The sequence below is a fragment of the Aricia agestis genome, chromosome 15, assembly GCF_905147365.1.
Source record: "Aricia agestis chromosome 15, ilAriAges1.1, whole genome shotgun sequence".
Classification (NCBI taxonomy): Eukaryota; Metazoa; Arthropoda; class Insecta; order Lepidoptera; family Lycaenidae; genus Aricia; species Aricia agestis.
In genome coordinates, this window is record NC_056420.1 from 8885585 (window position 1) to 8957673 (window position 72089).

Here is a 72089-nt window from a genome sequence, read left to right on the forward strand (position 1 = left end):
AATAGTTAAAGTCTGCGTGTTATTACCTATTTCATGTATACTCCGAATAGAGTAATTACATTATGGACAATGCTGTAATGAATTCTAGTAATATATGTTTAGCGAAATGTCCCCGTGAAATCAGAGTCTATTCATGACTTAATCAAATAATTAATTAGCTGTATTAGGTAAATAGATACCAGATACTTTTTTTATGAAATAAGGGAGCAAACGAGCAAACGGGTCTGCTGATGGAAAGCAACTACCGTCGCCCATAGACACTCGCAACATCAGAAGAGCTGCAGGTGCGTTGCCGGCCTTAAATTAAATAAAAGGAAATGAAAAGCTAAGGTATTTTTAATGAGGTTTTATTTTATATAACTTCTAATAGCTACTGTGTCCACACAAATTAATATACCTTCGTATTTCCTACGCATTAAAAGTATTCTTGGGCTACTCCATTTCACTTTTTCACATTGCTCATAACAGCAAATGCTTTGTACGACCAGTTGATAATCTGAAAAACAAAACCGGATATCTAGCTGTATTAGAAAAAAGCATTCGCGAAACAAAAAAAAGAAGTTTGCGATTTACTAAACTTATCATATCAGTAAGATCAATTCTATTATATTATGCAAATAACTGTATAAAATACATTTAAAGATATGCAGTGTTACAGAAAAGTAACATAATATAGTATTATATAAAAGTGGAAAAGTTGAGGTACCTAATGAAGTCGGTACAGCCCTTAAAACTTTCCTCGAAGGCATAATAACGTCCAGGATCGAGGCAAAATGAAAAGGAATGCCTGCGGATGCAAAAAGTTCCGCGCCAAGTTTACTAATTTAGATAATTACTTACGTAAGTATAAGTTTCAAGGGACAGGGTAAATATCTTGCCCGCGGTCACTCGCAGTGGGTTTTTGGCACGCTCCAGAAAAATGACCAAATACATCGCCGTTTTGGAGTCCAAATCCAACCATGTGCCTTCGTATGCCGCTTCTCTTAGCTCCAAACTCTAGAAACAAGTGATTTTTGTATCAAATTGTTTTTATATATTGCCAGCAACTTGTTGCACCAAAATTAGTAAATATTTATCGCAAGGAACCGTAAGTAAGTTTTACCGTGATTACAATTATCTTATGTTTTCCTGGGTGTCCCTTCTCCCTACCCACATAAATCCTTCGAGTGTATAGAGTATAGACAGACAAACTTTCGTATTTATAAGAGTAGTGTGGATAGTTACGTAACCAAAGACTACGTCGACGTCAACCTAATAAAAATATACTCTGAAGTCGTAAGCTATTTTTAGTAATTTCAATTAAATAACTAATTTAGGCAAATAATGTTCGTAGGGTTTGACATCGACGCGCGATATAATAGGCTCTATTAACAATTAATTAAGCGAGTTCAAATTCGCATTACGCAACGTTCTTGTGAACGAGGGCCGAAGGTCGAATTTAGATAATTTATTGCCCAAGTATCAAAGTATCAAACAGTTTTCGAGTACCGCAATACATCAATTACTTGGACAGATTTTAAGTGAGCGTACTGTAAACAGGCTTACCCTACGAATGGGACGATTTATCTTCGAGTTTGTATCTTAGTTAAACGCTATATGATAACATAAGTTCTAGACGCGAACTCCCAAACTGCTAATCTGTTATAGGATCTACGCAGATAATGTTTGCACAGTATAAACGAAATAAGGTGAACAGTTGCCTAATGTTAGTTTTATATTATAGATGAGTAATATTAGGGAGCATGTAAATTAGCTTAAGTATATTTTAAACACTGATCCCCAGATTTTGATACTTCATTATTATTCGAATAATTATGCTTATATTATGTCACAGACATAGATCAAGATAGATACCGCATGTAGCTCCATTTGTATGAAAACTAGTGTGCCACTTTTTTTATACCTACTGTGACGTACCGATAATAAGAAAAGTGCCCATTATCTAGGCCAACGTTCTATTTACATTTCTACAGCTCAATACGGCACTTTTAGGCATTTAGGCATTTTTAAAATTCCGATTGACGTCCGATTCCGATAGCAGACTGAACAGACTTTCGAAAGACGAGCATTGCTCGTCGTTTGGGAGCGCGATATGGCATGCGAAGTACATACACATGCGGTATCTATCATGATATATAATTCATAAAAATTCATAAAATCTTTATTTTCATTAAATTTACATATTTGCATTGTGGTGGAGTTCTCCTTTTAAGTAGAACTTGTATTAGCCTAGTATAAATTAAATAATATTTCTATATTTTAGTTTCAAATGTGTGTGTGTGTGTGTGTGTGTGTGTGTGCGTGTGTGTGTGCGTGTGTGTGTGTGTGTGTGTGTGTGTGTGTGTGTGTGTGCGTGTGCGTGTGTGCGTGTGTGTGTGTGTGTGTGTGTGTGTGTGTGTGTGTGTGTGTGTGTGTGTGTGTGTGTGCATTTTAGTGCTCTATTTATTTGTGTTACAGGTGTTGTAATAATAAAAAAAACCGGCCAAGTGCGAGTCGGACTCGCGCACCGAGGGTTCCGACAGCTTAAAGGTATTATAGACCTGAGTATTTGGTATGAATTTCAATTTAATACCTCTACGCGTTTATGAGGAAATGGGTAGTAAGTTTAAAATTATTAAAAAAAAATATATTATGTGATGTTACTAAAAATTTATGGTTTTCGTAATTTTTCCTTTATCTATGCTATAAGACGTTGCTTCGTACCAAATTTCAAGATTCTGAGTTCACGGGAAGCACCCTGTAGGTTTTGATTCCCTTGCAAGTGTCGAAAATTTGCGGCATAAACGGCTGTATCTTTTGATTGCGTTGGCTTAGAAGTTTGATTTTTTCACAGCTTCAAGGGACAGTAGACCTGAGTAATTGATATAAATTTCAGCTTCATACCTCCACGCGTTCCTGAGAAAAAGGGTCTTGACAGACGGACGGACGGACAGACGGACAACAAAGTGATCCTATAAGGGTTCCGTTTTTTCCTTTTGAGGTACGGAACCCTAAAAATGATATATGTTTGTGTTATATGTATAGCATTTATGTAACACCGATTAATATCTGCATGATCTACACATGCGATAATAATTTTATTTTAAAAAGCGTTTCGAAAGCTCCAAATATGTCAGTTTTCCGAGTTAATTCTGTCAATGTACAGCTCTATGTCCGCCGGGCTTGAGCCGTCGAAAATGTTCTAGTAAATTGAATTTATTGATTTGCATTCTATCTAGCCAAACAACAGGGTGGTATAAATTGCCTGGCGATTGGCGAAGGAATGTGTTGCGTGTGATAAATACGAGTCTATTAAACGTGACGCTATTGTGGTATTGTGGGTGGGCATATTGGCGACGAAGGTTCTGGCTTTTTATTTTTTTCCGCCATAGATGTTAGAAATACATGTATCGATTGAACAGATTTGATGTAACGCACTTAAAATGTAAATAATTATTATTAGTGGAAGGCAGAACCACCATAACATATTACTAAGATTTACTTATGTGGAAGAAATCACGCGTACCGCTTATAAATTAATATAATATCAATTAAGCTTATATAGGTAATTTTAACGTTAGTATGTCCATGTTAGTTCCGGTAACCGACATACACAATTTAGAATTTATAGAATACTAGCTGTCTCGGCAAATGTTGTTTTGCCATATAAATTATTTCGCCCATATTATTATTATTTTATTGAGGTGACTAAATAAGTACGGCATCATAGCAACGTCCATAGCTATCCCGTCGCACAAATAATGGTTGCTGTCAGTCTCGAGTTGTAATAATTTAGTATTATTTATTCAAGAAATACATTTATCAATATAAAAAGTAGCCAGTAGCCGTTTCTCAGACCTACTGAATATGAATATAAAATTTGAAAAAAATCAGTAAAGCCGTTTCGGTGGAGTACGGTAACTAACATTATGACACGAGAATTTTATAAATAAGATTAGTAAAGATTTAATTAGTAGGTGTACGATGAAACTAGCAATAAAGTCAGGGGCATCACGTTAAAGAACATTTATTTTATTCTTGTTCGCGTAAACATTTGTAACGTAACATGAGGGTGCGGCTCCTGCCTGCTCATTACTAATTCTCTTTGCTGGTGTAATAATAATTAATTAAAGTAGCAGTTACCTAAGAAATTGAAATTTCAAGTGGAAAACTCCAGGAGGATCGTCCATTTGTCTGATTACAAGGCCAGTAGATGTAATTTAACAATGCCAGCGAAACTAGATTACTTTTTAATTCAACGCAAAAATATAACTGATTTTTCCTGCAAATATAAATATTTATTATTTACAGAGATTTTTACACACAGGCGTGTGAATTTTATCCAGTAGGTATGTAAAGTGTAAATGCATATTAATAAAGGCGAGTGTGTCACCTTTTTACGTTTTAAACGCTGAATCGAATTTCATAAAATTTGTAAGTACATACACTTAGAACATTTTTTTAAAGAACATAACATAATTTTAATTATGTAAAATTTTATGGTTATGGCAAAAAACGACGTTGCTGCGAACAGCAGAAAGTTTTTCATGATGTTACTACGGCAGGTTAGGTAGGTACGTTATTATACTAAACATAAACTACATTCTTCTACTACAACAAATATTATAATTATTTAGCTTTGGGCGTGCGACTCCCACTTGCCTAATTAGTTCAATAAAGTACTTGACGTTTCAGTAAATATTTGAGAGCGATGTTTTATGAACATGAGCATAATATGGCCACAGGAAATTAAATTGCACACTAATGGCCCGTATTATTCCTTTACGACTCGTAATAATAGGCAATATTATCCGGATATTATTGCTATGATAATAAAATAAGCCACAGAATGTAAATAACAATTGCAATTTTACAATACGTCAATAAAACGACGAAATAGAATTTGGTGACAAAATAAGCGGTTAATTATGCTGCGATTTTAATCGACTCTGGCCAAATTAAGTTTATTTTGATTTTGGCTTTTTCTTTTAATGAATGTAGGGTTAATATGTACGTTTCTTTCATTATAGCGCATATTATAATACGATGTCAATAGCTATGTTTTAATAACCCGAATAGTTTATAGTCCTTGATCTTCATGTCTGGCATATAGTTTTAAAAATAAAAATCGGCCATGTGCGAGTGGAACTCGCGCACGAAGGGTTCAGTACCACAATAGAGCAAAAAAATACTGAAAATTGTATTTTTTTGTATGGGAGCCCCCTTAATTATTTCATTTATGAACATTTTATTATAAATTATTAAAGTGCGAATAGAGTATTTCGTGAATATTTCAAGTGCCTATGTATTGCCGTTATTGATTACGAGCAAAAAATGGAAATAAATATTTAATTTATTTTGTTTTTAGTATTTGTTGTTATAGTGGCAACAGATTCACACAAAATGTGAAAATTTCAGAAGTCTAGCTATAGCGATTCTTGAGTTACAGCTTGGAGACACACAGATATACAGACAGACGGACAGACATTGAAGTCTTAGTAATAGATTTACTTTGGGTAAAGAGTCTTAATAAAGCCAAAAAACAGACTTTTTGGTCCTTCGAGTTAGGTCAAAGGACCAAATGATAACGATATATTATTATTTTAAAACTAAGTATGAATCCCTATGGATATTTTGCCCGTCAAAGGCTTACATTATAAGCTAAATATGGCCGTGTAAGCCCTGGCCGTGAATCGGGATTACCTTCAATATGAGCTCGTTGCCGAACCAGCACAGTATGAACACCTCTATCAACATGCACGTTAAGTAAATGGCCATCCACACGATTTGCATCGGATGACTTGCGGGGTTTTCGATCTGAAATTCAGAAAAAAGATGACTCTGTAAGGCTCGACTCATATGCGTCCGCTACGAACAATATCACAAGCAATTTTATGCAACGATCTATTAAAATCGGCGCGATCTATTAGCATAAAGTTGCTTGTGATCTCGCGGTGTAGCGGCCAAATCGCTCGTTCTCGTGGACGCCGCGCCTATGGACTGCATACTAGACACTAAATAGCCACCCATAATTAAATTAAGTTTTTATAAAACCTGATCAAATTAAGGAAAAATCAGGAAACATACGAAACAATTTATATTTTACGATTTTTTTACTCAATATTATATTGTTTAAAATAATTTTCGGATATCCATCATAGTCCAAAATCAATAATTTGATCGAGTCGAGATCGAGAAAGAGAAATGACAGTACAAGTATTAGTTTTTTTTCGCTTATAAAGTTAAAAAAAGTGCTAACAAAATATATGGAACTAGAATATCGACAATATTAATATTTCTCCTTTTATTCTTTTAACTTTTCCTAACGTTCTAACTTCTATTCAACGCAAATATTAAGACGAATAAAGAAAAATCTTAGCAACAAATCGTTTATTGGCAATTTAGTAAAGTGAAGAAGATTTTGAGACAAGTGGCTATTGAAAGTTACGTTATTTGAAACTAAGCAATTCGATACAACCCTTCATAATTTATTAAAAAATACTTGTATATTGAGATTTGATTACTACAATTATACATTTCTTTGTGAGAATCCAGTTACTGGGGTCTGGGACATTTTATGTATAAAGGTTTTCCTTCAAGCTTTACTACTTTATTCGTCTCAATTATTATATATTTTTTTATTTAAAAAGTACCACGAGAATTGTTTCTACTAAGTATTACAATTTAAATTACTGAATAATAACAAAACGTACAATACAAAATATAGATATCTATTATACTGTATAATATAAAAAAAAAAGGAATTTTGTGACACGCCCCGTGGTTTCGACTATAGGTTTTGAGCAACTTTTTTCAAGACAGACAGACCTAGTTGGCAAATTCGTAAGAAATACGACGTGTTCTGAAAGTTCGATGTGCAACTGCATCGGATCGCGCCACAACACATTTTATATGCGGTAAGAGAACGTTGAAAATTTTTTACTTTTTAGAACTCCATATTATAACATATTCAGGGTACAGAAGTTAACCTAGATATGTGATATGTGAGTGAATATCTGTTACCGTGACCGCTCATTAAATATGATCGTATGTGAAATCGCAAGAACAGGAATACTAAAGCCACACAAGTTCCAGAAAAAAGGCAGGTTAGTAACACTAGTAACACTTTTGTACAACCGCTTACGTTTAATGTGTATAATATAGTATGTGATTCAAATACTAATACTGTCTAACAAGCTTAGTTTATGAAACAAACTTCGGTCAGAAAGGTACGTGTTGATGCATAGCTAGATTTAACTTTGATTACTGCATTAGCAATCTTTGCAATCAAGTCAAAATGTCTGATTCCCGGAGGAACCCACCTGCAATCTTCTAGATTCTAGATCGAAATTCTTATCTTAATAAACTAAACGAGGCGTTAATGATGATGGATCCCCTTTCCCTCTTAGAGGGGTAGACTAGAACCATAATATAACTAAATATACACAGTAGACTATCTTCGTACTATCGCGTCGCCCGAATTATACGTTAGAGTCATTTCAGATTACTTGAAGTAGTAAAGCAATGATATATTAAATTAGGGCTAGGTAAAATTTAGGGCTGGGATAGGGTATAAATAATAATAAATAATAAACCATCTCCGTATTTAGACTACTAGAAATTGACGTGATGTTTTACAACTTTCAGTAGCAAAACATTACGTAGCAAACCACTTGTTTTTGTGTTGAGGGTGTTTGATGTCTAAAACACGGCTGAGTACTACTGTATGATATTTACACTGTGTCACTAACGACTACGTACCGATAAAAACTGCACACCCACCAGACATAATACCATCACACTCAACATGAACTGAAGAGCAGAAGCCAGACTGAAAGCGCTTTCGATTATTGCTACGTATCTGGAACAAACCCATTAATTACCAGACTTAATTATACACAAAAGCAACGGATCAACCTTGTTCTCTTATCTCTAATGATTTATTTTACCGGAAAGGTTAAAAGTATCGTTGTACAGATAAGTGCTACATTTCTAAATATATTTTGGGGTTTCTAAATATATTTTCGTGCTAACGATCACTTCACCTACATCCGAATATTTGGATAATTTATACATAATATTTAGAGTTTATTTAGGTCAGATTACATTAAAACGACACGACGCGATGCATGAAAAACCAAAAACGTAGTTAGCACTGTGCTGCGTCGCGTACTTGATCTTTATTTTCTTTATGATTGTGTGCACCACCAAAGATCAAAATATGTATAGCAACTTTATAATTTTACAATAATATTTCGTTATTTGAGGTGTTAAAAAAATTGTTTGACAAGCCAGTAGAAAACATTGTGTGACTGTGACAACCGTCAAACACTCTATGTCGTACATATCTAAGATTAAAAGTAAGGTACTGTACAGAAAACTCTTGTTATAATGTTATAATATGGCTGGAAATGAGCCTAATCTGAAAATCGTTTTTCTTAACTGGGTCACAAAACAAAGTTTCACAAAAATAACAAACGAACGCTTCCGATAATATTATTTCAAATAAAATACTTTTAAAATTCCTGGGTGATTAATGTTAAACTCGATAAAATAAAAATGGTATTACAGTAATTTATGGGTCGAGTCTCCAGAGAGAATTTTATGTCTATTTGTGAGCTGCTGAGAAAAGATTACTCTTTTAAAAATTCCTTGTATAAATACTCCGTTGGCCCAATGAGCTTCTACTTGATTGGACTAAAACATTAGCCGTCATTTTGTAATAAAAAAATCTTCGAAGACTGATGTGGTGTTTTTTAAAATGTTTCTTGAAATAATCTGCGCGGCCAAAATATGTAGGTCCCCCAACTGCCTATTTAAATCAACTTCCCTGATACGAGTAGTTTTATAATGGCTTACCGAATAATAGCGTTATAGTGTATCATACACTTCTTCAACACGAGATGTATGTATTCTTCGTCTTCACCAACCACTTTCTTCTCTCTCTGGTCCCTCTCCCGTCGCCGTTTTGCGAGCATTTTGAAGTTTCTCAAATTGAACGCCAATATTTCTATTTGCCCAACTGGAAATAAAATTAAGAATAATCAAGAAAAATTAAAAGGCCTTTTAAATCAATTATTGGGGGCTTTTATTTACTTTTCAACGAGAAGATAAAAGGTGAATCGTAGTAAAATCGACGAAATGATTTTTTTGTACACATTTTCTGCGATTAGGCACCTTATTAAAATTAATGATCAGTTAATTAAATTAACTTACTGTAACGTTTTATTGTTTATTACGTTTTTGGTTGTATTTAATTTAGCTAGATGGTTTAATTATTTTTTTATTTAGACCATAATGATTTAGTGTCGTGGCTTTCCTTGTAAGATTTATAACTTACAAGGAAAGCCACTCGTTATCGAGTATATTGAAAAATAAAGACAACAACATACTTGTGATTCCTCTTGTATTATAAGTAATGTTTATGGGCGCGGTTGAACATTTTTTACCAAAAAAGCGCACAACGCCGCTAAAAAAGTTTTCATTTCAAAAAATTGTATTGTCTAAAAGAGAATCTATGTCTATATTATCAAGAAAAGAGCGTATTCCCTCTTAAAACGCCGGTAACGCACTTACAACACTTCTCTTACTGCGAGTGTCCATGGGCGAGGGTAGTTGCTTTCCATCAGGTGACTCGTCTGCTCGTTTGCCCCCAAATTTTATAAAAAAGTTTCTCATTATACAATATACATAATATATTATGCTTTTACATAAGATCGCGGTACGTTATCTATAAGATTATGTACATTGTACATGGTAAGAACGCATCTGCATATTGGTTTAAGCTTAGACACGGGCGTAATTTGAATTTCATATACGGAGTTATATTGCATTGGATTAGTGTATCGCTTTTCGACAAATGACACATTTAATCTGATAAAAGCTGAACTAGCATGCTAGAAAGCTGCATCTAAATTCTAAAATATCTAAGCTGGAGCCTAAAAGCTTCTCAGTATCGTAATAGTTCAGGTAGCACGGTAGGTAGTTCTCGCACCACTAAAGGCGCCTAAAATCAACCAGTGCCTACCATGGGGCACCATACCACTTCCAGTTATGCCAAACGTTCTTAAAGCTCAGCCAATACTTTTAATCATTAAGGATTCAATTTATCTAGCTAAATATGGATGATTCAAAGGCTCCATGTATTTTGTTGTTACCATAAACCATTGAAATATTTTTTTACGAAATTTCCATGCTCGTATATTTTATATACTGTGTCCAAAAGAGACAAGAGGTTTACGTTACAAAAACTTTATTGTTTGGTTTTACTTAATTTTTCTAGCGCAGTGTTACAAAACAAAGTGATAGGCAATTCTTTATGATGTGTCCCTTAAACAGAGTTCACTGTATAAGTAGCAGCGCTGAAATAATTTTTTTTCTACTTTGTAAACTTTAAAAAATGGTAGACTTTAGCGCTTCTACTTTCACATAAATTCTATATAGGGGACTCATACCCACCCAAAAATATTATCACTTTGTTCTTTTACATCCTGCAGGCTGTAGATTACTATTTTGAACATTTCACCTTCAGACATGAGAACCGACTATTATTCTTAATACGATAAAGCCCGTGGCCACATTTGAATGCATTGCAGCGTCTGAGGGTAGGAGCGAAATCCGCAGCTTTATACAAACACTTTCTCTGAGCCCTCTGAGAATTTATCACATTCATGTGAAATTTTTATATTTTTTTTACAAATAATCTTTTTTTTGTAAGGAATATACTTTAATTTCAATATTCATTATATTTTCTACTATTATTATATAGTATAAAACAAAGTCGCCTTTTCTTCCCTCATGTCCCTTTGTTCCCTTTAATCTTTAAAACTACGCAACGGATTTTGATGCGGTTTTCTTTAATAGATAGAGTGGTTAAAGAGGAAGGTTTAAAAGTATATTAACAATCATTAAGTAGTGGAGAAATACTGTTATTTTTGAGGTTTCTAATCTGATGTTGTAAATAAACCCTACGAGATTTATCAAAATAATGTACTAAGTATTGTACACAATGAAAAGGCCAACAGAAAACTTCACGATGGTATATGTCTATATCTTATGGGTATCCCACAATAACATTTTTTTATCATTTACTTTTTACTACAAATAAGGGCTGATTTTCGAAATGATTTCAACCAATACAGCATTAATCCCTATTCAATTAAATACTTTAAATACATTGTTGATTTAATATAAATCTATATGGCCCTTTACAACTTAAGATGAATATTTTCGAAGATATTACAGATAAAAAAATTGGGGGACGTACCTTTTGCGGCGGTACGGGCCATTAATGCGGGCTACGGGTAGTAATGAATATAAATCAACACGACTGAATCGATTTTAAATAATCATTTTTTCAGTGAGTGACATTTTCTATTATAATATATTTTATACCCGTGCGAAGCTGGGGCCGGTCCCTAGTTATTATTTAAAAAATCGGACCACAAACGACAGAGTAATCGTTGAACATACAAAAAAAAAGATACATACAACCGAACGTATTACCTCCTCCTTTTTGGAAGTCGGTCAAAAAACAAACGTTTGTGTGCATTTTTGTTTACGCAAAAACTACCTACAACGGATTTTTATAAGATTTGACATGATAAATCAGCTAGGCCCTGAACTACCAGACTCTTGATAATTTGGGTTACTATATTTTGTCCCGACAAAGTTTTATATTCCAAAATTTCCAGTAAAATAATGTTTAAAAACAAGTATTATACAGGTTGTAACAAAACTAAGTGATAATACTTTAGGGTGTGTATGTGTTCCTTGTAGAGAGTTCACTGTGAGAGTAGTAGCGCTGTAAGACCAATAAAAATTAAATGTGGTATAAAAATGTTTTAGAACAAAGAAAGCAGGCCTATGTAACTGGCAGGCTAGTTTACAATTCCTCTGATGTATACATCTGATGGTACATCAGAGGAATTATTTCGGTGTTTCATATGTCAACGGGTTATGTCAATTGCATGTTAGTCGCGGTCAGTCCTATAGGATTGACATAGCCCGACCAAATTACATAGGTCCGGCATCTGCCTAAAGCCTGCTGTACAGCTTGTGGTATGACTAATTAGTTTCTCTGAAATTATATACAGAAAATATTATGCTACTATGAATTTTTTTTACTAAAACAACCAAAGTTAATTAAATAGACTTTTTTCAATTTATTACAAGGACTTTACTTTGCAGGTTCTCATTTAATTTTCATGTACCGTATTGTTTGTTCCCGGCGTCCATGGCAGTCTCGTCACTCACAATTAAGCCGATTTTCCCGTTTCCTCATAAAATAACCATAGGTAAAGCCGCTTGTGTGTAAAAGAGACAAAAAGTATTTGCGATGAAATGGATATAAAAACATATTTTGGATAATATAATTGTTTCCGTAGTACATTTTAATCGAAAAGGCCGTTAAGTAAATCTCTAAACCAAAAAGTTAATATACCTAGCGGAATAGAGCAACAATCTCGAGCTGTCAAATGAAACTGAAATTGATTTACGCCTGTGTGTGAAAATTTGTTTACGTATACACTTACACAAGCATCTTTCTAAGAGAATAAATTGTCAACGTGCCGATAAGTGCCGACTGGACATCAAAAAGAAAAAGATGATCAAGATAGATACCGCATGTCCTTCCATTTGTATGAAAACGAGCGTGCCACTTTTTAGGGTTCCGTACCCAAAGGGTAAAAACGGGACCCTATTACTAAGACTTCGTTGTCTGTCCGTCTGTCCGTCTGTCTGTCTGTATGTCTCCAGGCTGTAACTCAAGAACGGTAATAGATAGAGAGTTGAAATTTTCACAGATTGTGTATATCTGTTGCCGCTATAACAATAAATACTAAAAACAAAATAAAATTAATATTTAAGGGGGGCTCCCATACAACAAACGTGATTTTTTTGGCCTTTTTTTGCTTTATATCAATAATGGTAACTTGAATTTTTGTCAAAGTCCTTAGTTATATGTGTACTTTTGGTAATATTTCATAATAATATTAAAATAAAATAAAAAATTAAGGGGGGTTACCATACAAAGAACACAATTTTTGGCCTAATTTTGCTCTATAATGGTACGGAACCCTTCGTGCACGAGTCCGACTCGCACTTGGCCGATTATTTATTAAATTACTTACAATAAATAAATAACTATATTTTAATAACTATGAGTTCTAATCTTTGTAACAACTATCTTTAAACGTTTAAAGCAAAATAAGTTGTTAACTCCACTACTAAAACTAAATGAAAATTGCGAGGAAAAACCTTGTAATTTAGTTGGGTAATAAAGATGTTCATCAGACAGCACTCAGACTAACTCATCAAAAATACGCTTAGTAATGCATTTACAGAGAAAAGGCAGGTTCCAAGGAACCCTTTGGAGCGAGGCCCTATTAGTGGCCTCGAGGGCTCTCCAGGATAGTGAATAGTCTTAATGCGCCTCATTTATATTTCTTGAAGTATTTCCTGAAATTAAATTATTAGAAGCCTAGACTTATGATTTTAGGAATTCGTTAAGCTTAAAAAGTGGTATTGTGTATAGACACAAAATGATACCACTTTTTAAGATAAGTAGGTACTTACTCGTCGAATTTTAGTATAAGTCTGTCTTATCTTAAAATTCGACGGGTACATGTCCGGATACGTGGGAGAGCCATGCTTCGGCACGAATGGGCCGGCTCGACCGGAGAAATACCACGTTCTCACAGAAAACCGGCGTGAAACAGCGCTTGCGCTGTGTTTCGCCGAGTGAGTGAGTTTACCGGAGGCCCAATCCCCTAACCTATTCCCTTCCCCTCCCTACCTTCCCCTGTTCCCTTCCCTTCCCTCCCCTATTACCCCATTTCCCTCTTAAAAGGCCGGCAACGCACTTGCAGCTCTTCTGATGCTGCGAGTGTCCATGGGCGACGGATGTTGCTTTCCATCAGGTGACCCATTTGCTCGTTTGCCCCCTTATTTCATAAAAAAAAAAATGTCCTGAAAATCTGAATCCGATTTTTAGGATAAGTCTGTACTTATCCTAATATTCCACGTAGAATTGCTGACGTTGAGTTTTGTTAAGCAAGCAATATACTCGTAATTGCATATAATATATTAATTATTATTATAAAGACATAAAATTCGTTTCCTCAGCTAAATGCAAAAATATTCATTAAAAGTAATTGCAAAAATTTGCCCCATAACAGTTTCTTTTTATGTTACTGATAATTTTATTTGTGTTGTTGTTAGCGTTTAAAATTTATTTTTGTATTTTCAGTTTTTTAACTTTTTTTTCTTATGATATTATATTATACTTACTAGCAGAAGAGATAAATGCTGCTAGGATCGTGTCCATAACACCATCTATAATGCAGGTCGCTGGCTTATAGTAAATCTACAAGAAATTACAAAACCATAATTATTATATTATTATGACGCAATAATAAATAACAAGCTTAAGACTGTGTAAAAACATGTTTTTTTTGTTAAATACTCGGAATAATTATCATGTTTTCCCGGGCTTCGCAATGAAAGGGAAGGCATAATATTTTAACAAACAATTCGCCATAACCCAGACTGGCGCAAGTGGGCCTAGTTCTAAGTATTTAAATTAATTTATTTGTTTGCGCGTTTTTGATAAGCATAGGAAACGTGCCAAAATTACGTGATGCGTAAAACATGATTGGTCGATAGACATTAGACTGTCCACATAAATTAAAGAGTTAGTGAATTATGTATTATTTAGTTGAAGTTTTAGATTATTAAAATAATAATTTATTCAATTTCTAAGAGAAAGGATGTGTTCTAAGTACCCATACAAGCATAGGTCAAGGAGAGAATTTAATTGTAATATCACGTCACTATCTTTTAGAAAAATGTTGAGTTAGAAATATTTTAGCCGTACAATACTTCCTACAATAAATGTAGAAGAAATCTTGGTGTACGAGTATACTAACACTGACGGCGGAATTAAAAAACGATAAAAGTCCCGTAGCTTAGGTACGTTCCCTAATTATTGATGTACTCACATGATGAAGGTAAATGATGCCGTAAGCAGGAGCTTTGTACACATCAAAGGATGTGTACTCCACGTTCGTGGGCAAAATGTCCAAATTTTCCGTAAGCGGCATTATGATCCCCACTGAAAATAATGATATGTTTACCTTTGTGAATCGTCTGATTGGGGTGTTTTCCTGGCTTGACAATGGTGAGATTGAGTACACACCCCAGGCTTAGTAGGACCACAATAGAAGTATTAGAGACAGACACTCACAGAATTGGAGACACGTGTAAATATTTTTTTGTTTTAATTTACTTTGTTTTTCAGAAAGAAACCTTTATTTTTGGCCACCATATAGGCCAGGCTAAACAGGCAAAGTTTTGCCTATTTACCAAGCCGCTAGCCGGCTGTCTAACGCGTGCATTAATATGTCCTTAGGAACTCACTTCTTAATTCTTATAATAATAATAATAATCAGTTTATTTCAGACCATAGAACAGATCCATATAGAGTTAGTAAAAGTACAATATTTCTTATGACTATGTTAGTAAAATGCGAGTGATAATTATTTTAAAATATGTAAATTAGTCCAATGTCTCCATATCGGACTTTCAAGCTTGATAGCAATTTCCATCAGATATCTGTTGGAACTGTCGAGCACTCTTCGCATCATAGACGCCGATCTTTTACGCAGTATTGCTGGAAAACAATACTGCGTAAAAGATCAAAACTTATAATGTAACATTTAAAAAACTACGAAAATAACAGATATAAGTTACATAAATTCAATTCATGTAAATTATGAGATATAATGAAATAAAATATTCCGGATTCCCTTCGAGAACATAATACCCGAGTTGTATAAAGCGATACTAACAACTTGTAAAATCAAAAGACGTGATGAGAATGAGTCTTGCTGACTTTGTCCACCGCCGCCGTCACCGCGGGACGTCACCGAAAATTCATAAAAATGCGACCGAGTTGTATAAAGCGATACTAACAACTTGTAAAATCAAAAGACGTGATGAGAATGAGTCTTGCTGACTTTGTCCACCGCCGCCGTCACCGCGGGACGTCACCGAAAATTCATAAAAATGCGACTTTATATGACCTTTTCGTATGAATGTGCCCTTTTTCTGAAGACATCTTCAGTCAAGTCAAAAACGTGCCATTCAATATTTTATTGTGATCCAGTGCGTATTTTAAAATTTGCCTAATTTGGTGCCACTATGCAGAGGAGGATCTACAACATTCATTGCAGTTGGTCTAGTATATCCCACAACCTGAGCACTTTTGTGGTACACTTTACGGAAAAACTATCTCGTCTATTGATTTGTGCTTTAACATAGTAATTTTTATTTATATGTAGATGTGTTATTATCGGTCAGTCAAGGTTTGGTTACTATTAAAATAAAAAATAAAAACTGTCTTAAAGATTATTTAGACCACGCAGAAAAACGGCGCGAGCCCTTACAAAGCTCGGCTTTAAGCTAGTTTAAATAATTTCGATAGTAGTTTTGGGACCAGTGGTGTGTTCTAAATTTTATGTGCCATTGGTTCGCCATCCCTGACCTAGGCTATTAGGTTACATTTTCATCATCATTGGTCTAGCAACCCATGCCACCGAGCAAAATGAAACCTATGCTCATAACTGCTCACAAAGTGGCATTTTATTTGATGTTTTGTCGGTGATGTCCCGGCGATGGCAGCGTTTAAATTCAGAATTTCGGCGAACAACCACTATTAACAATTTTCGTATAGATTGCATAATGAAGGTTGAATGTCAAGTTTGTGAGGGGCAAATTTATTCAGACTTGAGTCTTTATTACCTAGACCTACAGGTGTAGGTACTGATATTAATATTAATTAGCAAAAAGGGTTAAATTAAATATTAGATTTGACTAAATAATCTCGCTTTGGTTTGCTTGAATTGGATACGTCTATAATCTATATCAACGGTTTCATGATTCTAGCATCTAAAGTTATAACAAACATGCCCATTACCCACATATTATAACGGAACATAATAAGACGAACATAAGCATAATAGGTACCTCCGAAAGTTTTTACCAATTTTTATGTGTTCTTAACGCCTAAGAACTGTGCTAACATGAGCGTTAGCGTGCGTTAAAAACGGTCAAAAGAATACCTGAGACGGCCCCGACGCACATACTAGAGTAATATGTCATGACGAAGCGCGCTGTCTGTATGCTCCTCCTCAAAATCTCCCGGTGCTCCTGCTCCTCAGGTCGAAATTCCACGCGATGCAAATACTTTAAAAGATTTAAAATTTTTTCCTTATTTAGCCAGAATACCGCAATTTTAAAATACGTGTACATTTCACTCAGGAAGAGGTAGAGTCTGAAATAAACGTTTTGTTATGTGACTGCTCCGTATATTTTTACTGCTTTACTGCTTTAGAGCGGTTATTTCCCTGGACTAGCTGTAGGGTTTTTTGGGTCTAATAGCAGCTAAACCTAATTAGCTGTACCTATGTAAAATTAGCCATAAGGGCTTAGGTCCAGAACGACATGACATAATAATAATTATTATCAGTCCTTGAAAATAAAATTGGTTCAAAACATAAAGTTTTTGTTATCTTCTATTTTGTTGAAGCCTTATAACTCAAAAAGAATGGAAGCTTTTTATAATATAATTGCAGATTCATAACGATTTCTTTTTATAGACTGAGAGCGAGTATTCAGCAGACTTATAGTTAAGTAGCAAACTGTATATTAATGCTAGGTATTTTCTATCATTATACGGCAGATGAAACACATCTGCCGTATGATGATAGAAAATACACGAAATTAAATAGGTATCATTACCGAATCTGAGAAAACATAATATTCAGCTTTGGCGTAATGTAAAATACTTCAAACGTTTCTATTTCTTTGTGATTCCTCCTACGTCCTAATTTGATACATCTATCTTTTACGTCACTACCACAATTTCTTATTTTTATTGCTTATTTAATTTCATTTCCAAGTATCTATTATACGTTCCTCGAAATGCTGTGGTAACGGCCGGGGCAGAAAACCATTAATTTTCTGTATCTCGGTTGTACAATTTTGAATTTATATAGGATAATTTGTCTCAAATTTTATTTGTTTTTTTTTTTAATTTTTACGTAAGAACGAAAGTGATGACGATGGTTATTATAGTCGCCTTTGATTTAAGATTTGAAGCTTCTTGATTTTTTTTAAACCTATCTAAGCTATTAGTATTTGTCTGTCTACACAATACCCAAATTATATTAAAACATCGATACATATTAGAATAACATCAACAAACAACAAATAAATATTACCCCTCCGCTATGTTACCGACATTCCCGCCTTGTCGCAATAAATACTCCACCTCGCCGATCCCGGGCAAAAAACACACGAGCCACAGGACGACTAGCGTGTATATCAACCGCAGCCACGAGGAGAATTTCTTGGGCGAGAAATCGTAGTACCACAACCCGTAAAACCTCAGCCAGAAGATGTGCACCGCGTGATATAGTTTGGGATCTAAATCATCCCACGAATCGAAGGTGCCGTACGGGACGTAACGCTTGAGAACGGACAATTTCTCCATAATATTTTCCGCGATGAGTCCCATTTTACGAGTCGAGAGCGAGGCGGTCTGTTGTAGTTAGAATGTTTTTGTGATGTGTCGCTAGCGTATAACGAGAGCCGTATTAAACATTATACATTATTCCACCGACATTATCGTTAAGGGGAAGCGTCTACATAATTATTCGATAAGCAAAAACTACTTTTGCTAATGCTCATGTGAGCAGCCTCTATTTACTGTTTCTCTCCATATTTAAATACGATGGTACGTCTGTAAACAAAAGTACAAGGCTCATTGCTGGTTCGCTCATTCATTTTTATAAAATACTCGTCTGCGTCGTAAGACAAATATAAATATTTAATCGAGTTTGTATGTCACTAATTTAGATTTAAGCCTGTCTCAGTTTGAAAGCTAAAAACTTCTAGATAAATAAAGATTTTAAAATGTCAAAGGCTTTTTACTTAGCAATTTAAATTTAGTTACAAAAGTAACTTCAATGACACAATATCTAACAGGCTAGCTCTGTGTTGCTGTATAAATATGCCAGTAGCTTGATAATCCTTTTTGTTTTAATTAATTTTAGCCTATACTGTTTCATATAATATAATTATTATACTGACCTTTTTTTACAAGAATTAAGGACCAAATTCATCAACGAAAACTAACTTGGGTATCGGTGAAACTTTAACTACTTGAAAAAAATTTCAATTGTTGCGCTCAATTCAATTCAATTTCTAAATTATGACTATAAAACTTAACTGCCGTCATTAGAAGAAAATAAGATTCCTTTGGATCTAGGCTTAATTTGTACGAGTAACTAGCGCACATCACATTGGAGTCAAAGCCGTGAACATACCTATGACTACGAGTTTGTCAAAAGTTTCATAATAGCAACATCTGTCGTGCCGCGGGCTGTGTTCGTTTTATTTTCTATTCCACTGCCGGGCATTTTTGCAATATTTCATTACACATACAGTTTTCATTTAGGCTTATTGCACTTATTAATTTCTTTCGCACGTATAATTAAGCTCGCTTTTATTTCTGTCCATTCGTGCATTCGGATTTTTACCGAGAATACACACGTTTTGAATTTCAATTGCCGCTAACGATAATTTTAAAACGTAAAAAAATTACGTCGCAAAACGGAAACCTAAATACAATTTCCTTTTTGAGCTAAATAATTGTTTCACGTAGAACGACTTAATTAATTTTTCGCTTTGTACGAGGTTTCTTTTACATTATAATGTTGTGTTTCGTCAACTAGCTAGAAGCAATTTTACGTTTTTAATAAAAGTGGGAGTGTTTGTTGCCCTAGTAGTACATTTTGTGAAATAGCTAGACGTTAACCGCGACTTCACTGGCTATAAAGAGCATTCTTTGAAGTAAGTAAATGGCTTCGTTATTTTCTTTGCTTCGCATTTAAACTTGTTGCAGCGTTTTAATAAACGATTCTTAGTAAACCATCAAAGTCTAGTAAAGATAGAATTTTTTACAAACGAAAATTCTTTAATGTTTCTACCAGCATAAAAAAGCGATGCAATAACTCCATAAAAACATATTATATTTCAAATCCGTGACGGATTTAAAAGCAGTTTCGCCTTAAGTGGTCGAGTTAATATGTCGCTAAAAGCAATTATAATAATTACTCGGGCCATGTAATTACTCGCTATAGAGAGTGCGGCTCTCCTAACTACAGATAATTGTATTTTCAAAGGGGTCTTAAACATTCTTAATTTCACTTTCGAATAATTTCGCGAAATTTATAAGGAACGAACTTAGTAATTACAACTTAATATGTATTTCAATTACTTGGCTTATTTTAATCGACTAAATTATACAATATGATTTAGAAACTTGTCCTTTGAAAAATTTCATGAGAAATTTTTGTCAGCTTTACAACTACCAAACTTCGACCATTTTTAATTTAAAGAAAAATGAAACTGATTATAAGGTGTAACAGTATAAGGCGTATATATTTAAATACTTAAGTATAAGATAATACATATTAATAGGTTAGGTAAAGTTAGGTTAGGTTAGCACTAGGTAGTCTACAATCTACAATGTTAACATTAGGACTGAGGTAAAGCAGGGGTGAGCAACATTTTGCCCGGTTGACGGCACGGGAATATCATTTGGCCGTCGAATTCCAGCACAATTCCACACTGATTACCTGATTAGGGTCCAGGAGCGGCGAGTGCAGGATTTTGTCGCCCCGTCATCATAATTGGTACGTATGGCATATTCGCTCGCTATGTTTTACACGATTCGACCATGGACACATTTAGAATTGAAAATGCTTTGCGGTCCTACAGTCATTACGTAAGTAGTTAAGTTATGAAAGTTAAAGTCTAGTCGCCGGATAGAGAGAGATTCGTTCTTTTTGCATCAACAACATACTGGTATGCCACATGCTATTTGAGCTGGATACCAATATGTTACTAAAACAAACAATATAAGTCAACTGAATTTCGTTCGGTCCGGCCGCCGAAATAGAGATGCTAAAAGGTTAAACTATTTTTACGCTCAAAATACTGAACGAGCCTAGCTAAATAGAGCGAAGTAAAACTACAAATTTCGAATACATTCCAACGATGCACGATATGCAAAAATTTGATGAGATATGAAACAATTTGTATGATTCGGCGCAAGTGCTGTCGGATTTGCATAATCGCCGCTCAGCGGGGCCGGTAATGAAATACGTGATCAACAACGTTCCGTTTTCGTGAATAATTTAAAATAAGCCTCTCTATTGACAGATGGAATGTACGTTACATGCGCGACAAATTCTTTAAGAAATGAAGAAATACGAATATATTGTGCATGTTTGCGTAAATAAAGAGTAGCAACAAAAGTATTTTTTTTGTCGCTAAGTTGATAATAAATTACCACCTATACTGTGTGTCACCGATATTGTAGAATGTAGTTATATTATGATGTATTGTTTTAGTCTGTCAAGTGACTTTTTTAACGTATTACAAAAAAAAAAAACAGTTCATAACATATATTTATATATGTGTGTATCTACGTGTAGGTATTTTTATTACTTAGGAGAATATTAAATAATAATTTTGAATACTTACAATTTTTTTTAAAAAATAAGAAGAATACATAGATGATTCTGTAGCGCAAAGTTCACATAAAAAAATAAAATTGCGAAAATTTACCAACTTCGAGAATTCGAGTTGTAACGTTGTCATATTGTATCAGAGTTCAGAATAAGGCGCTTATTGTTATATTGACAATGAAATAGGCGATCAATCAGTCGATCAAACAATGGCGGCTATACACTCGGCTAATTAGGCTGAAAGGATCAGCAGTAGAGCCGAATGGGCAATACTAACAGCTTTGTGCCGGACGATGTAAAGGAATTCGTTATTACTCGACCGAATACAGAATTGGCATTCGAACGGCCGATCTTTGACTATCAAAATAAAAATAACTTGTTTTATAATAATTTAATCCATAGCTTAAACTTGAAGTCGACTTCTTGAAATAGCGTCGTTGTTTCATAGATTCCAACTTTGTCTGTCACAACGTATCAAAATAATTTTTACTGAAGTTTCTTAAAGGTTAAGCATAAATTAAGCATAGAGTCATAAATTAGTGCCTATGAAATAAGTTGGATAAGTACCATCGAGGAAGTTGATTCCTATGCAATTGACAGACCAACGTTATTTGGTCGAATATGGTCAATTCAATGTTAATTGTGATCTGTCAGCTGGGTTTGACGTAACGCGACCAAACTACTTAGGGCCCCGATTTGCATAGGAATCAACTTCTCTGATAGTACATAAATGTCGCATTACCAAAAAAAAAATACTACTATTTGGGAGTATAAAAATATGTTTTCAATTCTTGTTTCATATTCAAATATTCACTTAAAAACATTTAAAAAACTTGAGTGTTTATTTTAAAACCAGGCAGTAAAATAGGACCAAAACGCAACTGTGGGGTATTTTAAAAGTTAAATTTTGTTGCAAACAATTTCCATATCACAACAGGGTGTGTATCGTCTACGGTGAAGGATGAGTATAATTAAGCTTGTTCTTCGCGAGAATCTTATATGGGAGCAGGTAACTTTGAAAGTAGGAGAAAATGTTTTAAAACAAGTGCATAATATTTTACTTTTTGACAATTTTGTTTTGCTGTCGAAAGGTAAATTTTTAATAAAGCAAATGTAAAGGTATTAATTTTGCTTTATTAAACTTTAACATAATGTCAGCATAAATAGTAACTAAGATATTATGCAGCTTGCAAGTTACAAGTCATAATTACTAGTTGGTTGCGACTTCGTTAGGTAAAAATGTTAAATTGTAATAAATTATAAGCAACTACCGATTCATTTAAACTCTCAGGTCAGTCAGGTCAGTATCAGGAATTAGGAATCATTATGCAAGATATTGAACAGATCAAAACACTGAAAGTAGCTTTTATGAAGTGAATATTGACACAGTGTAGTATTTTTTGCAAATGATGAAAATAATATTATAAAGGGGTAAATACCTAATATATTATGGAATATTATAAAGGGTTAAGAATTCAACTTAATCTAAATCGAATCTTTAAATAGTAGTATAGAATGAATTATAATGATCAACAGTAGTAAATCTAGTTTTACTACGAAAACATAATAAAATCTCTAGGAATGTTGTCGTAAGTAATTTTAAGTCTTGTTTTATAGCTAGTTGACTGCAGGTAGTTATAGAAACGTAAAAACTTTATGTGTGCCATATAAGTACACCACTAATGTTATGTTACCAATTGCAAAGACTCGTAAACTTTTCCCATTCATTTTAATTTCCATGCGGTTTATATGCACAGAAATTTTCTGCTAATTGTGTTATCGATGTCGATGTACTTAATATCAGGGTTTTTTTTAAATACTTCTATCGTATATCCATTTACAAATTTTTAAAAGGTACTTAATACAGTACGTTACTATAAATATTATCATCTAGACTCTAGAGTCTTGACCAAGATCGTAAAAAAAAAAACAAATTAAAGAGTAAATAAAATTCTAAGTTTGAAATTTCGAAAAGAATAATTAAAATATTATACCACGATGTTGGAGCATATGTTTAAATGATGCTAATTAAAAATTCGTGTACTCGTGTCGGCGGAAAGTATGTCAGGGAGCTACTTACATACTTACAGCGTAATAACATCATGTCATCAAACTTATTAAAGTCGAATCCCACGTCATTATGTAAATTCGTGCTTGTTAATTACGGTGAGAGTTATGGCGGAATAAATCAATGCATGCACGTTTTATTATTTAGTGTACAACTTTAATTGTTTTAAACTAGAATTGCTAATTTTCATTAGATGTAATTTATGGCTTATGAATTCCATAATAAGTTTTTATAATAAAAACTGTAGCCGATTAAAACTTCTAATAAAATTTAACCCTCTGTTTTGTTATTTTTAAAGTAAACTACAATGAACTATGAAGCTTATATTATTCTCGTTGGAATTTGTAATGGATATAATTCAGAATTGTAGTAATACTGGGGGTAAGCATTAGAATTTATCGAGGATCTCACGTACCACTACACAAACATCGAATCCCAAATGTATACTAAAGGGATGTCTGGAAATTAGGACTCAGATTGTGATCAAACTACCCGCCCAGTCAGGTGTGAACATTGAACGCATCCCACGCGCCAGCCTCGTAGGTAAACTATTATGGGCTTAAGGTTCACGCACACTTTGTCGGCGCGTGCCGGGGCATGCCGGGGCGGGTCGGCGCGCAACGCATTGACGGATTTTGAGCCGAGGCTTGCTGGGCCGCATCGCATCACAACCGCGCGCCGCTTGCTAAAGCACACTGTTGCCGGAGCGCAGCGGGTCTTGTCGGGCCGAGTCGCATTGACGGAAATCCGCCGAGCAAAAATCCGCGCCAATGCGCCCCTGCACAGTGTGCGATACGTGCATCCGCTTCCATACAAATTGTATGGAGGCGGATTTTTGCGATGCGCCTCGGCACGCTGAGCCCCGGCATGGCCCGTTTCAGTTCAGTACTGAGTGCACTTTAAAATATCAAATGACAATGGTTGGTCGCTGTTAGGCATTAGTGTCCTGGCCCACAATTTTTTGTTGTCATTGAGTTTTGAATGCAGTCTTGTTCTAAATCATCTAAAGAACATAGCTGCATTCATGACTCGATACGCAATTTTTGTGTGGGTTGGTACACGGATGCTTGGCAGCGTCCAATTATTGTTATTGGGCTGTATTCTTAGGACACTTACTTAGCTGTTTTAGCTCATTATCATATTAGTTACACATTATATAAGTACATAATATAAGGGGCTTTCATACATGTTAATTTATAATGTAAAACTTGTTCAGTACAGTGTACTTTATCAAATAAGTATGTCAATAATAATTATTGTTTGTTGGGCTGTATTCTCAGGCTGCTTTAAGGTCATCTAATTTTAGTTACAATATTAGAATTAAACATATTCGTTATAGAAAGTAAAGAGCGTGAAGCCCGCCGACAAACCGCAATGTGGTTTGGCGGGTAATTAGATTAAGTTTTTTTGTGGAATTCTTCAATAAAGGATTTTATTATTATTATTAAGTGTGCTCACTCCTTTAAGGCCCAATTTCACCAACATCTGTTAAATTTAATGCTAAAATTAGTATCACATTAGCTGTTTCGTTTTTCATAAGAATGAAAGAGAAGACATGATATTTTAACAAGCTGTTGACAATAACAGGCGTTGGTGAAATTGGGCCCTAGTTTACAAGCAAGTCACGTTTAAGGGAAAAATTATCAGGATTTCTCACTGCAAAAGTTCTTAAACAAGTTTTGGCACTGTGAACAGTATCTCGAATCTACTATACAGGGTGTAACAAAACAAAGTGATAGTACTTTAGGGTGTGTATGTGGTCCGTGTATACAGTTATCTGTGAATCAAGCCAAGTAAACCCGAGCGTTATCAATTCATCTACATAAAAAAAGTTACTCTTTATGTACTGGTACTTTCACAGTGAACTCTATACAGGGGACTTAAGTACTATCAATTTGTTTTTTTACACCCTGTAGAATTCAACATTAATGAAGCTTCGTTCCTTGTTCGATTGAAGAGAATACCATTTTGTAGGTTTACAGGAAACGGACTAGAAAAAACAGGACGAAGCTGCATTAGTAGTAGAATGGGAGTACAAAATATTACGTTATAAAAATATTCAATAGTCGTTTATTAAAATTAATTTGTAACCAATAACATTGTAACTCGCGCGCATTATTATTATTATTAACTTTATGAAAGTAATTCGCAGAACAACACATTTCGTTTCACCAAAAGAATTACACACAAACAAATGGAATATATATAAATTTAATTTGTATTTTGTATAAAAATTCCAATTAAACCGTTAATTCGTGTACGAATGGAATCTGCCACTAACTGTATTCATTCATTATTAAAACACAAACCGGCTGTTACGCTACTATCTGTTCCATTTATTATAATTGCAGATCGCGCTGGTATTCAGCGCGGCGTTTGAGATATTCCGTATTCGTATCGCTTACGATTCTTTGCGCATCCGACGTGCGGCTGGACGAATGGTGAGCGCCCACGCGACCGCCCGCCGTTAATTAGAGCCAACGCGTCGGCTATCTGTCAGCGAGCACGCAAGTGCACGGTGCCCGTCTGCAGATCGAATAAATAAAAGATCGTATCGGGCTCGCTGAAGTTTTTAGCGGGTAACTTATGCTTCCCCGCCCCGCGAACAAACGTTTCGCCCTCTATTTGTTTTCTGTTAAAATTTTACTTTGTGTTTGCCCTGTACCTTTGAAGTATTTTTCACGTGAAAAATGCTCGTTTAGAATTAATATTTAAATGAAAGGAATGTGAATGATCTATCAAACCTATAACAGGTCAGTCACACTTTCACTGTCAGGGTCCTGAACTCTGAACTCTCAAATTGATTAAAAGATCATTAAACTGTCGGTTGTACATAGAATAAACACAGAACTGGGGGTAATAAAAATTGTAATAATTTATTTTGAAATGAAGAAAACGGCGAACAAGAGCGAAACTTCATGTTATCATAATATTAATACGCGAACTAAAAACTTTGTAACCCTTTTTACGAAAAATGGGGAAACGTAGGTGCATGAAATTTTGCACAGTTATAGTTTATATGGTGAAGGAGTGCATCGAACTAATATTATTTTGAAATTATGCTTTTATCATACATTTTTTTAACAAATAAAACATTACACACACTTCAACACACACACATGAGAAATGACAGATTTCTGAGTGACAAGCCTATACATACGAATTATACTCTTTTATGCATTACGGCACGAATGGGCCGGCTCGACCGGATAAATACCACGTTCTCACAGAAAATCGGCGTGAAACAGCGCTTGCGCTGTGTTTCGCCGAGTGAGTGAGTTTACCGGAGGCCCAATCCCCTAACCCCTACCCTATTCCCTTCCCTACCCTCCCCTATTACCCTATTCCCTATTAAAAGGCCGGCATGCACTTGCAGTGTCCATGGGCGACGGAAGTTGCTTTCCATCAGGTGACCCGTTTGCTCGTTTGCCCCCTTATTTCATAAAAAAAAATAATATATGGTTGAAGTCTGTTGACAACAAGTTGACAAATTGAAAATGGATTATAGATTTCTTTTTTATTGAATCTAAAATACTATTAGACAATGCTTACACGGCCAGTCTGAGATCAGCTAAGTCCCAGAGACAAGAGTTGAAAAAAAAAATGATAAAGTCAATATTTTTTACAAAATATAGTAGTCCCAATGCCGTTGAAACTAAGGTCGAATTTCGACCATTTTTTTTTTAATGAAAGAAGGGGGCAAACGAGCAAACGGGTCACCTGATGGAAAGCAACTTCCGTCGCCCATGGACACTCGCACCATCAGAAGAGCTGCAGGTGCGTTGCCGGCCTTTTAAGAGGGAATAGGGTAATAGAGGAGGGTAGGGATGGGAAGGGAAAGGAATAGGGGAGGATAGGAAAGGGAATTGGGCCTCCGGTAAACTCACTCACTCAGCGAAACACAGCGCAAGCGCTGTTTCACGCCGGTTTTCTGTGAGAACGTGGTATTTCTCCGGTCGAGCTGGCCCATTCGTGCCGAAGAATGGCTCTCCCACGTATTGGGCGATCTCTAGTAATTTATAATGTCACATGCATCGTGGCGGTTGTTATGATGAACAGGGTGTTACAAAACATAATGAAAATACTTTAAGGTGTGTATGAGTTCCCTATATGGATTTCACTGTAAAAGTAACAGCGCCGAAAGAGCAACTTTTTAAAACTTTTGTGTGGGAAAACTCATCGCGCTGCAGCGAGATTTGTATGCGAAATCTCAAAAAAGTTTTAGTCTTTCAGCGCTGCTACTTTCACAGTGAACCCATACACACCCTATTATTACTTAGTCTTAGTATTATTACTTAGTTTTGTTACACTCTGTATAGGAATATAGGAACGTCTTCCATTAAGTCTTTGAGCGTTGCTTCCACGCAGCCAAATTGCGTTATGCGTTATTGTGTTTTAATAAATTTATTACTTACTAGCTGTCCCGGTGAACTTCGTGTCACTTTAAAACCTTCCCTGGACTTCTAGAAATATTTTAAGACTAAAATCAGCCCAATCCGTTCAGCCGTTTTCGATTTTTAGCGTTACTAACACAATTGAAAATCCATTTTTATATTTCTGAGATCGACAAAAATTTACAATCCGTTAGCTGATATACTGGATTAACACATGGTGTACATTTTTAACCGACTTCCGGAATGGAGGAGGTGTTATGTTAATTTTTTTTAATTTATTAATAGGCTTTCGCTCCGTCTCCTGCTTGACCCCCCCCTCCCCTCCTAGAGCTATTGCTTATAACGGAATAGTATCGGGTCGTTAGTGCTGAGTTTTAATTATTTTCTTTACAAACAAATGAAGTCATCTCTAAATAGTATAAAACAAAGTCGTTTTCCGCTGTCTGTATGTATGTGTGTATGTATGCTTAGATCTTTAAAACTACTCAACGGATTTTGATGCGGTTTTTTTTAATAGATTGAGTGTTTCAAGAGGAAGGTTTATATGTATAACATATGCATAATATGGTAGAGAAACACTGATAATTTTAGAGGTTTCTAATGTTATGTCGTAAATAAATTCATTTTTTTGCGTTTATATTGCAAACGCTGGCTAAACCCTACGAGATAGATCAAAATAATGTACTACAGTATTGTACACCTTAATAAGGTAAACAAAAAAGTCCGCGATGGTATATGTCTATTTCTTAGGGATAACTCACAATAGCCATTTTTGTTCTTTACTTTTTACGAAAAATAATGGCTTATTTACGAAGCGATTTTAACAAATTACAACATTAACCCTTATCCAAATAAACATGTTTGGAAGCTAAGACATTAAATGTAGATTATAATTGTCTTTTACACTATACAATTTCGATCAATACTTTAGAAGTTTTCAAACGTATAAACTTACGCGGAATCAAAAAATATGTCGCGCGGCGGCGGCCGAGGGACATAGCGGTTACGGCGGAACCGGCCGGGGGCTCTCATAATATGCTTCGGGCTTATGTTACTGTAGTAGATAGTGTATTTCGTCATTGTGTGGTTGTGCAGACGGTAACGCAGAGGAGCAACCACAGCGCTTTCTTTCAGATATTCATTGTTTCTGGTTCTTTGGTTTCTGAATTGTCGATAAAAATATATTTGACTTGGTTAGAAAAACGGACTTTTGTTTTTGCTTTGCGATTGGGTTATTTGTTGCTTTGTGGGTATTACTATACGATCATGTCTGGAAGACGTCGTCGTTCGAACATAGGTCGTAGTACAGTGAATGCCAAAAGATCACGTTCAGCAAGAGATGAAGAATCGTCAACGGAGCGTGAGACTCGCCTCAGCCAGAATAGTGATAGAAATCGGATACAGAGAGAAAGAGAATCGTCTGTAGAGCGTGAGGCTCGCCTCAGTCGGAAAAATGATAGAATTCGGATACAGAGAGAAAGAGAATCGTCTGTAGAGCATGAGGCTCGCCTCAGTCGGAAAAATGATAGAATTCGGATACAGAGAGAAAGAGAATCGTCTGTAGAGCGTGAGACTCGCCTCAGCCAGAATAGTGATAGAAATCGAATACAGAGAGAAAGAGAATCGTCTGTAGAGCGTGAGGCTCACCTCAGCCAGAATAGTGATAGAAATCGAATACAGAGAGAAAGAGAATCATCTGTAGAGCGTGAGGCTCGCCTCAGCCAGGATAGGGATAGGCATCGAATACAGAGAGCAAGAAAATCATCCGCACAGACACATAGCAACACCGAACAAAACGAACAACCAAACAGCCCCGAGAGAGTAACTAATTCATGGGTAAATAAAGAAAATTCTGCCATTTTATGCGAAACTTTTATCGTTTACGCAGCACAATAGGAAAAATCACCCGATTTTGAAACATTCTTCATTGGTGCTCCGCTTCTATTGGTCTTAGCGTGATAATATATTATAGGCTACATCCTACTAATATTATAAAGGCGAAAGTTTGTTTGGATGTATGGATGTGTGGATGTATGGATGTTTGTTACTCTTTCACGCAAAAACAACTGAACGGATTTTAATGAAACTTTACAATAATATAGCTTATACATCAGAATAACACATAGGCTACAATTTTAACCGACTTTCAAAATGGGGGAGGTGTTATGTTCGTTTTCTTATATTCAACGATTACTCCGCCGTATGTTACCCGATTTTTATATTCACAAAAGTGGTGATCTGATGAAGGATCCATAAGTAATCGAGGGAACTCCTCAAAACTTATAGGGAAACGTGTGGTGACTTCGGTTTCGTGAGAAGTATTCTAAGCATATGCTACCAACAAGTAAGATTTTGCACCGAGATATACCTGGTATACCGTGGTTCGGAAGGTGCTGAGAGAACTCCTGATTCTTTATAGATACAAGTTTGGGAGTTTCGGCGTTGTTTTAAGAACAGGAACCATATGCTACTATGCAAATTACATTCATCATCATCATCATCACTACCATATTATACCATTTCATAGTCTTTTAGATCGAGACTCGAGTTTGTCAAGCGATAATTAAAAAAAATCTTTATTTTATTTCTAAAAATGGTTTGACGACCTCTGTGGCTCAGTGGTGAGCGCGTTGGTAGCTCAAGCCGGAGGTTGCGGGTTCAAATCCCGCCGACGGAACAAAAAGTTTTCAAAGTTCCTGGGTCATGGATGTGTATTAAATATGTGTATCATATAATAAAAATCTTAAATATATGTATAGTATAAAAGTATTAAATATATTTCCGTTGTCTGATACCTGTAACACAAGTCCATCAGGTACTTACCACGGGGCCAGACTGACGTGGTGTGAAGCGTCCATAGATAAAAAAAATCTATACCTACCTAATATAATAACATTGAAGAGTATGTTTGCTTGAACGCGTCAATCTCAGGAACTACAGGTCCGATTTAAAAACTTATCTCAGTGTTAGATTGATCATTTATCGAGTAATATTATATAATATATTATCACGCTAAGACTAATACGACCGAAGAAACTCAGGAAAATGCGGGAAAAACGGGGAAAATATTTTTTATGGGAAAATGTACGGTTTCTGTAAAATTCCTAATTTACGCGGGCGAAGCCGCGCGGGACATCTAGTTTATTATAAAAGTGAATTTATCTAAACTAAACATACGGATTTCGAGTGTCATTAGATTAATAGGCTTTCGCTCCGTCTCAACCCCCCCTCCCCTCCTGGAGCTATTTCTTTTAACGGAATAGTATCGCGTCATTAGTGCTGAGTATTAATTATCCTTTTTAAAAACAAATGAAGTAATCCTACTAATAATATTATAAAGCTGAAAGTATGTGAGTTTGTGAGTTTGTATGTTTGTTACTTCTTCACGCTTAAACGGCTGGACCGATTTCGACAAAATTTTACAAGGAGGTAGCTGACATCCTGGATTAACACATAAGCTACATTTTTAACCGACCAAAAATTGATGTTTCCGATGTTGAAACACAATTTATTTTGTCTCTAAGTACCAATAACTATTTACCTATAAAAACACAATTTAGTTTACCTTATAAATCGCGGGTAACACAGCGGGGCACAGCTAGTAATATATAGATTATAAAACACAAAAATAAAAATTTATTTACAATTTGTTGAAAATAAAACGAAGATGTAAGAAATGTTATTTGGTACAATTTATACAAACCGTTCGCGTTATTGAGAAATATCTCGTAAGTTCTTTCGATTTACTCCGATTGTGTGTTAAATGGACTTCACACTTTTCGATTTGCATGGTAGAGATTAGCTTTTATTACCTTAATTTCGTTGGAAATAGAAAATATTTCGATTTGCTCACGAAGGGAAATGGGATTTTCAATATAACTCGTCTACGTCAACGTTTAATATTGTTATATTTGTGAAAATTTCTGCAGGATGACGCACAATGGATGCTTGCATAAATCAATAAATTAGGTTATTCTCAAAATATTTACATATAAGAAAATATGCAATACAATTTACGATGTTGAGTTATCTGAATACTATACATTTTCTTGTCATATTTTATTGTATTAAATGAATTTGAATTTATCAAATTTTTTTAATATACATAGACATTGCCCACCAATTTTTCTTCTAGGATTTAGATACTCTTTCTAGAACTTAGAAGTTATATAAAATATGCAGCCATTAGTAAAATTTCTTGTTTTTCTGTATCATCTTATGCTAAAATTATGAACATACTTTTGCAACAACATGAGCCTCGAGAGAGAGCAATAGCATAATCTAGTCTATAATCTAATTATTGTAATAAAATAATTTCTGTGTAAAAAAGTTGCGGACTCTACGATAAAAAAAAAACAACGAAGCACAGAATTTCATACAAATTTTGACATTTTATATCAAGTTTTGTGAATTCACCGTTTGGATTACGTTTAACTATTTAGTAATCAATGGTTCGTACTCGAATTTTATTATAATTTATGAGTATCGAACAAAAAAATATTACGATTGATCGTATAAATCATAATTTCCACTAATTGGAGAGTCAATTAGCAGGCATGGTAGTTCGCTATCAATCTTCATTAATCAGTTCTTAGCCTGCGACTTGTTATTAGCTCGATATCGAGACTACACCCACTGCGGGCGCGCCGCGCTCCATCAAACGGAACTAGGACAACAGTTTTGCTTTTATTTTTCATTGAAATATTATCAACTGAATGTTCAGCGTGAAAACAGTTAAAGGAGATGCCTAAGAACATATCTGTTTAATCATGCCAAGCTTTACTCCTTTGCTGCAGTATATTTTACACCCGCCCAAATTCTTTTCCTATTTATTTCAAGTAAACAATGTGATGATAGCTTATTAAATTAATCACAATCATTTTATTATATTTCATCGAACTTTTAAAGATTGCTTTGTTTTTACGGAATTTCTGAGAAAACGTGCAATATATTGAGTTGACTATAACGCTTTGAATATAATATAAATAAATTTAATAATAATTATTATAATAATATCACTCTTTATTTCACACCAAAATATAGTACATAATACGAAATATACATTAATAAATATTACTAAAGTAATAGTACTAAACTAATTGATCTACACAAGGCGAACTTATTGCTACTAAGCAATCTCTACCAGTCAACCTATTGCCCTTAATATTTTTTTCACATTTAAAATTTTTAGTACCATAGAATCGACAAAATTATTATAGTGTATATAATATAATTTACATTCTATTGCGTATCAAATTAGCACCAGCTAATCTTTGATGTGAGTGCACTCTGTAGCTACGCTGCTACGCGCTGGCGTAGACGCTCTACGCCGCAGACGCTCTACGTCGTAGACGCTCTACGTCGACGTAGCACCGTCTACGGCAGCATGTAATGTCTATTCTACAATATTATTTCTATTGAATGGGCATTGTCCAAAAAAAAAACACATGTACTTTTTATATTTTTTTCGTTAAAATAGGGTATTTTAAGAATATATAAATAATTTTAAAATTCATTGGCTAGTTTTTTCTCAATAAATTTTTAAAGTTTCGCTCTGACGTCATCATCGGCGACCAATAATTGACCTCTGCAGTATGTTTTTTCCTTTCAATCTTATTTATAATGGCTGGTTCGTCAAATGTAAGTTCTCATTATGTGAAATAATAATAATACTCCCCACACCGGTTTCGGTGACGGTGGCCGGTTTCATTGAAACCAGGCCAGGTACGCAGGAGTAATTTTATAGTGCCCAAGTGTGTGCGCAGTACACAAGAGCACTCTCTATTCCTTTACTCTCATAACCCAGTGGGACGGAAGACCGACACGACTGGCGAGAGATCAGGCGCAGGGCCGACTTTTTACATGCCCATCCGACGCATGGATCATTTTACTTGTCAGACAATCAGGTGATCAGCCTGCATTGTCCTAACCAAACTTGGAAACAACATGTTTCCAACGCGGGATTCGAACCCACGACCTCCGGAGCCGAGAGCGACGCTCTAACTACTAGACCACGGAGGCGTTTAGATTATGTGAAAGCTGATACAAGAAGCTTACCAAAAGTTGGAACCTAATGTTGGTCGAATTTATTGCTAATTTAACGCCATTGAAGGTCAAACAAAGGTTAGACATATTTGTTCATAAATATAAGTAACTAATGTGTATTTTTTTCGTTTATATACAGAAAAACGATCACTGACCTTATTCCTCGAAATGTTTTTGTAATGAGCAAACTTAAAAAAAAAATTGGCAATCCCCATTTAAAAACAAACTGACCTTTCCTTTTATGAATAATACTTTTAAAGTCTAGATGTTGCGCGTGGCTTCGTCCGTTTTTAAATCAATTTTCCCGCGATTAAAAGTATTAATCTTCGTAGTCAATACTCTATCTATGTTTTATTGGTCCAGGTTTATAAACAAACAAATTTCCTCATTATCCTTAGTACCTGAGATTTAAGATGCTAGGCTGTACGATTACTAGACAGGAATTCCGGCTTTATACTCGTATAATTGTATCGTACAACGCAGTATTGCGGTTTGCATCGTCTTGCAGTGGCAGACCGCGTGGAAATTAACTCGAGCCGTATTATGATATTATTGTGTGACGAGTTTGTTTTAAATAGTAAGTTTAAGTAACTGTAACTTGATCAAAAATTTAATAGAATGAATTTAATTTTATATTATTTAACATAATATAGCTGCAGCTATCGTTAAGAGAATAAATATTGACGACCTCTGTGGCTCAGTGGTGAGCGCGTTGGTAGCTCAAGCCGGGGGTCGCGGGTTTGAATCCCGCCGACGGAACAAAAAGTTTTTCAAAGTTCCTGGGTCATGGATGTGTATTAAATATGTGTATCATATAATAAAAATCTTAAATATATGTATAGTATAAAACGTATTAAATATATATCCGTTGTCTGGTACCTGTAACACAAGTCCTTCAGGTACTTACCACGGGGCCAGACTGACGTGGTGTGAAGCGTCGATAGATAGATAGATAGATAGATAGTTATAATTTTTAGACATACCAAACACTAAGTACAATAATTAATAACCTCTTCATACTTAAATCAATAATTCAATTAAAATGGGCATGGAGATATTTTGTCTGGGAAAAGGACAACTGACAGTTTTGAATTCAAAAATAGTCAGTAACTGCTCGATAAACAATATTTTAGCACAACAAAGTTGCAGGAAATACGTAGCTTTAAAATATATTTGCCCTAGACCTGTTACTGTAGAAGTTTCATAAGCTCGTGATACTTCACATTCGTAGCCAATTAAACATGTAGTATGGAGCAGGTCATGCGTAAAAATGTACTAGCGTAATTGGTCGCAGTGCATTGCGGATTCCCATTTCGCAAAGTACATTAATAACGATTTAAATAGCTTTCTAGAGGCCGACGGTCAACGATATTGCGATTGTTAAGCTGGGGCTATATTAGTGGAATATTACGTAAATGGTAGTAGTGCATGCCAATAATAAGAGTAATTAAAATCTAGATTTTTGAAGTGGCTCCAATACTCCTAATTATTATTAACTCGTCTAACGCGAACAAATTGCATAGTGAATCAACTTCTCTGATAGAATGTGTTATTATACTCATATTAAGGCGAAGCTTTGTGTGGCTTTGCCTTAATATTAGTGTTATGATGCACGGACTCCTCTTGAGCATTGCCGTGCATGCACGAGTCCGGTCAGGTATGCCTGCTATCAAATCGACCGCATCGATTGGCCTCGCAATACATGAAGCCTTTAAGGGCTCTAATACAAGTCTTTAATATAGATTACATGACTAAATGATCGTTAAATTAAAATTAAGTAGTAATTAGTCCAATTCCTCTCAATTAGTACGGCTGCCAGTGCTTTGTGTTTATTTTCGGCTTGTTTTTGTGTGCTCAAACCATCCATCTATTTACGTTAATGTTCACAAACGCCACTTTAAGCGTGACCTCTAATCGCGATAGAATCTAGTAATTAGAGTAGTAAGTGAATTGTCAGAGTAAATATACGTTGTCGCCCCCCCCCCTCCCCCTGTCGTGCCGGCGTCGTTAGCGGCCGCTAATTACTGGAGATTGATGAGGGCGAACGTTTTCAACACTCAAATTGCTCGAATATAAGTACACGAAATGCGACATTATAAGTACAGTACAAATGTTATACAGTAGTATCATATAGTACTAATCGGATTTGCTATTCAGCCGTCTCATGGAAATCGATTCTAATTTGTAATCACCAATTTCTTTTCACACGAATTTCTCGGAATACCCAAGAACTAGTGTTACTCAAACTCGCTTCATACAGAGAAACTTTACTCGTGCAGTTGAATTCATTGTTTAGCTACTTATCTAAAATCAAGCTAATGTGTACGTGCGCCCAATATGTGTAGTGAATATGAAGATGTTCTACTATATTTGAATTATATTGTTTTATAAGGCTCGTTGCAGACGTCATTATGTTTCAAAACATTCGTAGGGCATTAATGAGCGCCCATTTTGCTGTTGGGGTTAACCCCATACAATTTATCTACATTTTGAGTTGGTATACAGCATGCAACGCTGCGCGTTTATCCATCCATTTTTTATTATTATTATTATTATTATTATTTTATGAAAGAAGGGGGCAAACGAGCAAACGGGTCACCTGATGGAAAGCAACTTCCGTCGCCCATGGACACTCGCAGCATCAGAAGAGCTGCAGGTGCGTTGCCGGCCTTTTAAGAGGGAATAGGGTAATAGGGGAGGGTAGGGATGGGAAGGGAAGGGAATAGGAGAGGATAGGGAAGGGAATAGGGCCTCCGGTAAACTCACTCGGCGAAATACAGCGCAAGCGCTGTTTCACGCCGGCTTTCTTTGAGAACGTGGTATTTCTCCGGTCGAGCCGGCCCATTTGTGCCGAAGCATGGCTCTCCCACCTATAAATCTTTGTCTATCTTTCTGTCAGTCTGTTCTCCTTCACATTCTGATTGCATCGATTTCGATTCAGTTTGGTATGTAGATACTTTGTGTCCTGGGAAAAGAGTATAATAAGCTTTTATGCCGAAAATTTTTGCCAAATGCTTAGCTTAGAATACTAAAGTCTTAACAAAAAACACGTTTCCTTCCGCCACAGTATCAATCTGTAAGAATCTAAGAGTTATAACAAAAAATAAGAAAAAACTTATGATATGACTAGCTGTCACGGCAAACGTTGGGTTGCCATAAAATGATTTTCCCTGTTTTCCTGCTTTTCTCTTGAAGTTTTTTCTATAGACCTCACGGAGCCCAAGACCTTTCCAACGAATGCAAAACCGTGGAATTCGGTTCGTGCGTTCTGGAGTTACAGCGACAGGAAGGAAAACCCGACTTATTTTGTGTTTAGCGCGTATTTAAATATATTAGATGTAGCTATCTAGAAAAGTCTGACGGCCGCACTCATTGAGAGGATGATGACTAATTACTACTTAAATTTAATTTAACGAAGATTTAGTCATGTCCCATATTTTATTTTCTGCCAAACTCTTTATTAAAATAAAAGCTAATCATTAAAATATTTATAACTGCGACCATTAAAATTATAAGTTTCGTGTCCCATTTTTGGAAAAGCATCAGCTATGATAGATATTTTGTCATACTATTTTCTATATCTGCTAGCACTTGGCTAGAAGTTTTACTATTACATAGAAGAGACGGTTAAAGTGGGTTAAACTTATCTCAGCTGCACGAAACCAAATGTGGCTGTACACTTGTGGAAGTTTCGATGCCTGAATGGCATCTGTGTCTCACAACTAAAACGACATTTCACACAAGTAATTTGAGCTGTGGCTTAATAGCACGACGACATCAAACGATTTTTGATTAGGTAATTTAACATTATAGAAGTGTTTCGTAAAAAAATCTATAGTCTGCGCTAAAAATCTATGAAGAATATTTGCGTAAGTAAACCTAATAATTTATTATGATTATTTTAATTAGTAATAAATCATAACCACAGACATAGATCAAGATAGATACCGCATGTGTATGTACTTCGCGTGCCATATCGCGTAGGAAAAAAGTGGCACGCTCGTTTTCTTACAAATGGAGGGACATATATTTTGGGGTTCATTAAAAATTTAAATACTTTCTATGTTCTCTTTAGTAAATTTAGTAGTTTAATACTTTCAATATATTGACTTAAATCTTTAGTAAATTTTATTTGATATCAAGCATTCCAAACGTACACTTAGCGAAGCGTTGTACACCGAAAACTGTACATCTTTAAGCTGCAAATCAAATCGACAGCAACCTGTCTCTTCAATATCCAGTTATTAAAATTGTATCACAACTTCTTACAAAATTTTGATACCTCCTTCAACATTCAATGACAGGGATACTTAAATGCAAAACGATCCTGTATAATTCCGACGGAAACAGGTTGACAAGATAGTTCCAGTTTGGAGCGGTTACTTAAAGATGTCACCCTAGAGACCGCTGACACTAATACCGCTACTAATTGCTCGAGGGGATACCTCTATACAGGGATACCTCTATACATACCTCTGTATATCATCAATATGTCCGGGTATTGGAAGACAATTCCCTGTAGACGAGGCGTAGGGAAGTGATTTGAAATTTTATTTTCTAAAAAATTATGTATCGTAAAAAGACTGTATTCAGTATTTATCTAGAGATATATTTAATATTATGAAGAGGCAATATTTTTGCTTATAAGCTTGAAAACTACTAGACTAATTGTAATAAAATTTGGCACAGCTGTTAATTGGACCTCAGGCAAGGGACACAGGCTAGTTTTTATTATCATCTTTTTTATTTTAATAATTTTTATAACCTTTACTATATTATACACGATCCCAGTTCATTTCAAAAATTAAGACTGTACTAGTGTATCGTCTTTATGGAAGGTTTAATTTTTCTGTATTTTAACAACAACTAGTTTATTAGAGTCTGGTTTTACATCCGCTTACTATACGTCTTCAATTATAAAACTTTTTACATTATGTCTAATAAATTACCTATATAAACTCACTTGCTAGTATCATAATATAATATGTATAACATGAGTTATGTATCATTGTGATAGAGCACTTTCACTCTGAATATTTGAAATCACACGTTTCTCGTTTATTTTTTAGTCCTCCTTTGTATTCCACATCGTCTCTCCGCTGAGACTCAGCTTTTTCTGAATATAATAATGCACAGAATAACTTTAAATTAATATGTTAAAGGTCATATACTATCTGGCTCTCTTTAAGATTGATTTTTTATTGACAAAAGTAAGCACAAGTATTTTTCAACATTTCACTTCATCATATTTTTTTTGACTTTATTTTTTAAAATAAAAAAAAAAAACCTTTGTTTCTACTAAATTGCAGATTAATTGCTGTTGCCACAGTGCTTTACATCTGCAATTTCTTTACGCGGGTCTTAATTGCCCATTAGGTTGGCCCTATATAGGGATAGTTTCAAAAAACAACTTCTGCAATTATAACGCCTGTCACCTCAGTCCACCCGTGGTTATTCTGGAAAGTAGCATTAACCTACGAGACAGGTGCTCCGCAACAAATCTGTAAGTACTGAAAACATTAATAATATGCCTAAAAATCTTTATCTATCTAATTAGCTTATACTTGTCCATTGCTGGACATAGGCCTCTCTCAATGATCTCCTGCTACACGCATCCAACAGGGACCCGCAACTAAACGTAGATCGTAGTAGAGAGTTTCAGAATCTTATATCTTTAAACGAGCAATTCTTGTATATATATATATATATATATATATATATATATATATATATATATATATATATATATATATATATATATATAATTGGAATCTCGGAATCGGCTCCAACGATTTTCATAAAATTTAGTATATAGGAGGTTTCGGGGGCGATAAATCTATCTAGCTAGGAATCATTTTCAAAAAATGTATTTTTATTCGTGTTTTATCGATAATCGATAAACTGAAAAATATGACTCTTCCTGACATCTATTGGCGAATAATAATACTAAACTAATTATTTTAACGACCAGCAGATGGCGTTATTAAGTAACACGAAGTCAATGAGTGTTTGCTATACCGAGCAAGGCTCGGTCATCCAGGTACTAAACCATTATACAGGGTGTAACAAGACTAAGTGATAATACTTTGGGGTGTATATGTGTTCCTTATAATGTTCAAAGTGAAATTAGCAGCCCTGAAAGAGAATTTTTTTTCTGATTTGCTTGGGGAAGCGCCCCAGTGCGGCGTCATGAATGTTCCCATACAAAAGTTAAATAGTTGCTCTTTCAGCGCTGCTACTTACATAGTGAATTCAATGTTTTATGCAACTATTTTTTGTATGAAATAAGGGGGCAAACGAGCAAACGGGTCACCTGTTGGAAAGCAACTACCGCCGCCCATGGACACCCGCAACATCAGAAGGGAATACGATCTCTTCTTAAAGGTTTGCAGGTCGTATAGGTCCGGAAATACTGCTGGTGACAGTTCATTTCACAGTTTCACAGTGCGTGGCAGAACGCGTTACGCGAAAAACGCACGGTGGAAGACTGCCACTCATCAAAGTGATGATGATAGTATATTTTCCGCGTGGGGCGATGACGAAAAGTTGCAGGAGGTATGATTCCCAACAATTCCTCAGAGCACTCCCCGTAATACAACCGATAGAGGATGCAGAGTGAAGCTACATCTCGGCGTAATTCCAAGGGGTCCAAGCTGTTTGAAACACTAAGGCAGTCAACACTTCGAGCGGCCCTTCGTTTGATACGATCCAGAGGGAGAAGTTGGTATTTTGGCGCCCCTGCCCAGAGATGAGAACAATATTCCACATGAGGCCGAACCTGCGCCTTGTAGTGTTGTAGGCGTTGGTCCGAACTGAAATACTGTCTCGCTCTGTTAAGCACACCAAGCTTACTATACACACCCTAAAGTGTTATCACTTAATTTTGATATACCCTGTTGATCATTATAATCAATAACAAGTTATCTGCTCATACACTGGTCACTTATTCCAGAATTTAAAGTACAGATAAAAGGAAGACGGTACTAGCGCCTTCATCAATCTTCATTAATGAGGCGAGAGACGACGCACTCCGCCGGGAAATGATAAATTGTCTAATGAGTCCACTGATGTCCTTTTATCATTTAATCCACTTATTTTATTAATTGTTGATTACAAAAAACCTTCCTTAAATTATTAAGGGGGATGAAAATTGCAAACGCCATGAAAATTTTAATTAGTTTACGAGTAAGGTAAGCGTAGATGCCGTGGTAAAATGCTGTTAAGTATCATCAAAATAATTTCTAATAATAAAAGTAAAATTAAAATTTATTAGAGCAACCTTGTTATAATAATTCATTTATAAAATTGCTAATTTAAAAAAAACTCCAAATTCAAAGCTGTAAGAAACTCAGAAAAAAGAAAAAGATAATATAAAACTTAATACCTCCTTCACTTCCCATGCTTTTATTGTTTTGTAAAGAAACAGCTACAAACAGTTTCGATTTTCATTTTTCTTTGTAAAATGTATTTTTTTTTCTCGTGATGAAGTGGTTAAAACGTAAGTATAAGAAAAAGTATAAGAAATAAAGAATTATAATTTTTTAGGCAAATTGTAAAAAAATATATGTTATTTTCTATATTTAATAATATAACATATGTTATTTTATATATTTTCGAATATAAAAAAACTTTTTACTACAAATACAGACAGGTGAAAACCAACCTTTTAATCTCTCACAATACAAGGTGTTCTCAAACTAGGCGCTATCGTTGAAAGCGAAGCCGGTAGAGGTATCGCAGTAACAGTTGTTCCCGACGTTTCTAAACTTTCCCGCTGTTGGCGTTGATAAATCTTTCGTTCTTTGTAAGCGTTAGCGTTGAAAAAATCACCGTCGCTTTGCACTGTTCGTTTGACGAATAACTCGATACCGGCACGATTCATCATAAGGAGCTGGAATTGAGGTGTGCGATTGAACTTTCTACAAACTTCAATCATGACGACCTCTGTGGCTCAGTTGGTGGGCTATTGGTAGCTCAAGCAGGGGGTCGCGGATTCGAATACCGCCGACGACACAAAAAGTTTTCAAAGTTTCTTGGTTCTTTGATGTGTATTAAATATGTGTAATGTGTACCATATAATAAAAATCTTAAATATAATTATGTATAGTATAAAAGTATTAAATACATTTCCGTTGTCTGTTACCCGTAACAAAAGTCCTTTAGAGAGACAGTCTCTTCACACCACATCTGGTGTGAGAGACTGATATGGTGTGAAGCGTCCATAGATATTTAAGAAAAAAAAAGTTCGTGACCGTTCGGACAAAATTTGTACAGCTAAATTGTTTTTTTATGAAATAAGGGGATAAACGAGCAAACGGGTCACCTGATGGAAAGCAAGTTCCGTCACCCATGGACACTCGCAGTATCAGAAGAGTTGCAGGTGCGTTGCCGGCCTTTTGAGAGGGAATAGGGTAATAGGGGAGGTTAGGAAAGGGAATAGGGTAGGGAATTGGGCCTCCGGTAAACTCACTCACTCGGCGAAACACAGCGCAAGCGCTGTTTCACGCCGGTTTTCTGTAAGAACGTGGTATTTCTCCGAGAGAGCCGGCCCATTCGTGCCAAAGCATGGCTCTCCCACGTATGGTTACGTTAAGGGGTACGTACGGTTAAGGGGAGTACAAATCCAATGCGCGGAGGACAAAAATCGGTTTAATACAGGTTTAATTGGGTTCGGTAGTTTTGACGACGACGTCCGCAACCTCGTTGCGCCAAAATTAGTTTATCGCGTGGAAACTGTACATTTTTTCGGGACATAAAGGATCCTATGTCCTTTCCCGGGGCTCAAAGTATTTCCATACCAAATTTCAAGAAATTCTTTTCTGTGATTTGGGCGTGCAGAGGTAACAGGCAGTCCGACAGACACACTTTCGCATTTATAATATTAGTATGGATGTATGATTATGTGGAGATATTCGATAAGAAGCGTGTTTGAAGATGACGAGTAAACGAATGAACGCAGGTTTTTTAGGGTTCCGTAGACAACAAGAACCCTTAGCCCCAGCGCGCACTAGCGGGCAAATCGCAGCGGCCAGGTCGCGACGGCCATCGAAAGTATGGTGTGGCCGCTGGCCGCCGTGCGGCCAGGTGCGTGTGGTCTATGGCGGTTTCATACTAAGGTATCTATCTCGATGGCCGTCGTGACCTGGCCGCTGCAGTTTGGCCGCTAGTGCGCGCCCGGGCTTAAAGTTTCCGTCTGTACCTGTCCGCGGTTTTGCTCAGATACTATAGGGCCTACAAAGCTGTAATTCGGCACGAATGCACATATTAATGATGCCGACAAAATGCTATATAAAATCTCTAAAAATTTTTTTTTATGGTAAGTAAGGTAAGTAAGTACTCATCAAGCGAGGATGATTTTTTTTTCGCGTCCACCCCACAGTATGAGGTGTCGTTGAATAGGTTCTTAAAAAAGATTACGAGTACCTACTCAAATATCATTATCCGATTTAGGGATCCGTGAAATATGAAGTTTCCAAGTGGAAAAAATTCATTAGAGTCCAGTGTTCCCCCCCCCCCCTTCTACCAGCTAAACAGTTGTTTCTGAAAACACGTTATAAATGTACATTCATTGACCATGCAAAAATTATCAAAAACTAGCGCGAGCGTTACTACGGAACCTTACATTGCGCGTGGCTCGATACACATTTGGCCGGTTTTTTAAATGAAATATTAAAATATTTTAATTACAATATGGTTACCTCTTACCACACAGAATTATAATATTAATCTGTGTGGTGCATTTTAAATTAATGACATTAAAATAATATTATAATCATAGTAATTATAATTAATTAATACGTAAAATATTTTAGGGATTCTAGCTTTGATACGTTTTTGGGTACATGTCATTTAATATAACGTTTTATCCACACAGTTAATTAATCACACTTATATTTTCAATAATAATGTGTATTTACGAAAAATCACAGTTTTCTTTTACCTACGCAATTCTAGAGTAGGTTTTCGTATTTCGGAAAAACTATAATGTTTCTTGCAGTAACACAGCAAGCAACATTATAGTTTATTCGCAATACGAAAACCTACTCGAAAATAGACTAGGTAAAAGAAAACTGGGATTTAGTGAAAAGTTCTTTTACTATATGTTTTTTTTATGCTCGAGGTATTTCAATTATCCCCACCCCATGACACAAGTACTTTATTGAAAAAGGACTTTTATGAGACAACGAAAACAGGCTTTTAATTATCTTTCCTTTCCAAATATATATATATATAGGTATTTCTTATTTTGTAACTTGTTATTTTGTTGCTTAGTAATTAATAGTTGATAACTTTATAAATTAACATCATAAGCATGTTAATTAATTAACTATATGAAACTAAGCGTTATTTTACAAAGCTGTCAGAATAATCAAAATCATCATTATAATAAGATAGGTAAATAGGCCAGTCATTAAAGCCAAAACCCGAAAGAAATTAATAACTTGATAAAATTTTAGGGGGTTGTTAAAGAAGGTAAAATAACTTACCGTGTGATTTTGCAGCGTTCTGGGGTGTACGGAAAGGGTTGAAAAGGGGTGAAAAGGTTTTTTGTTAATAACATTGCGTAAAAAATTAGTAACACGCTGCAAATTTGGAATTAGGTTGCTCTTACCGTTTTGTAACGTGTATTAATTTTGGAGCCTTTTGCAACGAACGGAACATTGTTAATTACTATATGAACAAAAATTTCAGTTAATAATACTGATAAAAAAGTTAGTAAAGAGTGGCAACCTAGACAACATGTTAAATATGAAAATAGTAAATTATGAAAAATCTTATCCACGAAATATTATTAACATATTTTATTTATTGTTCCGTAGTAATATTACTGTAAGATATTAATTATGCAAAGTTGAAAAATGTTTCAAAAACATGCTGACAACATTTTCTTTGCATTGCAACTCTTCACTTACTTTTTTACCATCAATACTAAATGAAATATTTGTTCATATAGTAATAAACAATGTTCCGTATGTCGCAAAACGCTGCAAAATTAATACACCTTACAAAACGGTAAGAACAACTTAATTCTAAATTTACACCGAGTTACTAATTTTTTTTACTCCTGTTATTAACAAATTTTATTGTTTTTTAATAATAAACAACCGTATGTTGCAAAACGCTGCAAATTTAATACACGTTAGAAAACGGTAAGAAAAATCTAATTCCAAATTTGCAGCGTGTTACTAATTTTTTTACCCCTGTTATTAACAAATTTTATTGTTTTTTAATAATAAACAATGTTCCGTATGTTGCAAAACGCTGCAAATTTAATACACGTTACACAACGGTAAGAACAACCTAATTCCAAAGTTGCAGCGTGTTACTAATTTTTTACGCAATGTTATTAACAAAAAAACCTTTTTCACCCCTTTTCAACCCTTTCCGTACGGGGTGTACGCTGCAAAATCACACGGTAAGTTATTTTACCTTCTTTAACAACCCTCTAAAATTTTATCAAATTACTAATTTCTTTGGGGTTTTGGCTTTAATGACTGGCCTAAAACTCTTTCGAACACAGTCGTGTAAGTGGAAATTCCGAATATAGGATTCACAGCTGCAAATGATGTCAGACTTTATTTATCTCGAGCAAAATCCCCACTCCAAAATAATTTCGGCACATGAATCAAATATTTAAAACAATTTATTGTTTTCGGTAGAATAAATAGAATCTTTTGTTCAGTTAGAAAATTGTCACCGGTTTGGTAATTTATAAACGTCGGTCCTTTGACAAACTTGAAATATCTGGGGTTCTTTGTTTCCATAAAGGGAGAGTACAAATCAGCTGTGCGGAGATTCTGCTGGGGAAATATCTTTGGAATAAATGTGAATAAATAGGAGCTGGGAGATTAAAGAGGTCGGCTTGATATACGGCCTCTCTCGAGCCCTGCCGGCCCGGGCGGCGCGGGCGGCGCGATGTGTCACACGAATTAGATATTTTTGTACATCCGGTCCTTTATTTACCTCGTATCTTATGCGGAAGTAACAGGCCGTCCGATATTGTTTCATGTTTGTATTGAGTAGTGCCCGACCTATTTTCGATCGAAACCAAATCTGAAGCTGCTGCTGAGAAATCCGTATATCACTGTTATAACCGCCTAAGTGAAATTTCTTAAACTACTAAAACAAAATTTTCAAATTTAATGATTACAAAACTTGAATATATATTTTAATGTTTCTATTAGCTGTAAAATATTGAAATCTTGGATTTTGAAATGTGTTAGTCGCGCTAAAACTCGAAAACGGCTGAACGGATTGGGCTGATTTTAGTCTTAAAATATTCGTAGAAGTCCAGGGAAGGTTTTAAAGTGACACGAAGTTCACCGGGACAGCTAGTCCAAAATAAATAAAACTTGGAAAACATTTCAAACTCAAACTCAATTTTTTTTATTCAGAATAAATTTTTGCAAATGTTCTCTGAACGTCGGGTCTACACTGGTGCCTACCACCGGTTCGGGAACTAACCCGGCGAGAAGTACCGGCGTAAGAAACTCGCACGGAGCCCACTTTATTTACCAAAAAATGTGAGAAAAAAATTAATCTTCTAAAATAAAGTTTACAATGCTGTAACTTAAAATTGTTCGGGCATTCATTAAATTCCGAAGCTTTGCTTTCTATTTTAATTAGCCTTCAGCGAGTTTTTGGCCTCAGCTGCCATTTTGAGCAATAACAGAAACTTGACTACTAAAAACGGTAAGCTACTAATGAGAATATCCTTAATCTTATATCTTTAAACGAGCAATTCTTGTTTATATATATATATATATATATATATATATATATATATATATATATATATATATATATATATATATATATATATATATATATATATATATATATATAAATTGGAATCTCGGAATCGGCTCCAACGATTTTCATGAAACTTAGTATATAGAGGGTTTCGGGGGCGATAAATCGATCTAGCTAGGAATCATTTTTAGAAAATGTCATTTAATTCGTGTTTTATCGAATACCGAGCAAAGCTCGGTCAAACAGCTAGTGAACATTATTACACGTAAGCTGGATGAAACGCCCAAACGTTTTCCCAGACCGTACATCAGAATTTCACAAAAGCGTCCAGCAATTTTCATGTTCGGGGAAATATGTACACTGCAGGTGCAGACAAACAATTACCTTCAAATGACCGTACGGAGTCAAACACAGCGACGCGCTTCACTGGCCTCTGTATGGTGATCCCGGAATAGGGATGTCACTAATGATACTATAGCGTCCTATCGACGATATTGCAAATAGCTTTATTGCCTACTGGATGACATCCGCAATACCATTGCGCCCGTTAGTCGCGCAGGAACCGTTAATTTTTCTAGGGAAAACAGTTTCCTATGTCTTTTCCCGGGACTGTAAGTATTTTCCTCCACGGGACTCTAAGTCTGAGCTGAACCAACCTTGCATGGTCGGTTCAGCGACTTGGTCGTGAAGAGGTAACAGACAGACACATTTTCGCATTTAGAATGGTATGGGTATATTATGAAGTTTGTAGGCACTCACATGACTGCAGCCATTTTAAGCTCATTATAAGCGAAAGGCAAGTTTATTTCCTAAGATAATATTATAATTTTCGGAGCCTATCATAATTATTATTATGATTAATTATTAGATAAGGCCGGTATGTTACAACTATACTAGACCAGGGGTCACCAAATGGCGGACCGCGGTCTACATCCGGACCGCCGACCCGTTGTGTGCGGACCAAGCATTTTTGAAGATAAAATTCTTTAAAATAATTTTCGGTCTCGACTTACTGATGAACATCTCCAGAATTTAAGCTTGCACCAAATTCACTCCGATCTTTCTATAAAGACAGATCATATAATAATTATTAGCAACAAACACTTTTCTCATTGATTTGTAATTATTAATACCTTTGTAATTTCCGTAATAACCTTTGTTTTATAAATTTTTTTTATAAATAGTGTGGACCGCGAAGGTCATTTCATTTCGTAAAACGGACCCCGAGCGAAACTAATTGGTGACCCTTGTACTAGACGTATTGTAACAAATCAAAGTTAGTAGGTATTATGTTACATATGAAACTTAGTATAAGTTTGTTAATAATTATCTTATAATATATATATATTATATATATCCAAGGTAAATATCAATTTTGCGTAAGTATTATCGTCATTTTGCGATAATTTAATTGATATTGTACGTAACTTAGCTTCTAATGGGGCTCACTACGTTAAATTAATATGTTTGCCGTATACACACGTTTTCTATATTTGATTCCCGAATTTGCTTTACGTATACGGAAGTCTGAATGCACGGAATCAGTACGAAATACATTAACTGGTGCACACGTTAGCTTTTTCCGAACGGAACGAATTCCGCACGTAGGTACGTTTCAAGTGCAAGCCGGCGCGTTCGCGCGTAAAAAAAAAATTGCGCTAGTCCTAGCGCAAAAGTTTTTTTTTACGTACGAGTCCATGGGATTCCAAATCGTATACATTAGGAAATCGAATACGAAAGGCCAGGCCCGCCAGCCTAACTGTCATAAACACGTAGAGAGGGCAACGAAGATTGTGTGACTGATTCGTGTATTATAACTAACTAGGTGTGCTGGTCGTCGTTTGGTTTCACTATCAACTAAAGTAGGATATTTTTTTTACTCGGTTACTCTACCTGTAGTATTTATTAATAATTACCTTTTAGGTAAAATTATAAGAAACGTAATTAAATATGCAATTTAAAAAGGTCATGTCGCAATCGATAATTTTTTTATTATTTTATTTGAGGAAGCTTCCTCATTTTTTGAACGAATCGTACGGGAGATGTAGCAATTAAAATCCCTTGTAAACGGCGAAAATACATCAGTGAGGCGAACTACGAGTGTACATTTTCACAAAAAATCTCCATAAAGGGTCGAATTAATTACTGGCTTCCAGTGACTTTGCGCGGGCTTTCTTTAAATTGCTACCTTTGAGTTTAATGGGTTTTAGGATTTTCAACGGATTACAAAGTACTTTCTTAATAATATGTTCATTATAATTTCGCTGGAAACTCGCCGAGCGTAACTTTTTTGTTGCGGCTAGCAGTACATTATTTAATTATTTTTCCCTTTTAGATTCTTAACTGCAATATGAAGGTATAATATTTAATGCTTTGAATTCTTTACACTTTAGTTTACAGATTTGCTTTTGTATTTTCATTGTAATTTTTTTATATTTTTAAATTAGTTAAGTTTTACAAAGTTACAAACCCTACTATCTTATTAACCAGCTTACTTATACAAGCTGTCCAATGAATTTTCCAATGTGCCAGACGAAGTTAACAACCTGTATTATAAATACACTGTGCTTGTTAGTATCTAGAATAAACAAATTTACTAAGAAAGTTCCACAATATCTTGATTTTATTTACGTACCTTACTTTAAAACCGCGTTTACACTGTACAATTGTTATCAAAATCCTTAAATCGTAGTTAGGAATATTTTGGTCGCATTCAAATAGAAATTTATGCAGAAGTGTGCAGTCTTAACAGAAAAGTTGCTCACAACTTGGCGAAAAATGAGAATTGACGAAAAGTTGTTGGTTCAACGCAAACGAATAAAAAATTTAAAAACCAGTCGAAAGAAAACTGAAAAAGCTTTATTAAATTTTGTAAAAGATCAGCTTTTCCACTGAAAACTAGTATATTTTTTATTAAGAGTGTAAAAAAGTTGTCTTAATTAATGCTTACACAAAAAGTTTTATGGCCTCGCTGTTTTGCTAATAAAACAATGTTTCTTTTAAGGTTAATAAAATTAATTTCCGAATAATATATTTCGGTCTTCACGAGACTTAATGGTTTGACTTTTTTTGTTAATTAAATTGTTTTTTCTGAGAATCTTGTTTGGTCATGGAAAATACAAAAAATATACTGTCTATATAAAATGGTCAAAAAGTATTATACTTGTTTTTTATCTCGCGGTTTAGCGGCCAAACCGCGCGTTCGCGCCGCCGCATATAAAAGCAGCCTTATAGACCAGGTGCCTTACTCCCGAAACTGATATCGATTTCGATTTTCGATTTCAACGGTTTTTTGATATTTTTTAGACATATTTCTAAAGTGTCAAAAAAACCGTTGAAATCAAAAATCGAAATCGATATCAGTTTCGGCACCTGAACATTTTTCCAGTAATTATAATATTATATGCCTCAAGGCCGTACAATAGCGCTAAAAGTTTCGTTAGTTCATTACGTGGATGCTGACGGTGCTCCCGCTTGACCTAATTACTGCTGTCACTATGATGAGGATTCTTCTTGTTACTTCTTTTGTTCTGACAACTTTGACGCAATTAATGTACAGGGTTGCCAGACGTTTGACGTTTTGCGCAAAATTAGGTAAGGCCTAGATTCCCGTACAAAGATTCACTGCAAAATATTTACATACCAAAAAATATGAACGATAACAATATTTACATACTAAATTGTAATCATTCATATTTTTTGGTATGTAAATATTTTGCAGTTAATCTTTTTACAGGAACCTAGGTAATTACTATCTTAAGCTGAATAATAACTCAATTAAGGTAAATATTCACGTATGGAAAATGATCTTGGTATTACGTTTGTATGAGAATTTCGATGGCACCCGGACTCTTAATATGCGGCGGCGCGAATGGTTGGCCGACACCCCGAGATCACAAGCAAAATAATTATGTACTTATGCAAATGACAGCACGACCGCGCCGCTATTTAAATAATAATAATTCGTTACATAAAGCTTGTGATCTTGTGGTAACCGACAAACCGCGCGGCGGTTAGGGCGGACGCGTAAATCCAGCCTAATGGTGTATCTACTATCTGCTCGTCTCTTAGTTTTTTCCAATGTTATGCTCTTTCATGTCAGATAATCTTCAGCCCTTGCAACTATAATTACCATTTTTTGGAATAGCGTATACATTGTCAGAGGGATTTTCAGAAACCGAATTAGTTAGAAACTTCAATAGCTTTCTATTCAATAGCAATAGCAAGATTACAAAACAATGCAGTATCAAAGCGCGGGCCCTTTAGTCTCTGTTCTAAGCATTTTTGATTTCAAGAACACGCCAACCTATGTCTTCCGTTCCCGTATATTGTATTAATATTGTGCTAATTTATTCACATTAAAAGATTTTGTACTAAGAAATTGTTATGTTTGGCAACCCTAATTTTACCTGTTCATAAACAGAGTATATTTATCTTAAGATATATTTCCTGAATCTTTAACGTTTAACAATCAACATGCAAATTTTACGCTTATTAGGTTCCGTGAGAGGTGCTTTTGTAGCTCGTACTAAACAATACTACTATTTTATCAGATCCTTGTTTTTCTTCGAGAGCGATTGAAGATTCAAGATAATATTAAAATAATATCAAGAATTTGCTGCTACTTTTTATGTATGAATATGTTATGCTTTCAATTGGGCTAATCTTGTATTTTTATAGAAATTGGTTATTGAAATGAAATGAAATATATTTATTGCAAGAATGAAGTGCATAACATAGGTCAAATTATAAAATACTGTTCTAAACACTCTGCCATCCAGGTGGCGTGCAAAAGTCAAAGTAAACATTATTGAAAGTTAATCTACAGAATTAAAATAAGAATCTATTACAAAACAAAGTCCATTGCATTAGTATTAAAATATCCATTAGAATATTTGATAACTGCTGAAAGTATTTTTGTGAAGATTATGTGCAAGTTTTTGGGGGTGAAAATTCGGATTGATTTTTCAATCTGTGGGAGAAAAATCAGATTGATGTATTAAGATCCATTCCTGGAAAATCGTGCATTTTGCCTTATTTATACTTTTTACCAAAGTTCGGTCTCCAAGGCACTTTTTCATTCATCTAATTACGAATAACATACTTATTGAGGACTTATTTTTGAGAAACTCAACTTTTTGTGGTTTCATCAATCAGTCTTATGATTTATTTATATTGGATGTAACATATAGGTTATCGACTAACGAAAATAGCTCCTTATTTCAAAATTGTGTAGGAAGAACAGGAGAAATAAAAACGAAAAGTGCTCTCGAATGAACATAAACGAAATCGTCGAGTGCGAGTCGAACATTGACTTCGAGGGTTCTGTATGGAATTTATAAGCTTAGGACAGTACAGTTACAAACGATATAACATCTGGGGGCACGGCCGTGCCTCAGCCAAGCTTTTTAGCAAAGGCACGGCCGTACCATACTTTGGGGGTGTGTAATAGCGGTACGCGGCTATTACACACCTCCTTTATCTTCGATGTTAAGAGGATTCCACACCGCCCTTTTTTCCATACAAACGTTGTCCCCTGTTTCCTCCCTGGATAATGCTAGTAGAGTTATAATTTTTTTCCTGAATATCTACGGCCACTAATACAATGTCCCTATGTTTTCTTTTTTTTCATAATTTTATTATTAAATAAGATATGAACGTTCAAAAACCCAAAAAAATGGCCAGATTTTCCACTATGTTCAAACGTCCAGAAAACAGATTTGGCTAGATTTTACAAAAAAAGCAAAACATAGGAACACAGCTCAAGCCTTTATTTAATCTTTAATGATAAAAGTACTTAAATCGGTTAAGTTTTGGAGAAGGAATCAGGGGACAACGAATCGTTGATTTTCTGGATTTTCTGCAGTTGTCTCTATCGCGTTCTGCGGTATAGGCTTGAGGTAAGGGAGACAGCTATAGATATTACACGTACTTTTTTTTCATTTCTCTAGCCGCTGTTGTATCCTCTTAACAAAGCTAGTGATTTAGAATTTTGGTCACTAGTTGCAATTATTAAAACTAGCTTAACCTCCGATAGTTTAATAGTTACGGATGGTCAAAGTTACTGCATTTTGTCACTCACTGACTGACAGATCATCAAAATTCTAAGGTACTTCTAGCAGACTTAGAACCTTGAAGTTTGGATAGGATTCACAATTAAAGTAAAAATTATGAAACCAGCCAAGTGCGAGTCGGACTGGCTACAAAGGGTTCCGTACCGTAAATTTATATGGGAGCCCCCCCCTTAATTATATTTTTATTACCAATTATTAAAGTTATTATTATTAAAAAAAAAATTAAAACCGACTTCCAAGGTAAAAACAATAATAACATCCTTATAATATGTACTAAAAAGTATTAAATAATTTTTCCTATCTAATAGTGCCTTTTTCCGAATTCGGCTAAACCTCAACTATTTCTGTACTCAATCTTAATCATTTTGAAGTCGGTACCAGATAGCTGAATCTTTAGTTCTCTGACAGAATATTTGAAACTTTTGGAACTGGCACCGACTTCAAAATTATGAAGATTGAGTACAGAAATAGTTGAGATTTAGCCCAATTCGGAAAAAGGCACTATTAGATAGGAAAAATTATTTAATACTTTTTAGTTCATATTATAAGGATGTTATTATTGTTTTTACATTGGAAGTCGGTTTTAATTTTTTGTTAAAAATAATAATTTCACTCTTTTTAGTTACCTACTAACCATCGCGTAAGTATATTTAATATTCTACGTATCTTAATTCTTATTACAATTTGTTAAGAGTCAGACGTCGTGCTCACAAATATCAGTTAGATAATTTTAAACAATACATTTAAAAAAATTTAAGTGAACAGTAAACACGTGCTAGCCGCTAGGCAATTATTGTACCTATAAACTTGCATAGGAATTCGATCTGTATAATATGTATCAAAATCGTGTAAATATAAACCGTATAAACGAAGCATTTTTTTATACTAATTGCGATTGTGTTTCTTATTCCTATTACGATGTAGATTAGCTATGTATGTCCACACTGTACACTTTTAATTTTCGTCGTCTTCTTTCATTCAACTTTCGTATTGGCGCATTCAATAATTGAATGCGTCAAAGAACGCAACGCCAACATTGTAATTTTTTTGTTCGGTTGGCCTGAAGGAAACGGGGCACTATGGGAAAAAGACTTGACCAAGAGCAGCAAAAAAGCTCAGATAAGCTTTTCTCAAAAATCAACCCCTGTCGAAAGACCCTTGTTAGTACGGAGAAAATACTTAGAAAAACTTGGACGAAAAAATTCAACCTCTTATAACCACCCCTTTTGAATACACCAATCGATAGGGGGCGCCAAGGGGAGTAAGAAAGCTCCAATAAACTTTTCTCAAAAATCAACCCCCGGCCAGATACAGGCCGATATACGAACCTCGTTAGTATGGCGAAAATACGACAAAAATACAACCCCCTATGACCGCCCCTTTTTATTATACCAATCAATAGGGGTTGCCAAGGGGAACAAGAAATCTTAAATAAACTTTTCTCAAAAATCAACAGTTTTGGTAGCATATGCTTAGGATGCTTCTCATAAAACCAAAATCACTATGTGTTTCCATATAAATTTTGAGGAGTTCCCTCGATTACTCATGGATCCCATCATCAGATCACCACTTTTGTGAAAATGGGACCAAATTGGAGTGAAACCTAATATAACAAAATAAAAAATTTTGAAAATTGGTTCACGAACGGCGGAGTAGTGGTCGAACATACAAAAAAAAATAAAAATAAAAAAATATCCACAGCTGAATATATAATCTCCTCGTTTTTTGAAAGTCGGTTAAAAATACAGTTGAGTATTTTCTGAAATTTTCAAACACCTCACTGTTAACATTATGGATATAGAGCAAAAAAGGGGGAAATAATCGTGTTTGTTGTATGAGGCCCCCTATTAATAATTTATTTTATTTTAATTGGACTATCAGCTTTTATAACGACACCAAAAATACATAATTTGTGAAAATTGCAACTATCTAGCTGTTGTGGTTCTCGAGATCCAGCCTGGTGACATACGGATGGACGACGGACAAACAGCGAAGACTTATTAATAATAGGGTCCCGTTTTCATCCTTTGGGCAGAGAAACATAAAATTGAAAAATAATACTTTATATATTTAATACTAAATATTTTCTTGTATTTGATAAAGTATTATTAAATACTTTATCAAATACAAGAAAATATTTTTATGTTTGTAACTTTGCAAGAACATTATGAGTTTCGACTGCATATTTGTTTTACGTACAAAAGGCTTTTATGTACATAATTAAATAGTGTTAATTAAATAAAAAATAGTATTAGCAATGTTAACTATGAAATAATAATAAAATTCGATTAAAATATAAATGTAATCAGTATACTCCTTACTCGCTCGATATATGGGAGTTTTAAGTTATCATATGAAATAAGGTGTGCTCCTTTCCTGCGAGGAACGTCGAAAGTCGAAAGAGACACTTACATCAGTGTTGTGTTCATCGTTATTTCGTCGTTCATCGTTTAGTCGTCATGTGTTCAACGGTATTGCTAAAAATGACCATCTTCAAGTATTATAGCTATAGCCATATAGTCAATAATTATATCTTAATATATATATTTCTTGTGTGCGTGTGTATGTGACTGAACTCCTCCTAAACGACTGGACCAATTATGATGAAAATTTTTGTGTGTGTTCGTGGAGATTCGAGAATGGTTTAGATTTACAGTTTGGTCTACTGGAAAATGTTTTTTCAATTAATTTCTTATTTATAAGGAGTTGTTGATTTTGGAATGTTTTACATTAGATCCGGTGGACGGCGCTATCATCGCATCCAATATTATTCTATTTCAATTTTAGTTTGTCCTGACAGATGGTGCTACGATTAATTTGAAAAAAATTTTGTTATTCAATTCATGTGCTGATTAAAATATTAAATAAATAACACATAGGCTACAATTTTAACCGACTTTCAAAATGGGGGAGGTGTTATGTTCGTTTTCTTATATTCAACGATTACTCCGCCGTTTGTTAACCGATTTTCAAAATTTTTCTTTTGGTACCTAGGGTATCATCCCAATTTGGTATTATATTCAGAAAAGTGGTGATCTGATGAAGGATCCATAAGTAATCGAGGGAACTCCTCAAAACTTATAGGGAAACATATGGTGACTTCGGTTTCGTGAGAAGTATTCTAAGCATATGCTACCAACAAGTAAGATTTTGCACCGAGATATACCTGGTATACCGTGGTTCGGAAGGTGCTGAGAGAATTCCTGATTCTTTATAGATACAAGTTTGGGAGTTTCGGCGTTGTTTTAAGAACAGAAAGCATATGCTACTATGCAAATTACATTCTTCATCATCATCATCATCATCATCACTACCATATTATACCATTTCATAGTCTTTTAGATCGAGACTCGAGTTTGTCAAGCGATAATTAAAAAAAAAATCTATATCTACCTAATATTATAAACCTGAAGAGTATGTTTGCTTGAACGCGTCAATCTCAGAAACTACAGGTCCGATTTAAAAACTTATCTCAGTGTTAGATAGATCATTTATCGAGTAAGACTCATCATTTATCGAGAAGGTTATATTATATTATTACTCTAAGACTAATACGACAGAAGAAACTCAGGAAAATGTGGGAAAAACGGGGGAAATATTTTTTATGGGAAAATGTACCTACGGATTCTGTAAAATTTCTAATTTACGCGGGCGAAGCCGCGCGGGACATCTAGTTATATATAAATATGATAATCGACTCAGAACTCTGAAGCATTTACTTTACGTTGTCCACCTTTAGAACTAACGAAGTCTCAAAGAAAAAATATAAAGGAGTTAGTGAATGAGTGCTAAGCTAAGTGCAGAAAAGTTATATCGTGACTTGAAAAGAAAAGAAAAAAAAACCTTAAAAAAAGAAATGAAATACCACCAAAAACATGAAATGTAAAGCAAAATATTGCATAGCCATTCAATACTTCTGTCGTAAAAAAATTTCAGAACACATTCAAGCCAAGCCTTCAACTTATTATGTAATTTAAATCAACATTCAGTAAACGTATCAATAGGTTTCTTTATTTTATAATTATTATAGTGGCTTGGCAATGAGCACTAGCAGCTAAGCAGTTTCTATTTTAAATTTCTATAAATATTTGTTAAGACAAATTAAAAAGCTTAAGTTATTAGTTATTAAAATTCCTAAAAATGTTTCCAACATGCAACAAAACGATTTCGTATTTCTCTTTAAAAACATGTACCCTAAGAACATAAGTAATTTCTTCCCGTATTAATAGTAAACGCAATCTGTACCTACGCATTAAACCTGTCAGGAGCAGATTCTAATATAAAGGCGATGTAATATCCGTGAAAATCAAATATTACATGTTCACGGAGGTAAGAAGTTATGTAATTTAAATTATTTTGTAAGAAGCCGTGCGTTTCTTGCGAAATATTTTTACGAGAACGTCTCTGAGGATGGCACTCATGTCATAAATCATAATATATTGAATTTCTTAATAGGATGACATGCTTGTGACAATTTGCGAGTAAATAATTGTACATTTTTTCACAGTCCTCGAATGATTTTACGCATAAAAATCTCAAACTACGTATTTGGATAGATTTTTTGTTATGTTTATGCTACTTTGCTCGCGTTGAAAACGTATTTTCACAAAAAATGAAGAGCTGTATAATTTAGTAATTATAACGATAGGGGTAACAACAAACAGGGTAGAAGGCCATAGGTCGCTGGTTCAAATCCGGCTCGAAGGACCATGAAAAGGGTACTGTTTTGGGGGTGGAGTTTCTGGTAGTTTAGTTTGGTTCTTTGGTTGTTCTGATGGTTCAGTTTATTAAATGTTAAAAGATGCAAAACTAGTTATATTATTTATTCACTATTACTACACTGGTTAATTATTATGGTTTAGTTAATGGTAAATGGTAAGAGCGCGTTCAGACGTGCGCGTTTTCTGCTCGCGCGGAGTCATTATTCATAGCAATTTCACATGTGATGAATCCGCGCGAGCAAAAAACGCGTAGAAAACGCGCACGTCTGAACGCGCGCTAATGGTTATACGAGCTGTCAAGGCAGCGACTCGGACGGCGCACCGATCGGTTGACAACTCGACATCTACTCGACAACTGCGCTCGCAAAATGCAAAAGCGATTATTATAATGTAAAAATGCTGATCTGTTCGATGTACCTACCTCAAACAGGTAGATAAAAAAAGTGTTTTTACGCTAAAAACAGTGACATACTTCAGCTACTGTATTTATTGCAAGGAGGCCCAAGCTCTTATATATTTATTGTTATTTGTTAGGTACCCATTAATAATGTTATGTTACCCAAATGTGTAACCCGAATGTAACTCAAAGGAAAAACTTTTTTCATTAAAAGTATTTGCTTACGTACCGAAGAAGGATATAGAAATATTTTATTTCTTGAAAACATCTTAATAACGTTCATGTGTGTCGCCCGGAGCGCTCGGGCCGCGCGCGCGGGCTCGCGGCTTGCTTTACAATTTTTCAGTTGCGCACAAGTTTTCCTGAGACCAGAATGAGATTATATGGAGCTCATGTTTGCATCACTATATTCTTCTTTGCGATATCTAAATTGGTTTTAACCTGTAAATTCACATAGTAAAATTGTGAGATTTTGCTATGTGAATTTACATTTTATACTTATTTATCTTGAAAACTGATATTAATTTTATGTCGAATTAATTTTCGGTACAGCCCTAGTAGACAAGTGGCAAGCGATTATCGTAAACGCTAACAAAAAGTATGTGATTTGACATAAGTCATCGCTTCGATAGCGAATACTAATGTCAAATCCCATGTAACATCCTTGTGGCGTTGGCGTTGGCGTTTACGACAATCGCTTGCCGCTTGTCCAGGCCCTCAGCAATACATTCGTTTATTGTGCATATATACTTAATTTTATAAGTATAATATTATACAATAAAGACACATAGATAGAGACACAATATACACACTTTCATATTTACCTCTATATCAGAGAGTGGAAATTACGTAGAGACGTACGTAGACACGTTCAAAAGATTTTTTTGAATATTATGTAATTGATTATACTGTAGATTCTTGGTAGAAATTCATGTTAAACACTAGTAAATCAAAAGTTACGTGCACTTTTTCTATATTTACTAATAACTAGATGACGCCCGCAACTCCGTTGCGCCAAAATTAGTTTATCGCGCGAGAACCGTACATTTTTCCGGGACATAACACTTTCCGGGACAGGATACTTTTTGTATCCTATGTTGTTTTCCGGGGCTCAAAGTATCTCTACACCAAATTTTAGCAAAACCGGTTCAGCGGTTTGGGCGCGACAGTTAACAGACAGACACACTTTCGCATTTATAATATTAGTATGGGTTATATACGCGCTAAAATTCAAAAACGGCTGAACGGATTGGGCTGATTTTAGTCTTAAAATATTCGTAGAAGTCCAGGGAAGGTTTTAAAGTGACACGAAGTTCACCGGGACAGCTAGTCTATAGATATATAAATGGATTTTCAATTGTGTTAGTAATGCTAAAACTCGAAAACGTCTGAACGAATTGGGCTAATTTTAGTCTTAAAATATTTGTAAAAGTCCAGGGAAGGTTTTAAAGTGATACGAAGTTCACCGGGAAAGCTAGTTTTGTAATATTTTTCAAAAAGCCCTTTCTAAGATAAATCTACTAAAGCGCTAACAACCTAAATTCCCCGTTGACACAGCGTTATTATATTATGAAATCTTAAACCGTCCGTTATAAATCCCAATGTGCGGAGCGACGCGGCGCGGCGCTGGACGCTCGCACAAATTTATGAGTCGCAGTGCGGAATATAAATCCAGTGCGGGGAACCGCACAGAAAAACCCACAGCGCAGACACCGTGTCTTAATTGTTGCTTGCTAATAAGCTAGTTACGGCCGCACTCAGATTTGACTAGTACTTAATTTTAATTTGATTTGTATCTATATATTAATACGTGAGCCAAAACTTTTGTAACCCTTTTGACGAAAAATGGGGAAACGTAGGTGAATTAAATTTTGCACAGTTATAGTTTATACGGTAAAGGAGTGCATCGAGCTAATATTATTTTGAAATTATGCTTTTATCATTCTTTTTTTAACAAATAAAACATTACACACACTACAACACACACACTAGGAAAAATGACAGATTTTTGAGTGACAGCCTATACATACGAATTATACTCTTTTCTTTATGGTTGAAGTCTGTTGACAACAAGGTGACAAATTGAAAATGGATTAATTAAATCTGAGATACTATTAGACAATGCTTACACGGCCAGTCTGAGATCAGCCGAGTTTCAGAGACAGGAGTTGAAAAAAATATAGGTATTAGGTAGTCCTAATGTCGTTAGAACTAAGGTCGAATTTCGACCATTGGGCGATCTCTAGTAATATAAATTACGTACATTTTAAGTTTACTACAAATATGTAAATTATACGACGGAAAACAATTAATGAACTTTTCCTCTCGATAGCATTATTATGGTTCGTTTTTAAGGAACAAGTAACAACTTTACAACGATAATACACTGTAACATTAAGGGCCTGTTTCACCACTTTCTGATAAAGTGCCGAATTTGCTATTGACAACTTTTTTGACAGTTTCTCCATACTTTATCTGTCAAGTTGAGTGGTGAAACAGTGGTGAAAAAGTACCAATATTATTCTATGTTACAGAATGTTTAAAAAATTAAATTATAATAATATATTAATAATCAGTTATTATGTCAGTAAAACAAAATCCCATTGCTGATACACCTTACTATAGGAAATTACTTGCCGCCAAAATCTCATAGAAGCAGCCCTATCTTACCTAAGGGGTTAGGAATGACACAGGAAAATTGATGATTGCCCTTAATACTCTGAAAACTATCCCTTTCATTCCACAGGGACATTATGTGTCCTTTGTTACATCCCTAAAGCAAGTCCGTGAAGATTTTTTGCCGAAAAAAAACCCGCCGTGAGCATGAAAATTATCGTGATATATTATATCAGTTATGAGTCTGGAGTCAGACAATCTTTATATAGAGTGTACCAAAACTAAGTGCTAATACTTTAGGATGTGTATAAAGTTCGATGTGAAAGTTAAAGCGCTGAAATACCACCTTTTTAATCCATGACGCTGGGGTGCTTGCCCATACAAATAAAAAAAAAATGCTCGTTCAGTGCTGCTAATTTTACAGTGAACTCTATTTGTGGTTTACACATACAAACCCTTAAAGTATTATCACTATGTTTTGTTACACCTTGTTATAGTAAGCCGTGTTGGTGTAGTTTGTGGATAAATAAAGACTAAAGAGTCTTAGGGCCTGTTTCACCACTTCCTGATAAGTGCCGAATAGGCTATCCACCACTTAACTTGACAGATGAAGTATGGAGAATCTGTCAAAAAGCTGTGAATAGCCACTGCACGGCACGGCATTTGGCACTTTATCAGAAAGTGGTGAAACAGGCCCTTAGATTTTTGTTAGTAATAATCAATGATATTCTATGTATTTTTGAAACTCATTGGTAATAATTTTATTATTTGTCGACACTGGCATAGTATGTACTACGTACTAGACTCGACAACGCAACGCTTGGTCACATTCAACATAATCTATATAGCAGCAGTGCACTTAGTCGCCCGCGAGCTCTTCTGCGCGCCAGACGTACCACAATAAAAAACGAAACCAAAAAAAGTCGCAAAAATGCCTAGTTGTGGGTTAAGATACTGCAAAAATGATTCCAGTAACACTTCTAAATGCAACGGAATAACATTTCATCGGTATTAGCATTCTTATTTAATTATTTTCAATAAAAATACGAACATTCAATTACTAGGCGAAGACGCGCGCCATTTTGCATTGTCATAGAGTAGTAGATTCAGAGTGTAATGTAGGCAGAATACAGATCTATGATAAGACGATGATGAATGAAGTACTTACTCACGTAGCTTAGACGAATTTGTATTTTGCTAATATGTATTTAAAATATTACATACATTATACATGCGTACATTATAATAATTTTATTATGGTACATATTTGAAAATATTTAAGTACTTAAATTAAATAAGGTAATTAGCTATATTGGACTATGGATCCATATTAATTATAAATTTTATAAAAAAGTGAATTTTTATTTTTATTTTATCCACTTACTCAAATAGATTCTGCATTCATCCGAGTGTAGGCACAAAGCTTTGTCACTTCTGCGGTACTGATCTATAGCAATCACCGCCCCGCCTCCCACCCCGCTCATGCCTCAAGTGCGACATGTTTTTTGTTCGCAATAGCTGCTCTAGTACGTAGTACTTACTACCTCAGTGTTTGTCGACAATATTTTTCACAGCACAAAATATATTGTATAATAATTATTATTAACATTACATTTTGTTTTAAGAAAAATTCTGGTGAATAATTACTGTTGCACTTATTCCTCTGGCGTTCCCTTGTTCTACATTTAAGCTATCGTCAATAAAAATAATTAGAGTGTTACCCAATATTAACAGTAGGAATAGGTAGCTGTGACAATGACGATATAAGTAGGAATACTTTTCAAAAGAACACAGACAACACAAACGCAGTTTTTACAGTTTGTCACAGACAGATTTTTGGAACTCTAGTTTGTGACCCATACATAACACAAATATGAACGTCCGTACACTTTGAATGAGCAGAAATAGAATGTCTGAATAATCAACCGGGAGTGGAATGCCCTGTTCTGTAAAAGCCACAACAGCCGTTCCGCCGTTGCTATCTGTAGTTTAGGCACTGTTTTCATGAATGTGAGCAAAACTCATTTAATAGGCAGAAATCTATACTCATACTAGCTGTCCCGGCAAACGTTTCTTTGCCATATAAAGTATTTCGCCCGTATTATTTTATTGAAGTGACTAAATAAGTATGTCACCATGGCAACGTCCATCGCTATCCCGTTCCCACTGAATATGCATATAAAATTTGGTTAAAATCAGTAAAGCCGTTTTGGAGGAGAACGCGGCCTAACATTGTGACACGAGAATTTTATATATTAAGATTATAAAGCGGAAGAGTTTGTTAGTTTGTTTGTTTGAACGCGCTAATCTCAGGAACTACTGGTCCGTTTTGAAAAATTATTTCAGTGTTAGATAGCCCATTTATCGAGGAAGGCTATAGACTATATTTTATCACGCTAAGACTAATAGGAGCGAAGAAATAGAGGAAAATGTGGAAAAAATGGAGAAAATTATTTGAAAGGGCTTATATCACGAACTATTGGAGCAATTTTTCTGTTATTTAGCACAGATAAAAAGTAAACCACGTGAAGGATCATAGGCTATTTTTTGTGGACTAATTTGTCTGTGAAATATCTAATTTACGTGGGCGAAGCCGCGCGGAACGTCTAGTCCCTATTAATATCGTCATTAACCAACGGCTACCTACACTTTTTATATTGGGCACAATAGACATAACGACCAGTAGTTCGACTGCAAAGAGACGGACAGGTTTCAATATCTGTCAAATTCGTCGGGTTTCACTAGGATTATGAACGGAATGTGCCTCGCGCTGGCTGATATAATAAATTTTTAAATATTAAAAATAAAGTTTTCAAAATTGGATTCTGACAATTTTAATCGCATGTGTCAAAACACAAATAACAATACGACCAAAGAGGAACACGTCCAGCGAATATGTCATAGTTTTAAATTCGTATGTAACAAGATAACAACTCTAGCGACGATTTTCGTCATAATACGTCAAATTTAAAAATTTCAACATCAGTTCTAAGTCGGCATACTCTATCATTCTGTCTACTCTGTATTGGGTCTCTCATATTTAATAATTGTCATTGACGACACATTACAGCTAACTAGTTTAAATTCTCTAAAAGATTTCGCATTAAAAAACAGGATTACCAACCAACTCCCAGCGTACCCTAAAGTTTCTTTTGATACCTCATTTATTTAAATCAGATCAAAAGCTTATATTATGCTATATTAAAACCATAACGTTAATATACCTAGCGGATTAGAGAAACAAAGGCCAGAGCAAGCGAGATGTCACTATCAGTGTAACACTACGTGGTAAAAAGAGACGTGTGATACATGAGAATTGACAGCAGAACCAATGTTTTTCATCTGTTTGACGTCCAGTCAGCACTTTTCGGCACGTTGACAATTTAATCTCTTAGAAAGATGCTTGTGTAAGTGTATACGTAAACAAATTTTTACACACAGAGGTAAATCAATTTCGGTTTCGTTTGACAGCTCGAGATTGTTGCTCTCTTCCGCTAGGTATATTAACTTTATGGGTGAGACAAAACATTACATAGAGCGTAGAGTCATAGATTGCCAAAGTCGTAAACCTTTTGGCTTATCGTTATCCCGTAAAAAAGTTTAGATCTATGTTTCGACATTAACGTAGTAACGTGGTGTAAATTAATCATTAGATGGGAGCAGACGATCGGACGGCCGGACGGACAACAGGCAGCGGACACGGCTAAACCATTAAGGTTCCTTGTTGTCTGCCATCTTAAAAAGGGTTGGGTGTGCGACCCTTGTAAATGGTCTTGGTAGGGATTTAAAGTGTCCATATATCTTAGACAGATAATAATCCATATTCTATTAAATGTTATATAGTATTTAATATAGGTATGGAGTATATGAAGGTACTTTTTTGAAGAGTAGGTACCCGAAAAAGGTAGTTTTTGTCACGAATTAATATTCGGTTCATTCACAATAAACACTCTGCGCAAACAAAATATTATGGCAACGTCTAATTTTTATACATAATATAAAACAAAGTCGCTTTTTTTCCCTCATGCCCCTTTGTTCCCTTTAATCTTTAAAACTACGCAATGGATTTTGATGATTCTTTCAGCTGTCTTTCTATCAGTGTTAGATAGCCCATTTATCGAGGAAGGCTATAGGCTATATTTTTACACGCTAATACTAATAGGGGCACAGAAATAGAGGAAAGTGTGGAAAAAACGGGAGGAAATTATTTGAAAGGGCTTATTTGAAAGTACTGGAGCAATTTTTATGTTATTTGGCACACATGAAGAATAGACCACGTGAAAGGACACGACTAACGCTTGAACGCACTAACCCCAAGATGCTCCGATTTGAAAAAAAAATTCAGTGTTAGATAGCCTACTTATCGAGAAAGGCTATATTTTATCACGCTAAGCCTAATAGGAGCGAAGGAATAGAGGAAAGTGTGGAAAAAACGGGGGAAATTATTTGAAAGGGCTTATTTGAATATACTGGAGCAATTTTTATGTAATTTGGCACACAATATGAAGAACAGACCACGTGAAAGGACATAGGTTTCTTTTTTTTTTGCGAAAAAAAAATGTACGGTTTCCGTGACATTCCTAAATTACGCGGATGAAGTCGCGCGGAATATTGAGTGTAATATAGTAAGTATTTAATACACCTTATGGAGTATATGAAGGTACTTTTTTATGGGTAAGTACCCGAAAAAGGTAGTTTTCGTCACGAATTCATATTCGGTTCATTCACAATAAACACTTTGCGCAAATAAAATATTATGGCAACATAATTACATATTTAAATTATAAATCTATTAGGTGTTGCTCTCAACTTCGTCGTGCAACTTGTTAATTAACATTTTTAAACAAAAACTACTACTAGCCTTTATCGGGACACAAAGTATCTCCGTTCCCCAATCTAAACCAATTCAGCGCCCGGCGGTTTAAGCGTGAAAAGTTACCGATCGACAACAAGGCCCCACAGATCACCACCTGAGTGGGATCCTTTTCGGCAGCATTCGCATTACACTACATTGTGTTTTGTACCCAAATATAATATATTGAAAATATTATGTATTATAATGTCCGTCTGATTGTTTTTTTTTCTTTGTTTTTTGTTTTGCTATGTTCTGTTTGATTTTTTATTTCATTTACTTACTTATTTTTTTCCCTTGCGTAATCTTTATTGTAATGTGGTGTAATGTGTTTACATGTTGAATAAATGTTTATTATTATTATTAAAAGTTACCAGACTTTTCACGTTCATAGTATGAATTATTTGCATTTGAATATTGGTATTTGTCAATAATCCTTTCTCCGAGACACTTCTTAGGGAGTCTTAGGGAGTTTCCCGAGCCCTATTATTTGCCCTCGAGATCTCTTAAGGAATATGTGGGATAATCTCTGTCGAGCGAACTTGTTTGTAATCTTTGTTCTTTCAGTTCGATATTATTTGTTTCTTATTTCGCCTCGGAGAACACATATGAAGAGTTATCGAGTTGGTTAGCGGGTCCCTATGAATAGTCCAGAAGTTTTATTATACGTTTTATTTGCCCGTCATGATTCGTTTTGCGAGTAATGTGTGCGTGAGAATATTAGGTATTATGTTTGACGTAATGATAATACTGTGGCGATTTATTTATAACTGTTGCTCGTAACAACTTTGATCTGAATGTTGTTTATAACGCGGCCCACGGGAAGGTATTTTCCGGTAATCCATTACTTCTTACTTCCATACATACTAATATTATAAATGCAAAAATGTATTTGCCTGTTATATCACTGGCAAACCGCTAAATCGATTTTGCTAAAATTTGGTACGGAGATACTTTGGGTCCCGGGAAAGGGCATAGCATACTTTTTATTCCATAAAAAGGTACGGTTGCCATGCGATAAACAAATTTTGGCGCGGTGTCATCTAGCAATAGCTAGTATGCGTTGCGCATGTCCTTTCGTGGGCAGGGACTCAAAGCATTCCCACGAAATCAAAACGGGTTAGGTCTTTAAGTAGGTATTATAAGTTATAATTTTATTAGTGGGTAGGTACTCAGTTCTAATATTAAAGAGCACTTAAAGAATATGGTATGATATTAATTATGCAATAACATTATAATTATATCGATTATTAAGATGAAACTAAATAATGAACCGCGCTACGACACACGTATTAATTATGCAATAACATTACAATTATATCGATTATTAAGATGAAACTAAATAAAGAACCGCGCTACGACACACCGTAGGAATTTCTCGCAGGAATAAACCTTTTACAGAATCGTCGTTTTTCGCAATCCAAGTAAGAGCAAGCGACAAAATGAATAAAAAATAATACTTACTATTTCTTTACAAAATGTGACAAAGAGGTGGTGCGGGCTGTTCCATCGTGAAGATATTGTCTGCCGCGCAAAGTCGCTATGACTAATAGTTCCGAGATTTCAGGCCGAAAATATACTAAATAAGTGTTAAATTTGTCGACGTAATTTCACAAAACATACCTTGAGAGACTCTGTCGTATCTTTGGGGCATTTTATATTTTCCACGACGGCGTTTGGAGGCCTATTATATCGTATTTATGGCGGGAGTACATTTTGATGTATAAAAGTTATATGGTGAAATGGCACCTTCAGAGAATTTTTGTTCCGTCACATACATTACTTACATAATAATTATTGATTATATTGAACTTTTGTGTCTTCGCCAAGAGCGAGTTTTACAATATGTGGATATACTGCGTGAAATTTTAATGGTTGTTTTCCCGCAGTAAAATGATTCTATCTTAGTAGTACAATAGATTTGTGAAGTTTTTTTTTAATTAAAATCATAAATAAAATTCGGCCGGGTCATAGCCGCTCGGGCCTATCGGCATAAAGTTGTCATAGTACGCCATAGAAATATTTTTAATTTTCAAAAAATAACTTGCATTATTCCATAGTACTAAGTACTATAGGTAAATCATTCTGTTGCGGGAAAACAACCACTAAAATGTCACGTTGTACTTATTATGACTACCTCCGCGTGGCTTGCAAGTTGCAGGACAAATACGCACTTATCCGTAGATACGTCTTTATAATATACTTAAGTATGTAGTAACCTTAGGGCCCCCTATAATTGAGGAGGCCGATAGTTCGGGTTGGACTGATATAGTTGGACTGATATCTGACGGGACTCTTTTAAATAATAATATGCATTCTCGTAAATGTGCACGAGTCCGGTCAGGTCGGCCTGCGATCGATCCGACCGAAGCAACAAAGCTCCTTAATAGGCTTGATGACTATTTTTTTTCTTATTGGTAATTGAAAGACCCTTAAGAAATAGAAACATCGCTGAAAGAATGACTCTGATAGCTTAAAAATTCACCAAGATATGACAATTCAAACATCTCATAAAATAGACTTATACTTACTGTATAAGGACGTAAAGTGAATGGATTTAAGAGCTCATGATAGAGGCCCTGCCCGAAACGCTCCATACAAAGTGCTACGAAAGACTGACGTCACTCTTTCGTAGTTTGTACGCATCGGGTGCCAACTTTGTTCGACAGGAATATTAAATATTGCGTTTATGAAAGTGGTTTCATAACAAAAGTTGCTTTTAATTGCATAAGTTATCGATTGGTATACAAATATTAAGAAATTTAATTGAAAAAAAAATCGACTTGATTATCTAACTTTGAAGGCGCATAACAAAAAAAAAAATGCTGTCGAGCTGTAATTTTGGGAACACTTATTTTTTACCGTGATTTCTTTATTTTATTAACAAAATTCGCTAATCGTTGACCTTGTCATCATCCCTATTATATGCCTTTGAGTTTAATTGCTCAAAGTTGCTGTTATTGGTCAAAACAAACCATTATTCCCTCACCGGACAGTTGCGTAACCTTAAACAGTTATTACTTCATTACTGCTTACGCGGAACATTTGTAAAGGCGCTAATTAAAAATAATTACCCCGGCGGAAATGTATTCGGCCGCGGGTGTGAAATTGTTCGTCGCACCAGACCGCAATTACTGTGTTTTTGCCCGATGACGACGATTCCAAAAGAGGGTTATGTTTTTAAACGACTTCAAAAAAGGAGGTTATCAATTCGACGCGTTTGTATGTAATATTTCTAGAACTGCCCAGTTTTTGTATTATCTAATATATAAAATTCTCGTGTCACAGTTTTCGTTGTCGTCCATACTCCTCCGAAACGGCTTGACCGATTCTCATGAAATTTTGTGAGCATGTTGAGTAGGTCTGAGAATCGGCCAACATCTATTTTTCATACAAAAAAAAATTATATGGCAAAACGACGTTTGCCGGGACAGCTAGTGTTACTATAGATCAGTGTTTCAACAAATGTGCCAAATTTCAAAAGTGTATGTATTATGTTTTTATTTATTTATGTTTGTGTTCACATGTCTCCGGAACTATAAGTCCGATTTGAGTAATTCTTTTTTTGTAGTACTTAGTATTGTTCAACTTAGGAAATACTGCAAGTTTCATCAAAATTGATAGTAGTTTTTGAAATAACGTAATTTTAATTCTCGTACAATTTTGAAGTCGGTTTTATCTTTTTAAAATACTATTTTCGTATACAGGGTGTAACAAAAATAAGTGATAATACTTTAGGGTGTGTATGTGTTCCTTGTAGAGAGTTCACTGTGAAAGTAGCAGCGCTGAAAGACCAAACATTTTTTTCACTTTTGTATGGGGAAACTCGTGACGCTCGGGCACTTGGCCATACAAAAGTTAAAAAAAAAATTCGTCTTTCAGCGCTGCTACTTTCACAGTGAACTCTTTACAAGGAACACGTACACACCCTAAAGTATTATCACTTATTTTTGTTACACCCTGTATATAACAAATTTTTTGTTCTATAATTATTGTTTAAGTGTTGTATCGTTAAACTTGAGAAAACATTATTTTGTTGAACTACGTCAACTCAGTCGATAGAATAAAATATATGGCAAATAATGGAATGATATAAATTCACCAAATTAGAATTAGGTTGATCTTCCATCTGGCCATGTATCTATTTCTCTGATACTTAGTAGTTATAATATACAAATTATTATACAGTACCTACAGCAGTTAACAAAACAAATCTAATTAATATCCCTTGCAACATTTTTTTTATGAAATACGTATATACATATATAAATAATGCAAACGAGCAAACGGGTCACCTGAAAGCAACCAAAACAAAAACCTGGAAAGCAACTTCCGTCGCCCATGGACACTCGCAGCATCAGAAGAGCTGCAGTAGGCTGCAGCAGGTAGGGATGGGAAGGGAAGGGAATAGGGGAGGGTAGGGAAGGGAATATGGTAGGGGATTGGGCCTCCGGTAAACTCACTCACTCGGCGAAACACAGCGCAAGCGCTGTTTCACGCCGGTTTTCTGTGAGAACGTGGTATTTCTCCGTATATTCGTGCCGAAGCATGGCTCTCCCACGTATATTAATTATTAACATTGTTTTATCTTAAAAAATAAAATTAATTCTTAAATGTATTAGCTCGCTAAAACATGAGAACGAATGAACTGATTTGGCTAATTTTAGTATAGAAGTATTCGTGGAAGTTCGGAAAATTTTATATCAGGAGGAAAGTGGTGCGAAGTTCACCTGGTCATCAGTTTAGCGATAATAATCACAACTGAAACAATATAGCAGGCATTACCTAATTAAGAGTTCAGTTCTTATGTAAGTCTACTTATTTTCCATTGTCTGAGAGCTAAGTTTCGCCTTTGTGCTACCTGAAGAACTAAAACTAATTTAGTTTCGTACCTTTAGACGCTCTTTAGAGTTCGCTATAACGTTTATACAATATGAGGACTTTTATGCAGCTGCTTCTTGTAACAGAGCCTGCTTTAATAATCTTCCTTTATAATAAAGCATCTGTTCTAAAAGGGAATAAAAAGCCTGTTTTATGTTATTTCTTATGAAAAGCTAAATCATACATATCAATTTCACTTTTAGGTCAAATGCAACATACAGGTTAGGTTCAGGCTTTAAGGAAACAAAATGACAATACTATAGAGCAGTGGTTCTTAACCTTTTAGTCATGACCATTAGGGACCATTTTACCAAATGTTTGTCTAGCCGGGGACCACCCAGTTGGTTTACCAAAATAAAATAATAATATATATATATATATATATATATATATATATATATATATATATATATATACAGGGTGTAACAAAAACAAGTGATAATACTTTTGGGTGTGTACATGTTCCCTGTAGAGATTTCATTGTGAAAGTAGCAGCGCTGAAAGACCAAGTTTTATATATATATATATATATATATATATATATATATAAATGGATTTTCAATTGTGTTAGTTACGCTAAAACTCGAAAACGGCTGAACGGATTGGGCTGATTTTGGTCTTAAAATATTCGTAGAAGTCCAGTGAAGGTTTTAAAGTGACACGAAGTTCACCGGGATAGCTAGTAATAAATAATAATATGAAGGGGCCAAAATTAACTGCAAATGGTTCGTGTAATATTACACACGGTGCTGCTCGCCAGTTCTGTTATGCAGGAACAGGAAGGCTTGACACACTACCGCGTTTCTAGATAGTAAAGAAACCTCATTTTCATCTCTTTATCATTCCCTACAGTCTGTACAAGTTATCGAGAACTATAAATTAACATGTCAGCCACAATATTCAAGATCAAACTTCTAGAATAGAAAAGTAACTATAATGTTAAAGGGTTGTACGGCGGCCTCATTGTGCGGCCACATTTACGTGCAACCGCAAAGGGTACACAGATATATATTAAAATACTTTCATTTCAATTGCTTAAGAGCCTGCTGTCAGAAATATCAAAGCACGCTAGCCCCGCCTATACACCCCGCTAAGGATAGCGGGGTGTATAGGCGGGGCTAGATTGTAGGAACAATCGTGATTCTATGAATCGTGCCACCGAGAATTGTGCTTTGAGCTGCAGCAATATTGCGTAACAACGATTCCAGCATTATAGCACGAAATTAAAGGTCGTATGTCCCAAAAATGTTTTTGATGAGTACTTACTTGATGAGTACTAAAGCAAAAATAAATTTCTATAGTTTTACTAAAATATCGACATCTACATGGGGTCTCTCGTTCAAAACGTTAAAAACTATATATACAGCCACGTACTTAGGCAGAATATGCTACGGCTCACCGGTCTGGGCAGATAGGGCTACGATTGGCGCAGCCCGGCGTGAACTTTTACAAAGCCAACGTCTCGCATTAATATTCCTATGTAAGGCATATAGAACGGTCAGTACTGAAGCACTTCCTGTCCTGTCGGGTGTTTTGCCTGTAGACTTAGAAATACAGCGCCGAGCTGCTTTATATTACAAAAATAAAAAAATTACGACCCCTGATTTCTTAACTATGAGAGACAGAAATAAAGTGAATAGACTATTTGAACCACTAGACTTTACACTACAAAATCTTATATCCGAGTGGCAGGAACGGTGGGATAACTCGATC

General features: G+C 35.2%; 1 protein-coding gene across 1 annotated transcript; it reads right to left on the reverse strand.

Moving 5' to 3' along the window:
* Positions 1-424: 424 nt before the first annotated feature.
* On the reverse strand, positions 425-18556 carry LOC121734180 (odorant receptor 46a-like). The gene is made up of 9 exons (XM_042124651.1): positions 18261-18556; positions 17100-17311; positions 14979-15091; positions 14269-14344; positions 8839-9001; positions 7741-7840; positions 5683-5796; positions 841-996; positions 425-496 (listed from the first exon to the last, which is right to left on the reverse strand). The coding sequence occupies exons 1-9, from the start codon at positions 18554-18556 to the stop codon at positions 443-445; spliced, it is 1284 nt and encodes a 427-aa protein (XP_041980585.1). The 3' UTR covers positions 425-442.
* Positions 18557-72089: the final 53533 nt, after the last annotated feature.

What these genes read in the sequence shown, in the direction of transcription:
- LOC121734180 (XM_042124651.1), bottom strand. Translation starts at nt 18,556, where the DNA reads ATGGGACTCATCGCGGAAAATATTATGGAGAAATTGTCCGTTCTCAAG. An exon ending in GTCGGTAACATAGCGGAGGG is followed by an intron (nt 17,312 to 18,260) that starts GTAATATTTATT and finishes CGTTTATTTCAG; the next exon opens with ACTCTACCTCTTCCTGAGTG. An exon ending in CACTATAACGCTATTATTCG is followed by an intron (nt 7,841 to 8,838) that starts GTAAGCCATTAT and finishes GGTTTGTTCCAG; the next exon opens with ATACGTAGCAATAATCGAAA.